The 72,089-nt window shown below is 38.3% G+C and overlaps 2 protein-coding genes and 1 long non-coding RNA gene across 9 annotated transcripts; 2 read left to right on the top strand and 1 right to left on the bottom strand.

The window, feature by feature from the left end:
* The first annotated feature begins 26,812 nt into the window (after positions 1 to 26,812).
* LOC104097614 (glycerophosphodiester phosphodiesterase GDPD4) lies at positions 26,813 to 39,177 on the top strand. Of its 5 annotated transcripts, none has more exons than XM_009604208.4 (9): positions 26,816 to 27,225; positions 27,998 to 28,084; positions 28,222 to 28,319; positions 29,003 to 29,063; positions 29,257 to 29,337; positions 29,598 to 29,690; positions 31,327 to 31,416; positions 38,089 to 38,216; positions 38,330 to 39,177. In XM_009604208.4, exons 1-9 carry the CDS (start codon positions 27,046 to 27,048, stop codon positions 38,496 to 38,498), a joined length of 987 nt encoding a protein of 328 aa, XP_009602503.1. In that variant the 5' UTR covers positions 26,816 to 27,045; the 3' UTR covers positions 38,499 to 39,177. The 5 variants fall into 5 exon arrangements, with proteins under 5 accessions (XP_009602505.1, XP_009602506.1, XP_070052916.1 ...); XM_009604209.4 differs by having other exon boundaries at positions 28,999 to 29,063; XM_009604210.4 differs by lacking the exon at positions 27,998 to 28,084 and having other exon boundaries at positions 26,813 to 27,225.
* A 1,152-nt stretch (positions 39,178 to 40,329) lies between these two features.
* On the top strand, positions 40,330 to 45,653 carry LOC104097613 (uncharacterized). Of its 3 annotated transcripts, XM_009604207.4 has the most exons (6): positions 40,530 to 40,598; positions 40,759 to 40,829; positions 41,564 to 41,681; positions 42,730 to 42,835; positions 44,482 to 44,614; positions 45,242 to 45,653. In XM_009604207.4, exons 3-6 carry the CDS (start codon positions 41,627 to 41,629, stop codon positions 45,452 to 45,454), a joined length of 507 nt encoding a protein of 168 aa, XP_009602502.1. In that variant the 5' UTR covers positions 40,530 to 40,598; positions 40,759 to 40,829; positions 41,564 to 41,626; the 3' UTR covers positions 45,455 to 45,653. The 3 variants fall into 3 exon arrangements, with proteins under 3 accessions (XP_009602500.1, XP_009602501.1, XP_009602502.1); XM_009604205.4 differs by lacking the exon at positions 41,564 to 41,681 and having other exon boundaries at positions 40,330 to 40,598; XM_009604206.4 differs by lacking the exon at positions 41,564 to 41,681 and having other exon boundaries at positions 40,338 to 40,598; positions 40,759 to 40,811.
* Positions 45,654 to 49,741: 4,088 nt separating this feature from the next.
* LOC138908722 (uncharacterized) lies at positions 49,742 to 50,628 on the bottom strand. Its single transcript, XR_011415121.1, has 2 exons — positions 50,499 to 50,628; positions 49,742 to 50,202 (listed from the first exon to the last, which is right to left on the bottom strand). It is a non-coding gene; the product is annotated as an uncharacterized lncRNA (long non-coding RNA).
* Positions 50,629 to 72,089: the final 21,461 nt, after the last annotated feature.

Raw genomic sequence — 72,089 nt, 5'->3', positions numbered from 1 at the left:
CAAAGTCAACTCTCCAAACTTCTAATTTTCCAACTTTCACCATTTCAAGCCAAAATCACCTACGAACCTCCAAATCACTATCCGGACACACTCCTACGTCCAAAATCACCCTACAGAGCTATCGAAACCATCAAAACTTTATTCCTGAGCCGTTTACACATAAGTCAACATCTTGTCAACTCTTTCAATTTAGGCTTCTTACTTGGGACTAAGTGTCCTAACTCATTCTGACACATCCCCGGAACCAAACCAACTACCCCGGCAAGTCACATAATAGCAATTGAGCAAGGAATAAGCAGTAAATTGGGGGATGGGGCTATAATACTCAAAACGACCGGCCGGGTCGTTACATCCTCCCTCTCTTAAACAAACATTTATCCTCGAATGGGTCTAGAATCATCCTTGGAGTCTCAAATAGGCGTGGATATCTGCTCCGCATCTCCCGCTCGGTCTCCCAAGTATCCTCCTCGACTGGATGACCTCTCCACTGCACCTTCACTGAAGTTATGTTCTTTGACCTCAACTTTCGAACCTACTGATCCAAAATGGTCACCGACTCCACATTATAAGTCAAATCACCATCTAACTGAACTATTCTGAAGTCCAAAACATGAGACGGATCGTCAACATACTTTCGGATCATGGAAACATGAACACTAGATGGACACTCGACAAACTAGGCGGCAATGCAAGCCTATAAGCCACCTCTCCAATCCTCTCAAGCACCTCAAACGGGCCAATATACCGAGGGCTCAACTTGCCCTTCTTCCCAAACCTCATAACACCCTTCATGGGCGAAACTTTTAGTAGTACCTTCTCCCCCACCATGTAAGCAACATCACGAACCTTCCGATCAGTGTAGCTCTTCTGTCTAGATTGCGCCGTGCAAAGCCGATCCTGAATCAACTTAAGCTTATCTAAAGCAACCTGAACCAAGTCAGTACCTAATAGCCTAGCCTCACCCGTCTCAAACCAACCCAGCGAAGATCGACACTGCCTCCCATACAAATCCTCATACGGAGCCATCTGAATGCTCAATTGGTAGTTGTTGTGGTAGGCAAACTCGGCAAGTGGCAAAAACGGATCCCAAGAACCCCCAAAATCTATGACACAAGCGCATAGGATATCCTCCAATATCTGAATAGTGTGCTCGGATTGTCCGTCCATTTGAGGGTAGAATGTTGTACTCAACTCAACCCGCGTGCCTAACTGTCATTGCACTGTTGTCCAAATCTGCGATGTAAACTACGTACCGCAATCAGAAATGATGGACACCGGCACACCATGAAGGTGGACAATCTCGCGGATGTAGATCTTAGCCAACCGCTCCTCAGAATAGGTAGTCCCAACTGGAACGAAGTCAACCGATCCACAATCACCCAAATAGCATCAAACTTTCTCGAAGTCCGTGGGAGTCCGACTATAAAATCCATGGTGATACATTCCCATTTCCACTACAGAATCTCAAGCCTCTGAAGCATTCAGCTGGGTCTCTGATGCTCGTACTTCACCTGCTGACAATTTAGGCACCGAGCTACAAACCCCATTATTTCTTTCTTCATCCTCCTCCACTAATAATACTGCCTCAAGTACTGATACATCTTTGCGGCACCCGGATGAATGGAATATCGCGAACTATGGGCCTCCTCAAGAATCAACTCACATAGCCTATCCACATTAGGCATACAAATCTGACCCTGCATCTGCAACACCCCATCATCTCCAATAGTAACATCCTTGACATGACTGTGTTGAACCGTGTCCTTAAGTAACATCCTTGGCAAATGGAGATCATCATATGGACGCTCTCTGATGCGATCATATAAGGACGACCGAGAAACAACACAAGCTAGAACCTAACTAGGCTCTGAAATATCTACTTTCACGAACTGGTTGACCAAGGCATGAACATCCAATGCAAGCGATCTCTCACCTACCAGAATAAATGCAAGGTTGTCCATACTCACCGTCTTTCAACTCAGGGCATCGACCACCACATTGGCCTTCTCGGGATGATACAAAATGGTAATTGTAAGGCCCCGTAAAATTTTGCAAAGAAAGAATAATGCTTCATGGTGTCGGACTCGGCTTACATGTTTGAGGATTGTAGAACCTTTTGGGTTGAACAATGCACCAGAAAGTAAAGGAACATTTTTGGAAGAAAAATGCATTTCTGCGGTCCATTATGTGACCACAGAATCACTCTGCATGCCGCATAATGGCCACAGAAGTGAGGCAGGAGAGGGCCAGTTTGGATGCAATTCTGCGGTCGACTATGCGACCGCATAACTATTCTGCGGTTCATTATGCAACCGCAGAATAGGTCTGCGGGCCGCATAGTGACCGCAGACACAGACAGATTTTTGTCAGTTTCGAACAGCAATTATGCGACCGATATGTGGTCCGCATATCGTTTACGCGATCGCATATGTGATCGCAGACCTTGTTCCGGAGCTCCATTTTTGGGTTTTTAAAACTCGACCCTACTTCGTTAAATACACGCTTTGGGCTATTTTTGAGCTAAAATCTGACATTTTAGAGTGAGAGAGAGTGCCCTAGAATGAGAAGGTGTTCCTCAATAATTGTTCTTCAATTCTTGCTCAAATTTTGGAAGATTAAGAAGGGAAACTCACTAGGTCTTCATCCTAGAGGTAAGATTCTATACCCTAACCCTCAATTTCGAATTTTTTCTAGAAGTGAGTAATTAGCAAGATAATATTTGGGCATGAGAGTTATTTATTTTACATGCATGTGTTATCAAAGGGTATAGGAAGATTGTTGAGCTAAAATGGTAAAGATTGGGTTGTGGGATGATGGAATCCTCCATGAAAAGACCTTGAAACCTTAATGTACACCTAGTGTTTGATAAAATGCTCAAATGAGCTAGAACTATGAGCATCTTCCTAATTTTGGTTCAATTTGTTATATTTCTACAATAGATTGAAGTTGCTAAGAATTTAGGAACATTTTAGAGTTTAAGGAAGCTCAATTGAGGTATGTTGGCTAAACTCTTCTCTTAGAATTGAATCCCATGATATTCATGTAAATTATGTAAGTCCCGAGTGGTTCATTATAAAATTGGCTATTCCGAGTAAGATTGGGTTGAAAGATATATGTTCAACAAGTATCCCAAATGCTTTATTTATGTTATGTTATCAATTGAGGATGTGTTAAAATATGGGTTGTGCATTAATAATATTTCAACTTCAAGTCAAGTTCAAACGAAGGCTATTATGCCAAATTTTGTGAAATATCTCTATGTGCCTTAGACTCTAAATTGCTTACGTGTGTACTACACACCTTGATTTGAATTATATTTGTTGTTGATGATGATGATGATATTTGAAATTGAAAAGGTGAGCATGAAATACTAAATACGACCAACGTGCCAAGAATGATTTTATAATTTTGGCCACTAGTGCCAATGAGATGAAAAGATGTAAAAGAAGTATAAAATGTGATGATTGATATAAAAGGTTGATGTCTCGAATAACACAGCCTAGCCGATCGGGTCGTGATCGGACACCATGTCGCACACATGGTGGTGATTGTGCTGGAAATTGTAATTGAAATGGTAATTGTGGTCGATGTCCTTAATGGATAGCCTAGGCGATCGAGTCATGATCGGACTCCATTTTAAAGACGGTGGTATTGATATTAAGAGTAATTGTGGTTGATGTCTCTAATGAGACAGCCTAGCCGATCGGGTCATGATCGAACTCCATGCTGAGCGTACGATGGTATTGGTATTGTGAATAATGGTATTGTGAACAATGGTATATCGATACTAAAAATCTCCAAATGTGAGATATGGAAATTAATTTGAACACTGTCTTGATCCTAAATTGAGGTTTGATGTTGATTAAGGATTTCATTGATATTATGATATTCTTGTTTGTATTATTTGTTCTATTGATAGGGTGTTTAGTTATACATACTAGTGATATTCGACGGTACTAACGTCTCTTTTTCCGGGGGCGCTGCATCTTTAAATGGATGTAGGTGGTTCCACAGCAGGAGATATTGATCAGTGATAGCAGTACACCTTCTTCCCAGCCACTTGGTGAGCCCCACTTCATCCCGGGGTCATGAATCTTTTGTACTTTGTGTATTCTGTTTGAGTTATAGTCGTAGCCTTGTTGCCGGCATTATCGTTGTACTCTTCTTTATCTATAGAGGCTCTGTAGACATAGTGTGGGCTGTATATTGGTGTTGGGGAAGTCAAACTCGTTATGTTATGTTTGAATTACTATTTCCACTTCAGATTATGAAAAATATATGTGAAATTGAGACTTTAAATGAAGTAACTAATAGTAAGAAATTGGTATTGTAGATATGATCACATTATTGTTTGATTAACGAAGAGATATATATATTCTCTTTATTCATGAATGAGTTTGGGTAGAAGGAAATCTAATAGGCTTGCTCGGCCGGGTTCACTCGGTTGAGCGCCGGTCGCGCTCTTCGGTTTTGGGGCGTGACAGTAATATTATAGTCCTTTAGTAGATCCAACCATCTCTGCTTCCTCAAATTTAAATCCTTTTGTTTGAACAAGTGTTGGAGACTCTGATGATCCGTAAATACCTCACAAGACACACCATATAGATAATGCCTCCAAATCTTCAATGCATGAACGATGGTTGCTACTCCAAATCATGAACAGGGTAGTTCTTCTCATGAGGCTTCAACTGGCGCGAAGCATAAGCAATCACTCCACACTCCTGCATCAAGACACGCACCATACCAATCCAAGAAGCATCACAATACACTGTATAAGAGCCTGACGTTGAAGGCAAAACTAGAACTGGAGTTGTGGTCAAGGCAGTCTTAAGCTTCTAAAAGCTCTCCTCACACTCATCCGACCACCTGAATGGAGCACACTTTTGGATCAATTTGGTCAAAGGTGCTGCAATGGACGAGAAACCCTCCACAAAGCGACGATTATAGCCAGCTAAGCCGAGAAAGCTCCGAATCTCAATAGCTAAAGATGGTCTGGGCCAACTCTGAACCGCATCTATCTTCTTTGGATCCACCTTTATCCCCTCACTGGACACCACGTGCCCCAAGAACGCCATCGAACTAAGCCAAAACTCACACTTGGAGAACTTGGCATAAAGCTTCTACTCCCTCAACCTCTATAGTACAATCCTCAAATGATGTGCATGATCCTCCTGGCTACATGAGTACACCAGGATATCATCAATGAATACTATAAAAAAATGAATCAAGATATGGCTGAAATACATCGTTCATCAGATGCATGATTGTTGTTGGGGAGTTGGTCAGCCCAAACGACATCACAAGGAACTCATAGTGACCATGGCGGGTCCTGAATGTCGTCTTAAGAATATTCGAGTCCCGAATCTTCAACTGGTGATACTCAGACCTCAAATCGATCTTAGAAAACACCCTCGCTCCCTGAAGCTGGTAAAATAAATCATCAATGCATGGCAAAGGATACTTGTTCTTAATTGTAACTTTGTTCAACAGCCTATAATAGATGCATATCTGCATAGTACCATCCTTCTTCTTCACAAAACCCCTAAAGAGATCCTGAAGCTGCTCTTTCAATTCTTTTAACTCTGCTGGTGCTATATGATATAGAGGAATAGAAATGGGGTGAGTGCTCGGCACCAAGTCAATACCAAAGTCAATATCCCTGTCGGGTAGCATGTCGGGCAGGTCTGCAGGAAACACATTCGGAAAGTGTCGCACTAGTGGGACAGAATCAATAGTAGGAGTATCAGCACCAACATCTCTCACAAAGGCCAAATATGAAAAACAACCCTTCCCAACCATCCGTTGGGCCTTCAAATATGAAATCACCCTGCTGAGAACATAATCTAGAGAACCTCTCCACTCGATCCTCGGCAATCCCGGCATCTCCAACGTCTTAGTCTTAGCGTGACAAACCAGAATGGCATGACATGGAGACAACTAATCTATACCCAAAATCACGTCGAAATCAACCATACTAAATAATAAGAGATCAACTCTAGTCTCCAATCCCCCAATAGTCACTACACATGACCGATACATACGCTCCACAATAATAGTATTGCCCACCGATGTAAATACATGAACAAGTGAGAGTAAGGACTCACGGGGCATATCTAAATAATGAGCAAAATATGATGATACATACGAATAAGTGGAACCAGGGTCAAATAACATAGAAGCATCCCTGTGACATACTGAGACAATACATGTGATCACTGTGTCTAAAGCAACAGCCTCTGGTCAGGCAAAAATAGCATAGAATCGAGCCTGACCACCACCTGATCGGCCTCCCCCTCTAGGGCGGCCTCTAGCTGCCTGAGCCCCACCCCGAGCTGGTTGTGCGGGTAGTGAAATGACTGGTGCAGAAGTCGTAGCCTGAACTCTCTACTGATCTAGACCTTCTAGGAGATGGGGATACCGCCTCCTGATATGCCTAAGCTCCCCACACTCGTAGCAATCCCAATCCATCAATGGTGGTGGTGACTGAATCAGGCCCCAAGAACCAGAATAATCGCTAGAAGAACCTGGTGCAGATGAACCCTGAACTAAAGGAGCACGAGATGAACTCTGAGCTGAGAGAGCACTAAGAGATGACTGCCCCGGGCAAGCACTGTATGAACCATGGATAGCTAAGGTACCACGATGAATGTGATGATCCATCTGAGCGAGCCTATAAGGACGACCTATGTTGTGGTAGGACTGCCCCCCCAGAAGGAACATCGCTGAAACCACTAGAACCACTAGGCCCTTGGCCTCCCTCTTCTCATGCTCCTGACTACTGACCAACTCTAGTCGCTGAGCAATATCAACCACCTCGTGTTATGCATTCTCCCGAGTCATTACAAAACACAACTGATAGTTGAGGCCATCAATGAACCTCATAATCCTCTCCCTCTCGGTGGGAACCAACCAGATCGCATGATGAGCCAACTATGAAAATCTCATCTCATATTGGGTCACAGACATGCCCTCCCAGTGTAGCTGCTCGAACTACCTATGCAACTCCTCCATGCGGGTCGGTGGCACAAACTTCTCCAAGAAGAGAACGAAGAACTCGTGTTATGAAAGTGGTGCAACATCGGCTGGCTTGCTCCGCTCATAGTCCTCCCACCATCTAAAGGCTACCCCCATCAGTTGAAAAGTAGTAAATGAGACCCCACTAGTCTCTAGCATACCTGCCGTGCGAAGAATCTGCTGGCACCTATCCAAGAAGTCCTGAGCATCCACAGACTCAGCACCACTAAATGTTGGAGGCTTAAGCCTCCCAAATCTCTCTAGTCTCTTATATTCCTCATCACTCATAATGGGACCCACATGGGCCTGAGCAACTGCAACCGGCTGGGCTGGTAATACCCCCGGTGTCTGAAGTCCCTGTATCACCTGCTTTGGAGTACGGGCGGCGGGAGTCTGAGCACCTCCCTCAGCCTGAAAAGTGGCTGGCGCGGCCGGAACTAAAATCGCCTGAGCAAGGCTAGTGCAAACAGTCAATATCTGGGCTAGAGCCTCCTGAAGGCCTGGAATCACGATGGGCGTAGCTGGTGCCTTAGTTGGTCCCACCGGCTCAACCACATCTGGAACCTACTCCTGAGCTGGAGCTATTGGTGGGTCTACAGGTGCTGCTCTAGCTACTGTACGAGCTGCACCTCAGCTTCTACCGTGGCCCTAGCTGGTGGTACTGGTGGTCATCCGCCCGATCTGGTAGCATGTTTCCTCACCATCTGTGAGAGAATAGAATAACAGAAGTTTAGTTCCCGGAATCAACAAATTCGCACGACAAGAATACAAGAAAGTGAAGTTTTTCTAAGGGTTCGACAGCCTCTCGAAGATAAGTACAGACGTCTCTGTACCGATCCGCAAGACTCTACTAAACCTGCTTATGACTCGTGAGACCTATGTAACCTAGGTTCTAATACCAACTTGTCACGACCCAAAACTCGAGATGACGTGATGGCGCCTATCATAGAACTAGACAAGCCGACATTCACAATAAAACTAGGCATTTTGTATTAAAAATAAGATGACGCAAGTTTAACAGTAATAACTCTCATAAATAGCAGATATAAACAACTGCGACTCGAATACAATTTTCCCAAAATTCGGGTGTCACTGAGTACATGAGCATATATACAATAACATAGTCTGAAACAACATCTAGAAAGGTAGAACAACATAAGTAAAACTAAGAGACAGAGGAGGAGAGTCAAGTTCTGCGGATGCCAAAACAGATACCTCGATGATCTTCGAACGAGCAAAAACTCCAAGGTCAGCAGCCACCGTGCCCGAAAACACCTGGATCTGCACACGAAGTGCAGGGTGTAGCGTGAGTACAACCAACTCACTAAGTAACAAGTCTAACCTTTGGACTGAAAGTAGTGACGAGCTCAACCAATATAGTACAAATACAAAGTTTAACTTTAAAGAAAATGTAGACATGATTCCAGGTTTAACAGTTAAGTTCAACACAATATAAGATATTCCAAGTGTGACTGATATGAGGAATACGGCGTCTCTCTATCTATATGCCAATAAGAATACCGTATGTAATACAACATAATGAAAACCTCACGTACTCACACTCTCAGAGCACCCAATCTAACTGTCTCAATTCTCGCTCGTCACACTCAGTCACTCAGCACTGTACGGTGCCTGCTGCGGCATGTAGCCCGATCCACATATAGCCATAAGGCCTATTGCGGCGCACGACCCGATCCATATATAGCCATAAGCTTGTTTCGGCGTGCAACCCGATCCACATATAGCCATGAGGCTTGTTGGGATGTGTAACTTGTTCCACATATAGCCATAAGGCTTGTTACGGCATGTAACCCGATCCATATATAGCAATGAGGCTTGTTGCGGCATGCAACCCGATCCACAAATCTCACTCACAGCACGGCTCTCAGGCTCCCAACTCAGTCATCAATCTCTCCAATCTCTCGGGCTCATAAATCTCATGCCAATTAGCCCAAAACAATAATATATAACACAACAATAATAGTAACAGAGTGTGAGATATGATTTGCAAATAATGAATGTGAGTGAGTACAAAATTTTCCATCTAAGTAAATAATTCAACAGCAGAAATGACCAAAGTGGGTCTCAACAAGATAAATATATAGCCAAACACGATTTCTAACACAAATCGGTAGCTTAATTACTCTAACACATAGAGATCACATGAATGACTACAAGGTTTGATGACTACACAGTACCACAGAATCAATCGGATCACAATTTCTACGGTGCACACCAACACGCCTGTCACCTAACATGTATGTCACCTCAACACCAATCACATAACACGTTATTTAGGGATTTGTACCCTCAGAACCAAGTTTAGAAGTATTACTTACCTCAAACCATGTAAATCTCTACTCCAATAAGCCTTTGCCTCGTGAATCAGCCTCCGAATGCCTCGAATCTAGCCACAAACAATTCGACACAATCAACACGAGCTAGAGGAATCAATTCCATATGAAAATGCTAAGTTCTTAATTAAAAGTCAAAAAGACAACTCAAAAACTCAACCTTGAACCCACATCTCGGAAACCAACAAAAGTTACAAAACTCCGAACATCCATTCAACCACGAGTCCAGCCATACCAAATTCCAACGCCAAATCCTCACTTTAATCCCCAAATTTAACTCTCCAATCCCTAGCCCAAAACTCCCAAATTTCCACCTTAAAAACACAGATACTAGGTGGTAAATTCAATGGGTAATCGATGTTGTTGAATAAAAATGACCTAAAGTGGCTTACCTCAAGAAATCACTCAAAATCCCTCTCAAAACTTGCCTTAATTCGAGCTTGCAAAGTCCAAAATGATTAAAATTCTCGGAACCTTGAATTTATATTATGCCTAGTGCTTTCGCACCTGCGGGCCAAAACTCCGCACCTGAGGAATCCCTTTTTCGATAAAAATCCTACTTCTGCAGAAATTCGCTCGAGTCCACAAGGTTCGAACCTATGCTCCAAGATCCGCACCTGCATAAGCGCTTTTGTGACCATCCGTCCGCTTCTACGAAGACAACTTCACTTCCTCATTCTCTTCATCTGTGAACTCGTAAAAGCGGAAGACCTTTCGCACTTGCGACACACGCCAAGCCTGCCAGCTCTACTTCTGCGCCACATCCGCCGCACTTGCAGCATCGCACCTGCGGCTAATCCCCTCGCAGGTGCGATCACACCAGAAGGCAATAATCTCTGCAATGCTTCAAGTCCAACTTTTGGTACGTTAACCATACGAAATTCACCTGAGGCCTCCGGGACCTCAACCAAATATACCAACAAGTCCTAAACATGATACTAAATTAGTCGAGGCCTCAAATAACATCAAACAACATCAAAAACACGAATCGCACCCCAATTCAAACCTAATGAAAACTAATGAATTCCAACTTCTACAATCAATGTCGAACCCTATCAAATCAACTCTGATTGACCCCAAATTTTGTACACAAGTCATAAATGACACAATGGACCTATTCCAACTTCCGGAATCAAATTACCAGCCTAGTATTCACAAAGCCAACTCTCGATCAATCCTCTCAACTCTCCAAACTTCTAATTTTCCAACTTTCGCCATTTCAAGCCAAAATCAACTACATACCTCCAAATCACTATCCAGACACACTCTTAAGTCCAAAATCATCCTACGAATCTATCAGAACCATCAAAACTCCATTTCAGAGCCGTTTACACATAAGATAATATCCGGTCAACTCTTTCAACTTAGGCTTCCAACCTTGGGACTAAGTGTCCCAACTCATTTCGAAACATCCCCAGAACCAAACCAACTACCCCAATAAGTCACATAATAGAAATTGAGCAAGGAATAAGCAGTAAATAGGGGGACAGGGCTATAACACTCAAAATGACCGATCGGGTCGTTACATCCGTCCTCTTCTTTGCGGAAAAACTAGCAGCCCTAGTAGTGCCAAAGAAAAGGTTATGGGTCGACGACTTTCCCAAGTTGCCTGATTACATTGAAATTCTCCCAACTACCATTCGTAGCTCTTACGATGTCTGAACCTGTCGAACAATTGATCAAGGCTTACCCATCCATCTTCGATGTTCCTCAAACCCTGATTGTTTGCCAGACCCAAAGCATCTAGAAACCTGTAGCCGGGCATGGTGACCAGTAGTATCGTCCTCCTCCCCGTAAATGGCAGCTTTATGAAACTGGTAACTTCTTCTAACTTTGGCACCAACTCACAAATTGCAAACTTAAAAACTACTTTGGCTGGGTCCCAGAACTCTATCAGCAAGCGAGTAAGCACCTTGTCAGCGTGGATGTTCAGTAAGGCAGTCAATGCTCCTAGGTGTATCCTGATTTTGTCTCTATGCTCTCGGCGGATATTCTTCCACCATTGCTTTAGCTTGTGCGGTGCTCCCATGACCATGTTGATCTCGGGGATATTTAGGTTTTTTTTTCATTTCTGAAGAGGGTATAGAAAAGGGTTTGATAAATATTTTCTTCGGATCTCAAGTGTCTCGTCATGATTATCTTTCCACAAAAGTCATGTCGTTGGGTGCATGACCAGTTGACATTAGGATGGCTTTCCTAATTGTGTGTCGATGCCAAGGACCGGCCCACCTAAGGTTTATGCAATATGACCTATGTTTACTAGAGTAGAGTGTTTCCTAATATTGAGTTGGACTGAATACTACTAGAAGTTATGTCAATTGACCTGACAAAGCCATTCTATGAAACTAAAGAATTTTGAAAGAAGGTTTGGAGGGGTGTAAAAGACAACCCTCGCATGCTATTGTATGTGACAGTGTAAGTCAAGACTCAATAAGAAATAGTGTGATGACAGTATATATAAAGCGGTAACAGATAGTGGGATGTTAGTAAAATATATTAAAGCAAGCAGATAAAGACTTGATGAGCAAGTAAGGCAGGTAAGATACAATTGCAAATTAAACATAGTTAAAGCAGTGTACAAACAATCCTAAATTCCAAGTCTAGTCTAAGTCTGCTAAGGTCAGAACCTAAGTGTGGGTTTCCCCATCAGAGTCGCCATGTTGTTGCACCCTATTTTGCACGAGTCAAAACAAGATTGAACTAGTGGTTTCCCTGTTGATGATAAAAGAGAGTCGCCACCTAATATTTAAAGGTATAGTAGGGTACCTATTTAATTACTAAGATCATTTCTCTATTAGTCTGGTAATCGATGATTTTGGGTAAGGGTTCTTGTTCTTCTAAGGGGAAGGTGTTAGGTACCCTTTAAAATCTACCTGAGGTAGCTCCATAGGACGTAGACTAGGTTTAAAGAATTAGTTGTCTATATTCTGCTTAACTAGTGCTTAAAAGTATAGCTTATTATATATCTAGTTTAAAGCCTATTACTTGAGAAAATAATATATTTAATTTTGAAAAGAGGGTATAGATTTATAAAAAGCCTTTAAGAAAATATTTACATCTATATGATTGAAAGAGTTTCTTAGAAGTATATATATAATGTTTTGATTTGCAAAACCTTGTAAGATGTGGCTAAGTTTTAAAATACTTTATCTTTTAAAAATGATGTGGCTATTCCTATAACTCTAGTAAATTAAAGGTGTTTAAAAAAGTGGGCCTTGGGTATAACTTGATTCTCAAATCTCAAATTTTAATTTGAAGAAACCGTCTGAAAACTGTCTTTTCAACAGTACTTGTTCGATTTTCTTGGTAGAAAAGCTCAATTTTAGAATACCAATCTCAAATTCCGTTTCTTCTGGGTTTTGAAAAGAGAAGAATGTCGACCTTCGCAAAGGCTATTTTAGTTTCAAAAGGGCTTCATGATAATCGTTAGTAAAGGTTAAGGGATGAGTAATATAAGCGATTATCGAACAACAATTATCTACTACTAATTCTTAATGCTTCTTTTAATCCTATGCTTTTTTAGGGCTTGCCTAGATTGTTAACATAATTCAAAGATATAACGCAAATCATTCAATCAAATATTGTAAGTGTTATATACATGTGAAAAACAACAGTAAACTAAATAAAGCAATAGAGGGGAGGAATGGACTCTAGTTTTGTAACGACCAGACCGGTTGTTTTGAGCATTTGTAATTTTCTCTGTATTTTGAGGGCATGAGTAGCTCCATATGATGTATTATAACTTGTGTGAATCGTTGGTTTTGATTTTTAGGTTATTCGTAAGTGATTTGGAAGAATGAATTTCATGTTTGAAATTTTAAGTTGGAAGAGTTTACCAAGTTTGACTTTTGTGTGTTTGACCCCGGAATGGTATTTTGATGGTTTTGTTAGGTCTAGATGGTGATTTTGGACTTGGGTATATGCACGGATTTTCATTCGAATACTTCTAGAAGGATTAGGCACTAATTGGCGAAATTTAGAAATTTGAAAGTTTGAAAAGTTCATAAGTTTGATCAGGAGTTGACTTTGATGATATAGGGTTCTGATTGTGGTTCCGAGCATTGGAATAGTTTAGTTATGTCATTTGGGACTTGTGTGTAAAATTTGAGTTCATTCCGGGTTGATTTGATATGTTTCGGCGCGAGTCTTGGTAGTTGGAAGTTCAAAGTTCATCAATTTTGATTTGACATGCGATTCGTCGTTTGGATGTTGTTGTGCGTGATTTGAGGCCTCGAGTAGGTCCGTGTTATGTTATGGGACTTGTTGGAATATTCAGACATGGTTTCGAGGGGCTCGAGTAAGTTTCGGAGTGGAATCAGAGCATTTTTCCATCATGTTTGATTGCTGGTGTGTTCTGTGTTACTAGTGCTGATTTTTCTTCTATGCGATCGCGAGGGAAGAAAATCGATCGCAATGTACAATGTTGGAGCTGGTGCACTTTCTTCTACGCTTTCTCCATTGTAGGACTACGTTCGCGGAGGTCGAGCGGCTTGTGTAACGTGGTCGCGTGCTTGGGAAGGCAATTGTGTATCAGTGTGGGTGCTGGGCAGAGATGTCTTCGCATTCGTGTGTATCAGGGAGCATTCGCATAGCTTTATTCTAGTGGTCTATGTGTTCGCATGGTTTGTCTCGCGTATGCGTTGGGTATTTTGAGCAATGCCATTTTCTCTTCTTCGCGATCGCGTGGATTGTTCCGCGATTGAGATGCATATGACTGTCCAATGAATTATAAAGTACTCTATTTCGGGGGTGTCAGCCATTTTATCATATTTGGAACTATGGAGCTTGGATTGAAGCGATTTTTGAAGAAATTTTCACCATATGGACTAGGGTAAGTGTCCTCTACTCGGTTTTGATTTTATTTCATGAATCTATCTTCGTTTTTGGCATTTGATTGATGATTTCAAAAGAGAAATTACGGGTTTTTGCCAAAAGTTTCATAAAGTGAAGTTTCGAGTTTTGAACATCGATTCGGAGTCGGATTTGAGCGAAACTAGCATGGTTGGACTCGTAATTGAATGGGTTATCGGATTTTATGAGTTTTATCGAGTTTCGAGGTGCGAGCCCATGTTTGACTTTTTGGTTCTGGGCTTTTGAGTAAAGATTTGACCTTTATCATTTAGAATTGTTTTATTAGGCTTTATTTGATGTTATTGAGTTGCTTTTGGGTAGTTTTCGAGTTGTTCGGAGGTCAGTACACGCGGGATGGCATTTTTGGAAGTATCGTTTGGCTTGCTCGGTATTGGATTCGGCTTGTTCGAGGTAAGTAATACTTCTAAACTTAGTGCTAAGGGTATGAAACCTAGAATTACGTGTTATGTGATTGATGTCGAGGTGACGCGCATGCAAGGTGACGAGCGTGTGGGCGTGCACCGTGTGAATTGTGATTTAATCGATTTCATGGAATTGTGTAGCTATCTTATCTGAACATTGTTACTGAACTCTATGTGTTAGATCACTTGAGCTGTAATTTATGCTAGAAATCATGTCTATGTATATGCTTACTTGTTGGGGCCCACTGAGGTCATTTCTATTATTGAGTTATTTGTTTACATTGCAATTACTTACTCAGTCATACGCATTCCTTTGCATATCATATCTCAGTATTTGTTACCATTTATTGATACATCACATCATCATTTTGGGCTGATTTTTCATGACATTGTGAGCCCGAGAAACTGGAGAGATTGATGACTAAGTGAGGCTGAGGGCCTGATTATGAGGATATTGATACTATAGCACGTGAGTTGTCTGTGCAGCACATGAGTTGTCCGTGCAGCACGTGAGTCATCCATGCAGATCCAGATATTGATACTATAGCATGTGAGTTTTCTGTGCAGCACGTGAGTTGTCCGTGCGGATCCAGATATTGATACTATAGCATGTGAGTTTTCCGTGCTGATCCAGATATTGATACTATAACACGTGAGTTATCCGTGCAACACGTGAGTCGTCTGTGCGGATCTAGATATTGATATTATGGCACGTGAGGTGTCCGTGCAGCACGTGAGTTGTTCGTGCGGATCAGGCTTTATTGGTTCATTCCAGGCTTTGGCTTATTATAGCGCTTAGGATGGATCGGCCCCTCCGGAGTCTGCACATCCACAGTGGGCGCAGTTGCTAGCAGTTATTATGTTTGGGCTAGATCTGCCTTGTACAGTACTGAGTGACAGAGTGTGTCGAGTGATTGTGCGTGATGAGTGAAAAGTGTGGGACAGTGAGATTGAGTACTCTGAGAGTGCGAGTACATGAGTTCATCACTGAGATGCATTGTATTTGACATGCGTACTTGAGATACATGCATAGAGATACATTTCCTTCTGCTATCCGGTTTTGATGACATTTATGAGTTCACTTGTATATTGACATGTAGGAATAGAGATGTATTTTCCTCATGCTATCTGAAAATGAAACATCTTATTTATTGTTGAAAGATTTTTGATAAACTCACAATTTTCTGATATACTCATAGTTTTGGTGTTTCGGCGAAAGATTTGGGATTTACTGTTATACTTGAAAAAACACGCCTATTTTTCATAACTGTGAATGAGTTGAGCATCTTATCTCCAAGTTATTTTCTTGTGCCACTTTTATTATATTGTTATATTGTGGCTGGTTATTGGAGTTGGACCTTGACCCTTGTCCCAACTCATCACTGCTTTCAACCTAAGGTTAGGTTTGTTACTTATTGAGTACATGGTGTCGGTTATACTCATACTACACTTCTGCACCATGCGTGTAGATGTTGGATGTTGATGCTGCTGCGTACGGCGGAAGCTGGATAGGAAGATGTACCTGCGTTCCAGTTATGGCTATCACTAGTCCTTGGTAGCATTAGATTCAAGTTCTGTTCATTTACATTTAAAATATATGTTGTAACTATTTCAATTCAGTTTTGTAAAGAAATCTAAATCTTAGACGCTCATAATTTGTTCTACCAGTCCTTGGAAAATTCATTTTATAATAGTTCAGTTGTATTATCATTTCTTCTCTTAATAAATATCATTTGAATTGGTTTATTGTTAAATGGCTTACCTAACAAGTTGGGTTAGGTGCCATCACGACTAGTTGGATTTTGAATTGTGAAAGGTTTGGGCCTGAAAGAAAGTAGGCCCAGCAAATAGCGAGGACGGACAACAGCAACTTCAGACTCCAAAAGGTGCAGGTACAGAACTTGGGCCTAAGTTATTTGAGAACTCGGCAGGCCCAATTTTAAATACATGTACAAGAAGACAAGAAATTCATTAGATATGCTTCCCAATATAAATATAATTATACATAAGTAACACTAGTATGTGCCCAAGATAAATTATGACAATCGATAGTAATCCAGAATATATAAAAAATGTTAGTGTGGAGTCACATATGGTAAAAACAATTTACAATGAAAGCCTTTGTTTCCATTGAACACTAAACCTAAAGATATTAATAAGCGTCAATAGATTAGAGGCTAAGGGTAGAATTTCGTTTGTGGCCAAGGTACTCTTTGGATCCCTAGTACTTCAAAGTTCACAAGGATCTCAAGGACCCCGAGCAGTGCTTGTGTCAGGGAGAGTAGCTCAACCAATAACTAAATTCTACTCCCAAATACCCCTAACTAATCACACTTACTCTTCTCTACAGGTTTAGGTACTAATGAGGCACTCAATTTAAACCCCAATACCATAGTGATAATACTCTACAGGGATATATACATTTCTCACAGCAACTGTACATGATATCATTATGATTATAAGACAACCAATCACATTGTTGTAGCCACAATCCAAACATAAGTACATGATTCACTGTGATATTTTTCAACATGTTTAGGTATGCTCAAAGAAGTTAGTTTCAAGCACACACAGGGAAAAGAGCACTAGCAAATTACTTTAGAAACTCAAACATCTTAATCATATATCTTAAGAGTAGAGAAGTTACATAGTTCAAACTTATAGAAGTCCCTGATCATGACTACAACTTCTTAACACCTTTTGTTTAAATTAGTCAAGGACTCACCCATAGACTAAATCTTAACTTCCAGTATGTATACAGGTTAACAGCTTCAATTGAAACCTCTAAAGGGTATTAATAGAGATGCAAGTTAATCATTCAATTTCATTCTAAGCAAATGACATGCTTATTTCCTTCTAAAAGATCTTAACTTAATACTCATCCCAATCTCATTGGGAAATAAAGCATATTACTACACTCAAACAAAATAGGACAGAAGGTTCATTTTAGATTCACAAACCAAGCCTAGTTCATTTAGGTGAGCTTCATGAAGCTTTAAGGATAATGAAGGAATATTCCTGACCATGAAAGGAAAGCAGAGTTATTTAAGAACAAGATGAGTGCAAGCTATCCAAGAAAGCACATACATGGAACAGTTAACAGATTTACACCATCACAAACGTGATAGGGTATTAATATCATGAAATCAAACTAATAGTGTCACTATATAAGTTCCAAAAAAAAACAATGAAAAATTTATATAAAGGATCTGTTATGCAGGTCAAGTATGGGAACTCAACTATGATGAAGCTTAATTTCAACACTCTAACACAACAGATGAAACATCAAAACAACATAGACATATCTTAACCAAGCTTCATAGTTTAAGCCAAGTGTATGGTAACTATCAGAATACACAAAAAGGATAAGTATAGGAATCCAGTTAGTGTAGGACATGTTTACATAGTAAGATCAAGACATGGTTATATAATCATGAGGTTTAACAAAATCACAGAAGCATGTTAGAAAGGAAGTCACTCTAATAATTGAGTATAATATGCCCAAACTAGGAATGGTAACTCTGTCTTTTCTCTTAAAGATTCATATCCATTTAAACTAGTCTAACATCATGAATTTTAGCAACACCTAATTCAACAAATAGTACAGATGCAACTCTAGTCAGATTTCTGGCATGGCTTTAGGCTAAGTAAATAACAGCAGACAACACTTGGATGCAAAGATTCATTAGAACTCATTCTAGTTACCTCCAGGCATAATCTCATGCAATAAAACTCACAAATATGATCAAGAAATTATGGAAGTTGACAAAAGATTCTTACATTGGTTTCTCTGGAGTCACAGAACCACAGAAGAATACATTAAAGAGGAAAAACAACTCAAACATTTTTTAGGCGGCCATACTTAAGTTAAAGGGACAATTCTATACCTGACCTTAGGTATTCATATTCATTCTTAGTTTGTTTTATCAGACAAATAATTTCAAGTATAGGTTAACAGATAACACTAAGTAGGATCAATAAGGTGAACATGAAAGGCACAACAGAACAGTCAAAAACAAGTGTGATGAATCATCAAGAGTCTTTAGTTAATTACATAAGGTTGATCATATAGGTTACTTGGAACAGTATTTATTATAATCTCGCAACAAACAATCGGTATCCACTTGAATCATACGATGTATGAGTATAACAGTTGACTATGAACACATCATGAACGAAAGTAATTAATTGTAAATTAACAACAAAAATATTATAAGCTAAAACAACCAACAAAGGATAGCAAAATAGACATAGTTTTAGCAATTAAAAGATAAGGAAAAAGTTCGAGTGCACTGAACTTCTTTTAAGAAACAAACGAAACAATATTCTTCTTTGGCCGTTAAGAATCAAGAGCTCAAACTCCAACCAATGTGAAGCTCAAAATCCGGAAAGGAAAGGAAATTAAAACTAGTTAGGAATCCTAGTTTGATTTTTGCTACTCAAGACTAAAATTAATATTTTTCTGTTTGTTATATAGTTATCGTATGTAACTTGTTATGTGTTAGGTGAGAGCAGTAAAAACCCCAATTTATAGTGGATATTGAAGACTTAGGATTTCAAAGATTCAAATCGGTAGTGGAGAGTGACGGAGGAGTGGTGATGTAGCCACAATCGAGTAAAATCAGAAAAGAACAGAGGGGAAAGATTAGTGAGAGTTTTACCCGAGTGGGAAAAAGCCATTACAGGTGAGAAAACCATCGGACAAAGACCGAAAATCTAGATGCATTTGACCTATGGTTTCGAATAATTATCATGAGGTGCTCATGCATGAGGGATTTCATTGTAGCATCAAAGGATTTGAAGACATGAAGTTTCATGTTTGCGTCTAAGTCAGAAAACTCGAGATTTCAAATTCGTATGACGAAATGGGTAGGTTTAGACAAGATTCGCGGGTAGGAAAACAGGAAGAATGATTTGGGGTTAAGATTTGTGATCTTGCACAAATTTGTGCAAGGTTTGTGACTGATTTGGTTATGACGTTTGAGAGAATGGATAGAGGAACGGGGAAGGGGGACGACGGAGTCTTAGGTGAAATGATTTAGGGTTTTGGGCTTGGGTAGTCCGTCTCTAGGGATAAAGTCAAGAGAAGGGATCTGGGTCGTTGATTCTTTAGATCAACAGCCCTGATAATTCATGGTTTAAAAGATTTTAAAGAGAAAATGTGAGGGCCGTTGGATCCCCTGGTTTCAACGGTCACGATTAAGTCTGATGGGATATTGAAATTAAAGGAAAAAAGGAGATAAATTTGGAGTCGTTGATCTATAAGATGGACGGCTTGGATCCATTGTGTTTGTTGTGTGAGTGATTGGGATGGGTGACGTGGCGCACCACTATTGGTTTAAAGGGAGTGGCATGGATTGCCAAAGTGGAGAGAAAGAGGGGTTTTGACTGGGTCTGGTTTTGGCTTTGGGCTTGGTTATTGGGCCGTTTTTTTATTTAAATGGTAGCCACTTTATGTTTAATTAGGAGATTGCAATGGTAGCCTTTTAGTTTTTTAACCCTTTTGAAATTAATTTAAATAAACTTAATTACTTTTAATAAAATATAGTAAAAATTATAATTATCAAATACACTACTAATTATTATAATTAATTACTTACTTATAAAAATACTTTAATTTCCAAATTATGGCATTGATTTTGAATTAATGAAATAGTGGACTAATTAACTAAAAATTAAGGAATAATTTATTAAGTTAATTATAAAACCTATGTAATGTATATAAAGGTTATTGTAATAATCTCAAAATTGTATGTATGATATATTTGTAATTATATAATACTAAATTATTAATTTCAACACCATTAATACTAATTCTTTTGTAAAATAGGTATTATTGATTAGAAAATATTTTTAAAATATTTATTGCAAATCATTAAGTATGAATAAATTAATTTTAAAAGGGAGGGTCAAAATTGGTTGTCAACAATTGTTATATTGGCTTAATTGTTGTAAGTAATCGGCTTACCTAGTCTTAGAGACGAGGTGCTATCACGACGCCTAAGGTGGGATTTTGGATCGTGAAAAATTGGTATCAGAGCTCTAGGTTCATAGGTGCTATGAGCCACGAGCAAGTTTAGTAGAGTCTTGCGAATCGGTACGGAGACGTCTGTACTTATCTTCAAGAGGCTACGGAACTATTAGACAAATTTCACTTCTTTCATTCCTATCGTGTATATTTGTTGATTTCGAAGTTTGAGCCTTTGTATCTCTATACTCTCAAAGATGGTGAGGACACACGCTACCGGATTAGCCAAACAGACACTCGCTCCCCCTGCTAGAGCCATGAGAGGCTGGGGCCAAGGTAGAGGCCAAGGAGGGGCACGTGTCGCAGCTAGAGCACCTGTCAAAGCAACAATTGAGGAGCTTCCAGTAGCTCTGGATGGAGGACAGGCACCGAAAGCGCCTGTTATTACCCCCGGACTTACATGAGACTTTAGCGCAGTTCCTGAGTATGTTTGGTATATTGGCTCAGGCGGGATTGATCTCCGTTGCACCAGCTACTTCACAGATTGGAGGAGGAGCTCAAACTTCCACCACCCGTACTCTAAAGCAGCACGCTCATGTTGGTCATACTCTAGGTATGGTGTCAGTACAGCCTGTTATTTCGGTTAAGCCTGAGGTCAGGCCAGGGGCATCAGAGGAGGAGTAGAAGATGCTTGAGAGGTTCAAGAAGTATAGTCCACCTACTATTAGTGGAACAACTACCGAGGATGTTTAGGATTTTCTAGAGAAGTGTCATTGTATTCTCCGCACCATAGGTATTGTGGAGGTGAGCGGAGTTGCTTTTACTATATTTCAGTTGTCGGGAGCAGCATATCAATGGTGGCAGGTTTATGAGGAGGGTAGGCCAACTAATGCAGCACCACTCACTTGTACTTAGTTTTTAGAGATGTTCTTGAGGGAGTTTGTTCCCTAGACCCTTGAAGATGCGTGGCACACAGAGTTCGAGCAGTTACGTCAGGGCACTATAACAGTGTCGGAGTATGCCATCAGGTTCAGTGAGATATACTGTCATGCACCTACTTTGGTTCCTACATTTAGAGAGGGAGTTTGCAGATTTATCAAGGGGCTCAATTATGGTCTTAGATTCGGCATGGCTCGGGAGTTGGAGACTGATACTCCATTTCAGCAGGTTGTGGAGATTGCTAGGAGATTAGACATATTCGGGGCAAGGAGAGGGAAGATAAGGAGGCCAAGAGGTCTCAAGGTTCTAGAGGATTCAGTGGATTCTACTCTTCAGCTATGACCCATCATAGCGGAGTCTCGGGTAGTCGGCTAGTGCAGTCTGCACTTCAGGCTACTTATGGTGCTCTGGTTAGTTAGGGACCTCAGGGTACTCATATGGGGTAGTCATCTTTTAGCGCACCACCTGCACGGGGTTCCTACAATGGTTATTCAATTTATCCGGTACAGACTCAGTACCAGCAGTCCACGCCCGCAAAGGGGTTGTTATGAGTGTGGCGCTACCAGGCATATCATGAGAGATTGTCCCAAACTCGGGAGAGGTAGATTTCATTAGAGAACTCAGGCTATGGGCTCCATTCCATTTGCTACTCCACCTGCACATCCAGCTAGGGGTGGAGGACAAGCGGGTAGAGGGCGCCCTAGAGGGGGAGGCCCGACCCGTTGATATGCTTTCCATGGTAGGGCTGAGGACACTGCACCAAATGGTGTCGTTACAGGTACGGTTTCGAAATGTCATAGAGGATAATCAGTCTTATTTTGATCTTGTTTTATTTATCGGTGTGAGTCCTCCTATCTGCCTCATATATGGGTGAGTTCCGTGATTCTTTTACTATGTTTATGTGTTTACCTCTGTTGAGAGATTCTATAGCGGTAGCCCGTATCTGTCATTTTGTTTTGTTCATTATTGAAATCTATGAGACTAGAAGGGACTTTCTATTACTCATTACGGTAGGTTTTGATGTGATTTCTGGATGGTTTGGTTACGATTTGTGATTTAGGTGCTCTACCGGTATGGGAAGTCCATTACGTGTTGTGATTTTGTTTTGTGGAATTGAGTTAGTGGAAGGTTTTGGTCTGTATGATGTATATTCTAGTTGTGATTCAGAGCTATGGATGGGATCCTCGTATTTTCATATGGTTGATATGTTTGAACCAGGCTACGTGTCGCGGTAGAGTTATATTAGGATGAGATCCTTATGATTAGTTCATATATTTTGATTCTTCCTTGTGGAATGGATTCTTAGTATGGTATGGATATGGATTTATGCTTGACGGACTTGTTTGATAGTTCTCTTATGTGTTTCTCTTTCAATATCCAGTCATATTCGTGTTTTGCTTATTAGGATTAGCTTGCGAGGTATGTGCCTGCTGGCATTGGGTGTGACTTATTGATTTGGGTGAGTGGTTATGAGATCTTCATGTTTCTTGCATCGTTGTCAACGTTATGGAGGTTTGGGACAATGTTTTAATTGATATGAGGTTATTTGTCGGTGCTGGATTTGACTATGGGCAGCTATTGTGGTCATAGATATTATTATGGGCATATGGGCAATGTATTACATTGGGTGCTCATACCTTGTGGGTGTATGCATGACATGTGGCAGCTGGTTGAGGCTAATACAGTGTGTTTATGTGGGGATCGGGTCTTTGGGAAATGATCAGATGGTGAGAAATTTAGTTCTAAGGCTTATCGATGTGGGTGGAAGGAATAATCTTCACTTGAGATGGTGTTGTCGGGCTTATGTGGATTGGAGTGACGTGGGATCACCCGCGAGTATATGCATGATGAGTTCATTTAGTGACTTCATGACTTCGAAATGGTTCTTGGCACGTTCGAGGACAAATGTTTGTTTAAGAGCGGGAGAATATAACGACCCGACCGGTCATTTCATTAATTAGCATCTCGTTCGGTGGCTTAAGGTCTCGAGCAGCTCCGTATTGTGTATTATGACTTGCGTGTGTGGCCGGGTTCGGTTTTCGGATAATTCAGAACTGATTTGGAAGAATGATTCTTATTTTAGAAGCTTAAGTTGTAGGAGTTGATCGGAGTTTGAATTTTGAGTAGACAACTTCGGAATGGTATTTTGATAATTCCAATAGCTTCGTATGGTGATTTTGGACTTAGGTGTATGTCCGGATTTGGATTTGCAGGTCCGTAGGTTGATTTGATGCATTTTGGCGAAAGTTAGAAAGTTGAAGGTTTGGAGGGTTGAGAGGTTTGACCGCGAGTTGACTTTATTGATATCGGGTTCGGATTGCTATTTAGGGAGTTGGTATAGCTCCGCTATGTCATTTGGAACTTGCATGCAAAATTTGAAGTCATTCCGGATTGATATGATATAATTCAGCGCGAGTTATAGAAGTTGAAAGTTCATTAGTTCATTAGGCTTGAAATGAGTTGCGATTCGTAGTTTTGATGTTGTTTGATGTGATTTGAGACCTCAAGCAGGTCTGCGTTATATTATGGAACTTGATGTTGCGTTCGGACAGGGTTTCGGGGGCTCTGATGTATTTCGGATGGGCTACGGACCATTTTCTCATGTTTTGGATTGATGTTCTGTCATCTCGTGTCTTCTTATTCACGTTCGCGACTGCACCTTTGTGTTCACGTAGAGATTTTTGTGGTGGCCGCATTTTTGTTCTTTGCGGTCGCGAGGAGGCGACCGCGTTTACGAAGCTTGGGGGACCTTTATCTTCGCGTTCGCATGAAGGCATACGCGATCACGTATAAGGGAAGCTGGTAGGGGTATTAGTGATTTGTTCACCACATTTGCGACTGAGAGACCGCGATCGCGATGTTGCTGGGTAAGTGGTCAATGTGTTCGTGACCTGAATGTCGCATTCACGAAGCACGTTTAGTAGCTGATGAGTTTTATTCTTCGTGATCACGATGTATTGTATCTGGGCAGAATATTAAAGTACTATATTTCGAGGGTTATGATATTTTTATCACTTTTGAGTTAGAGAGCTCGGATTTGGGCGATTTTATAGGGGATTTCATGCTTTGGTTTGGGGGTAAGTGTTCTTTACCCGGATTTGATTATATTTCATAATTTCATCTTTGTTTTATCATTAAATTAGTGAATTGAATTGGAGAAATTGGGGATTCTTGTAAAAACTTTCAAAAATGTAAAATGAGGTGCGAGCCTGGGGTTGACTTTTTAGTTTTCTTTAAAGATCGAATAGTTATTATCCAGAATTATTTTCTATGGTTTTTATTTATGATATTAATTTATTTTGGCTAGATTTGAGTCGTCTAGAGGTTGTTTAACACGAGAAGGTCATTTTAGAGTATTGGTTTAACTTCTTGGACGTAAGTATATTGTCTAACCTTGTGTGGGGGAACAACCCCTTAGGATTTGAGTTGTTTGTATTATCTGTGTCATATGAAAGCCGTGTACACAAGGTGACGTGTGCGTACTCGAGCTTATATAAGGAAATTGACCGGTTTAGATTCTTAGGCTTCTTTCATATATTTGTTTGAAGTTGTTAGCACATGTTATATCTTTTATTTACCATGTTTACTCTCACATGCTTTATTTGAAGTTGTTAGCACATGTCATAGCCTTTATTTGTCAAGTTCACTCTTATATGCTTTATTTGAAGTTGTTACCTCTTTTATCATTATGCGACACCCTTTTACTGCTAAATTATTCTTAATTGAAATTGTTGTTACATGATATCATTTTGTTACCGGGTTATTCTCATGCATTTAGACCTAGTTGCTAGTTCATGCCATCTCTTCCTTGTTAGCTTATTACATACACTAGAATCTGAAATTTTCCATTTCATGAAAATACCTTCATTATTGAGTTTATTCTTAAGCAATTAATTGAAGTTGAAGTTATTGAAAGTCATTAACCTGTGACTATGCCGAGCGGATTGTGATATTGAACGTGTGACCATGCTTGGCGGATTGTGATTGTAAGCTTGTGATCATGCCGGACGGATTGAGATATTTGGCACGTGAGTTGTCCGTGTGGTTTTGATTATAAATGTGGTCACAAGGTGTCGTGAGCATATGATTTGTGGTTTGAGACTCGTGACTTGTGATTATGAGTTGACGTATCTCGGAGTGATCTCATTGCGAAACTTGTGTTAGAACGACTTGGTTAATTGGTTGTTATTTGTTTTCCTTATTTGGTTTCAATGGTACTTTTACGGTGTTCTTATTACTTTGCTTCTTATATCACATGTTGATTCTTATTGCCATTTACTAATTCTTGTTTTCATTATTAGCTTTATACTTCTATACTGCACAAGTTATTTTGACTAGTAGGTGTCTTGACTTGTACCTCGTCGCTACTCCACCGAAATTAATCTTGATACTTACTGTGTACCGACCGTGGTGTACTCATACTACACTTCTGCATATTTTTGTGCAGATCCAGGTATTGGAGATATCGAACTCAGGCAGAGTTAGCTTATTGATCGCAAGGATTCTTGGTAGAGTTGCTTGGTCGTCGATGTCCCTTGGAGTCCTTTCCCTTCATTGTACTATCAGCTTGTTATTTGAACAGTATTGTATTTCGATCTTTGAGATCTTTTCATGTATTCAGCTAGAGTTCGTGACTCTGTATTACCTACTCTTGAGAAGTTGTAGTGATTATTGTCGCGTAGGCATATTTCACATTTATTTTGGTATTTATATAAATTTCTAATTTAAAATATCATTGTTAAATTGGCTTAATTATTTTAAGTAACCGGCTTACCTAGTCTTAGGGACTAAGTGCCATCACAACGTCTAAGGTGAGATTTTGGATCGTGACAGCTAGTGACGATAAGACCGGAATATATGTCTTGCCTCAATTGTGCCAAGAAGCTAACGAAATCTCTTCCTACCAGGAATTCAAAAGTGTTTTTGTATGCCAAACAAAAATAAATAAGTAATAAAACGTTAGAATAATTTGAATTAACTTGAAAAAAGAATTCAATTATTCATAAATTATTATTATTTTTTAATTGAATAATTTAACGATTTTCATTTCATATTTGATATTGATTAGCTCACCAATCAATATGTAATAGAACTCGCTTCGCTTTTTTGATTGATAGATAAAATAATAGAATTGGAAAATTCTCTATTTACTGAATAATAACTTTTTTGTTGACAAAAGAATAAACATCATTTATATTCCAAGGTGGGCTCTTGAGATTATTTTTACTAAAAAATCAATGATATTGCTTATAACAATTCCTTCGTGAGAATTAAAATTGAAGTAAGCAAGAATCAAGATTTAAAATGCTAGATTACTAAAAATTACCCTCCATCTACTAATTTATACTAGTCAAAATGTATAGATTTTGCTTCGTGAGAGTTACTAATTTCTGTGATCAAACACTCGATTGACTACAGCATTTTTCTGCATCAACCAACAAGAAATAACAATGGGAATCCGTTGAATTGGACAAATCGGTGGGTGCCATTGTGGAGAATGGACAGGCAACAGCGTCGACTCCGGTTGGAGAGGCATGGCCTCTTGTCCCGAAAGCTTAAGCCAAAGCTCAGAGTTTTCACTTCCAGAAAGGTGTTTAGATCTCTGCTCATTGGCCTCGCCCTCATCGCCATTATCCCCCCTATTTACTTCCATTTTCGTCTCCGTCGATTCCATCAGGTTATATTCTCTTTCCTTCTCATATAACTTTTAGGTGTTCATATTGAAAGCACAGGTGCTAAATATGTTACGTTCACTTTATCCGAGTTGATCAATGCTTTATCATTTCTATCACCAAAAGAGAGAAAAAGGGAAAGTGCAAGACGAAAACAAAGCTTATGGTATTGGTGCATAATGTTTCACAATTCTTATGGAATGTGGAAATTTTGGTTTGATGAATTTTTTCTCCATTGTTTGGTGCCAATAACTGAAATAATCTTGCATCTGTTAGACAAACATGATGGCGTTGCGAAGAAAGGTGCATATTATCACAAATGAAGGGAAACACGTTGTGATGGACTTTGCAGGCAATCAATTAGTTGTTTGCCTTATTGTTTTTTCCTCCAGATTGGAGTTTTGGGATTTAATTTGGTAAATGAATGAGTAAATCCTTTGAAGTCCTTTGGTTAGTGCCCTCCGTGCTCGTATCACTTGCCTACAGATATTTGGTACTATCTCTGCTCTAACAGAGTCTTGAAATCCTAGATAATTATTTTAATATATTTTCCTTCTGATAATGAATCAGTGTTGAGACCTACATATCTTAGTTTAATTTTTCGGGGAGATTGGTATGACCCACTAAATTGTTCATACAGCATATTGGGTACAGGTTTCTGGTTCTAACAGCTGTTTGTATTTCTTACTGCATGAGTGAAGTATTTGAATTCCTGCATTTGGTAGGATCGCTTGTTCCTTAAACATACAAAGGAATAATGTAAACATAATTATGCAGATGCAATCACAGAAATGTAGTTGGCTGCACAGTCTTCCTCTGGTCTGTGCTCATGGTGGTGATTCGTCGAAGGCCTTTCCCAACACTGTAGGAATTTTCTGTTCTTTTGGTTGAGTCATTCTTGGAAACATCTTTATTTGGCTGATATTGTTCATTTTTAATTTGTCGCAAAATGATCCCCAACTTCATTATTTGGAATTCTGATAATCTTATCATTCATGTAGATGGCTGCATACCGAACTGCTCTTAATTCTCAGGCTGACTGCATTGAGATTGATGTTTCTCGTTCTTCAGATGGTGTGTTGTTTGCCCTCCATGACCGGTATGTGGACTTAAAACTCAGGGAAACCAGTTAGCGACACGTCTCCAACTAAAGCTTTAGAATTTGTGACAAAAACTTAGTTCATATATGCATTGTGCTATGACGGAAAAGGTGGTGCCCAAATGTTTTTTTAAGTTTGACCAATCAAATGTTTTCCAAAATAAGCATTGCTACTATAAATATTTACTTTATGCTGGGAGACAGTTCACATGGATGAGAACAAAAGATTTCAAGGACAAAAGATCTACCTTATTCAGTTTCCAAGAATTCGCATGAGAAACAAAGTTTGAAGTGGTAAAAGAATGTTTGTGAATATGAAGTAGAGCAGGACAAAGCAATAGTAGGAACCTTGCATGTTTGGAGGCTCATTAAGTTGATATTTTCTACAAGATATTAAAGTTCAACTTCAATGATAATTGTTCTCTACTCGAAATACTTGTTTTCTCTGGATTTTCCTTACATATTTTGGGTCAAAGCTGAATTTGACCAGGTAGGCATGTAAATTTTATTCCATACTGGGAATACAGCCTAAGATTTGGTTCCACACTTCGTAGTTTAGAGCTATTTCCTGCAAGAAGATAAGAGGGGACATATATTACGACATTCATTTGGAATTTTATGATAACAATTGTTTCTCACTGTTTTAGTAGTCTGGAGCATTGATTTTCACATGTCGCAGGCAGGGATTTGCAACGGATAACTGGGAACAACAATTCTAAAGTTTCACACTTAAGCTCAAAGGAGGTGGGAACCGTTAGGTTTTAAATGTTGATTGACTGAAGCAAATATTGGATCCTATTTTGTCATGCATCTAAAATAAATTATTTACTAACACCTTGTATTTTAATAGCTCCAATGTATTTTGATTTTGCCTCTGTCCAACAAGAACATATTAGAGTAGAATGTTGAATATGATTTCTTTACTTTGTATTTGTAGATTAAAGAGCTCGATGCAGTTCATCAGCTTAAGTTGGAGCATCATGATCTAACTGTTCCAACAGTTGAAGATGCATTAAAGGTACTCGGAAAATCCAAGCTTGTACTGTTCTCTCACTCCATGCCTCTTTCATTCTCCTCTTTCTATATCTCTTTCAAGAAAATAAAAGCCACAGTTTTATCTCCCACTAGTGTGTAATATTTCTGCCAGCTATTGGCGATACTGATGTTGTCCATAGAATTCATTGTCATATACAATACCTGCATGATGTTCCTTATGTTGTTTCCGGAAATAGGATTTTTCGCTGTTTGTTTAATAACTTGGCATTTCATTTCCTTCAGTTGATATCAGGTTCTGTCCGCCGAGTAATTCTTGATGCAAAAGTTGGTCCCCCGCTGTATGAAAAAGAGTTTGCAAAGGATCTTCTTTCTATTGTAAGTCTGCTGTTCCCATTCTTCCAAATAGTTACCTTACTAGCCATAACATTTACTTGAACATGTATCATATGGTTTCTCTTATTGGTGAAAATATTAACCTAGTTGGTGAGTTCTTTACAATACTTGCACTTGCAACCCAGCAGTTAACTCCAAGAAGTTTATTTCTACACTTCTTTCTTCTTCTGTTTTTGCCCTCCTTTCTTTTGAGTTGTGGAAGAAGAAGAAGTTCATATCTACTTCTTCTGTAGGAGCAGCTGATTGAGGCATATTGTGTGGTCTTTCTTAGCTTTTACGTGGGAGTAGGAGAAATTGTTTCATGCTTTCTTATGGATTTCATCCCGATAGAAAGTTACAACTTTTGGTAGTCACTATCCATGATCAGCTTTTCCTTTATCTGGAGTTAATTAGGCAAAATACATAAGTAGCAACCTGAACTATACACCAAATCCCTGTTACACACTTTTTGAGAATAAATATCATATTACACACGCAACCGCTCAAAATTGTGTCTAGTACACACCACTTTTTTCTTGACCAATTTTTCAGATTATATGTAATGTCACGCACCAATAACATCGTGGCACTTGTTAATAATTTTTTTATAAAAATAAAACACTTAAATTTTTCTTGACCAGTTTCTCTTTCCTCGTCTCTTTCTCTTTCAGAAGAAAAACAGAAGCACCACCATAGTTAAATTCTTCTCTTTCTTTGAAGACTCACTTTCTTCATCATCTTTATTCTTCTTTACCAGTATTTTCGTTTCTCTAAAAAATTTTCACCATTTTTTGGTTTCTGGGTTTTGTTTGTTTTGTTTGCTATGGAAACACCATTTTAATCAATGAGTGTTGCCACTGTAACAGTGGCCGGAAAATGGAGGTCGTCGTCATTTGCCTTTATTAACCAAACGAGACCAGATCTGAATGAAGAACCACCAACTTGTCGGAAAGATCCGAGAGCTCCACCCATCCGGAGAACATTTGAGCTCGTCGGCCATGAACTGATAGTGGAAGTAATGACCTGGCAATGGAGATCGTCACCGGCGTTACAAGTTATGGCCGAAATCTACTTAAAGGAGATGAAAGGGGAGGAGATGGGGAGGCGTGTGAAAGAAAACGGAGCTGCGGTTTTCGCCGGATTCCGGGGACCGCAGGGGCTCCAAATGGGGAAGAAGGGACTGGACATCTTTTTCTTTTACTTTAACTATTAAATTAAGAAAATAAGGGAAAAAAATAAGATTTAGACACGTGTGCTTATATAAGGATTTGGACAGATAATGCATAGGTTTGACGCGCTCATTTTTTTTGTTAAACACACGCGTGCATGCCATCTGGCAAAAATGGTGTGTGTATAATAAATATGTTATCCATCCTTAGAAAGTGTATAACAGGGATTTGGTGTATAGTTCAGGTGGTTACTTATGTATTTTGCCGAGTTAATTATCATTCTGGCTTTTGAAGACAGCTAATTAATTACATGTGGCTATAAAAAGACAGCTAACTGCGTGCTTAAGTGTTATTATTGATAATGGATGGTGTATGTCACTGACCTTGTTGTCTATTGCAACTTAAATGTATGTTTTCCCACGTGACTGAGGTTTGTGCTGTGCTCTCTCTCTCTTTTTAAATTTTTACAGGTCAACAATACAGGCTGTAAGAATTGCCTTGTATGGGCTAAAAGTGACAGTTTTTCAAGAGATGTGATGAAACTGTCGTCAGATGTTATGGTAACAACTGTTTTTTTTTCTTCAGTTTGGCGTTCACTTCTCATTTTCTTGCATGCCAACCATTTTAGAAGTGACTTAGGACACAGATAATATTGGTCTGTTCTGATGCTTTTGCAGTCTTTTCGTGCAATGTTGGTCTTGCAAATGGAGGAAACTATATCTGAAATCTCATATTCTTGACATTATTGTGCTAAATTTCCTTTTATCCTATGAAAGAATGCTGGGTTAGTTCAAATCAACTGTATTTGTACCCTGAGTGTTGCAGGAGAGGTGGCAAGGGTTTTGTAAGAGCAGATTGTAAAGATAAGTTTCTTTGACTTGGGAAATGTGCCTACTTTTTCATTCACCTTCCGGTACCCTTTCCGATGGAATTTCACTCCTTTTCCGGTGAATTTCCTCCTTCGCATAACATGGGGGAAAAACTCTTCTTTATTTGAGGTGACAAGTCCTACGAGCTTATCGACATCGGTGAAGACAATGAAAGGTGGTTCTTATGGTCGAAAGGGGCAGTAGATTTACAAGTAAAATTAAGATTGATGAGGACAACATCAGATGGGTATGTGAGCAAATGTACCAAGCTTCACGTGGCGCCGGGAGTCTTTACAGAAGGTGGGGGAGAAAGATACAAGCGTATTTATACAGGGTGTATCAAAATTACAATGTTTATGGCAGATTCATCAGAATTGAAACTTGGGTTGGAGACAGAAAATCTGCCATCATAATACCAGAAAACGACTACAACAGGGGGTGGGGAGATATAGCAGGAAGAATATTACAATTTTTGGGGAAGGCTGCCAACTACAAGTTCAAAACGTTTGCAGATGTGCAAAAGAGATCCTTTCTAGTGGCTGCAAAGATTCCACAATGGCCTACACAAGTCAACGAGCAAGAAGATGTAGTGGCTGCTACTGAAGATGTTGCTGCTGCCGATGAAAGCTCCCAGTTTCTATCCAAGTGCCTGATTGATTGCTTCAACGACCCTTTCAAATTCAAAAATGGTTTATCACAAGGTGGAAAGTAACAGCAGGTCTCATGGTCACTCCGATGGCCCATAATTTGTTCCTCTTCAAACTACCATCGAGACAGGAAACAGCTAGGGTAAAAGCAGGGTATTGGTTCTGGAATGGGAGATACTTGACTCTTGAGTGGTGGTCGCCGGAATCTGGGTCATCTTCAACCAAAGGTGTAATGGGACAGAAGTGGATCAAAGCCTTTGGAATCCCTCTGCATGGCTGGACATCAAAAACTTTCAGTTTCATAGGAGATAAGTTCGGAGGATTCATAGGCACCGATGAGGACACGAAAAACAGGGCACATATGTTCTGGGCCAGAATCTGTGTAAAAGAAAAAGAGATGAGTTACCCGGGGGTTGTCGAGTTAAAAATAAGCAACGCGAGCTACAAGATTTCAGTTTTGGAGGACGTACTCACAAAACCTGCAATTTCCGGCGAGGTTTCAGTCGCCGTCGGAGTAGAGAAGGCGGCAGTCTCTGATAAGCCCTCCTCGAGTCAAGCGAAGGAACCAACGAACAACCCAGTGGTCTTTAACCAAAATAGACCCATCATCTTTAATTCAAAAGAGGCTGACGTGGCTGCCTCAAACTCAGGGCATACGTACAGGATGCCAGCTGGGAGGCACATTAAATCAAATGTTGGGGTCAAAGAGAGGACTCAAAATTTGGGCCTCTTAGTGGACCGTGAATATTACAAAAAGGGCCCAAAAGGCAAGCATGCACAGAGGGGAAAATTAACAAAGCAAATCTGGAGAGCAACTGGGCCTAAAATTGACCCATGTGTTTTGAAGCCCAACCCCTACATCTCTGTAAATTATTTTGACCCACTAATGATAGAACTAGAAGCCTCCTTCTCAGAAGGGCCCAGTGTTAAACCTTCTTCAATGACCCACTGCGACTCAGAGGCAGACGATGAAGGAGAAAAGGTTCTGCAAAAAATTTGCAGGAAGATGCCACAACCAACTGAAGTTGTAGACAGTTCAGATGTCGAGCTCTCTTCTTGCGACACACTTACCCTCCTATGGTATGAACATGGCTCTTCAAACATGCAAGTAATCGATACCCCAAATATCTACGAGCATACAAGATGGACAAAGGCTGTGATGTTAAAGGCATGCAAGGCTTTTGGGGTTAACGTAGAAGGGTTTGAGCATGAGATTATGGGTATCATCCTCCGGATGGATCAAAAGAGGCAAATGCAGCTGCAGAAACAAAAGTCACCTTCCAGAGAAAAAAAATGGGTAAGAAGAAGCAAAAAAAATAATTGGAAAGACTAAAATGGGGGCCTAAATTACGAGGGTAAAAGGAAAGGGGATAGGGACAGGTTTTACAAAGCTTTTTCTGGATGAAAGTTAAAATATTAAGCTGGAACGTGCGGGGATTGAATGAAGCAGATAAAAGGACTACAACTTCATCACTGATTAAGAAGTGGAAGTCAGATATTGTTTGTTTACAAGAAACAAAAATAGAAGAATTCCCAATATCATGGATCAGACAAATATGGGGCAATCGTTGGGTAGAGTGAGCAGAGTTGAAATTTGTAGGGAACAGTGGAGGTATTATCATCTTATGGGACAAAAGGCAATGGGCAAACACGGATACTCATCAAGGTTGCTACACTCTTTCATGCATGTTAGAAAGCTTGCATGAACAGTTCAGATGGTGTTTTACAGGAGTGTACGGGCCACACACAAATCCTGAAAGAGAGGAACTATGGTTAGAACTTGCAGCAATCAGATCTATCTGGAATGAGCAATGGGTTATAGGGGGTGATTTCAATGTTTGTAGGTATGAAAATGAAAGATACAATTGTGTTAGAAGGTCCAGGGCCATGGTGTTCTCAGACATCATCCAAGACCTGGGAATTATAGACTTGCCTCTACAAGGAGCTTATTATACCTGGTTCAGAGGTGAAGACTCATTGCAAGCTTCGAGAATAGACAGGTTCTTAATTTCCCCTAAATGGTGCGACAGTTTCAAAGCTATCAAGCAGCTAGCCCTCCCAAGAGTGATCTCTGATCACAGGCCCCTACTCCTTGAGTATGGTGACTGGGAAGCCACCCCCTCTTATTTCAAGTTCGAAAATATGTGGCTACAGGCCGAGGGTTTCATTGATAAGGTTAAAAGCTGGTGGCAGAGCTATGTGATAAGAGGTAGCCCAGATTTTATACTTGTGCAGAAACTGAGAAGGCTCAAGGCAGACATCACTAATTGGAACAGAGAGGAGTTTGGCAGACTAGAAACACAAAAGACTAAACTACTGGAGGAGCTAGCAATGTTGGAGCAAACAACAGAGAACAGGGCCCAAACACAGGTTGAAAAGGAGAAACTAATGCAGATAAGAGTGGAGTTACAGAAAATAGCAAAGGTTGAGGAGGTCTCATGGAGACAAAAATCAAGATGTCTATGGCTTAAAGCAGGTGATAGAAACACTAAGTTCTTTCAGAAAATGGCTAACTCCCACAGAAGGAACAATTACATTAATAGATTGAAGATAGGGGAGGAAATTACTGAGGACCAAGAAGCCATCAAAACTGAAATCCTAAGCTTTTATCAGGGGTTATATTTAGAGAGTGAGCAATGGAGGCCTAGTGTCAACTTTGAAAACTTAGCCAGGATCTCGATGGAGGAAGAAGTATGGTTGGAAAGAGCTTTTGAAGAAAAAGAAGTGATGGCAGCCATCAATTCTTGTGCACCAGATAAAGCCCTATGGCCCGATGGCTACACAATGGCTTTTTACCAAAAAACTTGGGAATTTATCAAGCCGGACATCATGGCAGCAATCAACCATTTCCACCATAACTGTCATATGGTAAAGTCCAGCAATGCCTCCTTCATTGCACTGGTCCCCAAGAAAAAAGGTGCAGTAGAGCTCAAGGATTTTAGACCAATAAGCCTTATTGGAAGTGTGTATAAGATAGTGGCTAAACTTCTGGCAGAAAGAATGAAGACAGTGATGGGGAACCTAATCTCAGGGGAACAGAATGCATTCCTAAAAGATAGGCAGATAACTGATGCAGCATTTATTGCAAATGAACTGCTAGATGAGAGACTTAAAAGTGGAGTCCCTGGAATTCTATGTAAACTAGACATAGAGAAGGCATTTGATCAAGTCAACTGGTCCTATCTTCTGTCTACTCTAAGGGGAATGGGATTTGGTGAAAGATGGATAAGGTGGATCAAGTTCAGTCTAACCACTGTCAAATACTCAGTCCTCATCAACAGATCTCCAGTTTGCTTTTTCTCCCCTCAGAAAGGGATTAGGCAGGGAGACCCTCTCTCACCTTTTCTCTTCATCATAGCAATGGAAGGTTTGAGAAAAATACTTGATAAAGCAAGGCAATTGGAATGAATTGAAGGGTTCAAGATAAGCAACAACTCAGGGATTTCAATCTCAATCTCCCATCTGCTATACGCAGATGACACACTAATCTTCTGTGGGGCTGAAAGACTGCAGCTGCAGTACCTTAATTTAACCCTTCTTATTTTTGAATCTATTTCAGGTCTACACATAAACATACTGAAAAGCATGATATATCCTGTCAATGTGGTACCTGACTTAGATGAGCTGGCAGGTATAATGAGTTGTGGCATTGGCTCATTTCCTACTACCTACCTTGGACTACCCTTGGGAGCAAAACATAAGTCAGTGAAGGTGTGGAATGGTGTGATTGAGAAAGTGGAAAAAAGATTAGCAACTTGGCAGATGCAATATCTCTCAATGGGTGGAAGGGTGACTCTGATCAACAGTGTCTTGGACAGCATATCAACCTACATCATGTCCCTCTTCCCTATGCCAAGTAAAGTCCGAAAGCAGCTGGACAAATTGAGAAGATCCTTTTTATGGGAAGGTAACAGTGAAGGTCACAAATTCCATTTGATGAAGTGGGCAACTGTAACTCAACCAAAGTCACTAGGTGGTCTGGGCATTAGAGATCTTTCAAAACACAACAAGAGTTTGCTAATGAAGTGGCATTGGAGATATGGGCAAGAAGGCACAAGCTTATGGAAGGAAACAGTGAAAGCCAAATATGGTCACCTAAATAATTGGAGTACCAGAACCGCAAGAGCTCCTCATGGGGTTGGGCCCTGGAAGCACATTAACAGCCTAAAGGAAGTCTTCCAACAAGAAGTATCCTTCAAAGTTGGTAATGGAGCACATGTGAAATTTTGGAAGGATTAGTGGCTAGGGAACTTCACACTTCAAGAAACCTACCCCACTCTTTTCCACCTAGCTACTGATCCTAACTCAACAGTTGCACAGAATAGATCCAACAACACTTGGGAGGTCCTTTTCAGGAGAAACATCCAAGACTGGGAGATAGAAGAAGTGCTTGATCTACTTGGAAGGTTAGCAAATTGTACAACGAGTATCCAGCACACAAGCTAAGATGGGGTACTTCTAAGGAAGGGGCATATACAGTGAAGGCAGGTTACAATAAACTTTGTGCTTTGAATGAAGTTATTGACATGTGGCCTTGGAAGCTAATCTGGAAAATCAAACTGCCTACAAAGGTCAGCTGTTTTGCATGGACAACTCTTAAAGGTGCTATTTTGACACAAGACAATCTTTGTAGGAGGAACTTCCAGATTGTGAATAGATGCCACATGTGTAAGCTAAACTCAGAATCAATCAATCACCTATTTTTGCATTGCACAGTGGCTACTGATCTTTGGCACATGTTCTTCTCAATTTTTGGTATCAGCTGGACAATACCTCAGAACATTAAGGAAGCAGTTGAAAGCTGGAGCTTTTGGAAAGTCAGCAAGGCCATCAAAAGTATCTGGAAAATGGTCCCTGGTTGCATATTTTGGTGTCTTTGGACAGAAAGGAATTGAAGATATTTTGATGGCATTTTAACTCCTATTCACTTTTTGAAAGCTAGATGTCTAGTGTATCTTTTCAGTTGGAGTAATACCTCCCCCGTAAATAATGTTATTCCCTTTTTAGACTTTATTGGCTCAATGAGCCTAGCCTGATGGCCCATTTTTTTGTGGTTAGCTCCCTATGACTAGAATAGCACATGATGTACTGGAGCTAACATCCCTTCTTTTGTACTTATTGCATCTTCCTGATGCCAGCAATACAACACCTTACTTCATCAAAAAAAAGGAGAGGTGGCAATGTAAGGAACAAGTTCATTGAGGTCTAAGCTTCTTTTGAGTGTTTGCTGTGATTGCTCTCTGTATAACTTATAACAAATTAGACACTTTCTGGATGGTGTGTATTGCTATTCTTCAAAATTGTACTCTCTCCGTTCTGAATTAGGTGTCTGAATTGTTTTGGACACGACTATTAAGGGAAAAAATGGATTCTGTCTTAGATGAATGAAAGGGTGTCCGAAAGCTGAGGTAAAGTTAATTTTTTGAATAATTTTGACTATTTTTAGAATAAAAGTGGTTCCATTATTCTCTGTTTGATTATAGCATGACGAAAATGTATTGACAAATGCGAGAAAAAGTCTCCATGAAAGTGGAGTTGATTTTGTGACACTAAAACAGTAGCTTGACTAGTGTATCCTAGATTTGCTGTAGGTTTACTATCTTTTTTTAGATCATAAACTTACTGAATTAAGTGTTATCCCTATAAATTCCACTCTACATAAGCTGAATTGATCGTAGCTTGGTTTATGCGAATGTGATGTTTGGTGGTTCTGCAGGTAGGTTACATTGTCATGGTAGATCCTTCAACAGGAACTAGAATGAAGTTATTGAGATTTCGAGGTGCTGCAGTTGTTGGTGTTTACCATCCTTTAATTGATGAGAATCTCATGAAAATCCTCCATGGGTATGAAGTTTAATCGGTTTTGTGGTCCATACATGCATCATAACGGCACTCATTTTAGGTCCACAACTACAGTTATCTAACCTTGTGATTTCTCCTTTTCTTTATTTCAACAGGAGGAATAAAAAGGTTTATGCATGGACTGTTGATGATGAGGACTCAATGAAGAAAATGTTATTTGAGCGGGTGGATGCTATTGTTACAAGCAATCCATCTTTACTCCAACGCCTTATGCAAGATGTGAGGACACAATGCTTTGAGGAAGGTTTTTCTCTGTCCACTTGAGGACAAGTTATATTTTTCAAAAGATAGATAAACCAAAATTTGCGCCCTGCAAGTGAAATGGGAAAAGTAAACCAGGGAATGCAAGCGGGAGAGGCTTCGGTTTTACAAATGCAAAATATTATTTTCTCAAATAGTGTGTGTTTAGAAGACAAAAAAAAAAAAGAAGAAGGATGGACACAGGACGACAACACCAATCAGCTAATATACAGCATTAAATGTACTTCGATTGCATTATCAGCTTGACATGCTGGAGCAGCGCCACATTTGCCAGCTACGGGTTGGATGATGCTGAAATGTATCACAGAAGTTAAAGCTTTAGGAGAGATTGCTGATAGCTATGGTTAAAAGGGCTTCTTGTAATGGTACTGTCAGGCTATTAGCAGGCCAGCTATTTGAAGTTAAAATGAAGAAGGTTGGGAATACTATAATTTTCTGAAGACGATGAGATGATTGTTGTTCTACTGCTATGCTCTTTAAGCAATGTATGCCCTTTGCTTTCTGATTCATCTTTTATCAGCTTGGTTATTAGGAACGATACGTTATATCTGCTTGTTCCTCTTTCATTCGTAAATTAGCGGATGAGCAACTTTTCTGGAAAGGAGTTTACTTGTATACACGACAGTGCTATCAGTGCATTTTAGCCTATTTGTTACATTAAATGAATGTACATTGTGCAAAATGCGGGTATTTATGGAGTGTATGCGAGTGGAATTTATGACACGATTAGAAAAGTTCACATTACGAGCCCCTTATCAGTTGATTTAACAGATAAATACAAGTCTAGTTTAGATGGCCCCTTTTCCATGTCATGTGGAAGAATAACAAAAAGTTAAGTACATTGTTGCTTGAGATCAGGAAGTCTTTGGCTTTGGCCTTACGTATTGTATTTGCTTTTCAACTTCGAGCATAAATAATAGTATTACCTCCGTCCAGTCTATGTGAACATATTTCTTTTTTGGTCCGTTCCAAAAAGAATGATCCCTTTCTAAATTTGAAAATAATTTTGCTTAAACTTACAGTTCTACCCTTAATGAGAAGCTTTTATAACCATAAAAATACTCTGGACTCCTTTTTGAATTGTTTAGGATCATAAATTTCAAAATTCTTATTTTTTTTCATAAATTTCATGCTCAATCAAACGTGGGAGCGGGGATATCAGATTCCACTGCCTCTTTATCAGCTTTCTCTTGTTTCGCATTATAAACAAAGAGGGTGTTTGGCTAAGCTTATAAGCTGGTCAAACTGACTTATAAGCACCTTTTGGCTTATCTACGCGTTTGATAAACACTCAAAGTGCTTATAAGCCAAGTGCTTATAAGCTAAAATCAGCCGTAAGTCATAAGCCGGTCACCTCCAACTTATGACTTTTTAACTTATAAGCACTTTTAGTTTGACCAACACTTTTACTAGTTTATCCTTAATAATATTTTCTAATTCACAAAATACTTTTCCCAAAATAAATTTCTTAACTTTCTCTTCATTCCATATTCGTTATTAATTCTTTTCTTTACAAAGAAATTTTTAATTTATAATCTTTTGAAAAAGATTCAAGGGTATTTTAGTTATTTTAACAAAAGAATAGCTTATCAGCATTTTTTAATCAAACACATCAACAGTTTCAGCACTTTTATCCAAACACGTAAATACTTATTTTAAAAATCAGTTTCAGCATTTAAAAAAACTTTTCACCACTACAAGTTTATCAACTATTTACAATCAGCTAATCCAAACGCGCTCAAAGCTTTCTCAACTCATACGTTTCCCCAACCAGCATACGACATCGTTTTGTTCCTTCGCCATGTGTAATTAATAGTTGGAAAAAGTCCATATAGGAATCTCATTCAATTTCAGGTCGTTGTGTTTAAATCCTGAACGTGATTGATTCTTTTTGCTATTCCTTTCCAGCGCGATCCACCATCTATTGCGACGCCATATCATATGAGTCATTTGGTTCCAATCAGTTTGAGTTGACCATTGAGTGTAAAGTAGAAGAATTGATAGTTAAGAGGTCTTCAATATAATGTTCAAACAGATTGGATTGAAAGTGGGTCATTGGTCTCACAAGAAGATCGTTGATCCTCTTCTCCAAATCCTCCGCAGGTTACGCATTTTCCCCTTTCTATTCCTCAATGGCATCTAACTTTACACTTTTACTGAAAACAGAATTCACTACTTTTTAAACACTATTTGGATCACATAGAGTTGCTGATCTGGCGGAACTTGTGATTGAATGAAATCGTTTTATTGATTTGTTTTGAAGGGGTGCAGAGCCAAAGCAATTGGCATTCTCTGGGGCTCTTGGCGTTACACTGGGTATCTTTCCCATCGTTGGTATCTCTTTCATCCTCCTCGTTCCACTTTATTTGACACTCCATATGACTAATTTTCAACTTTCCACAATTCTAATTCACTTAATTATTAAATTTTATACTTTGATATGGTGCTTTCTCTATCAAATTTAACCTTTTAACTATACTCCTATTATTTTGAAATTTTCTTCCACTACCACTAACATAATACACTAGTCAAATTTTAAATACCGTGTCAAGTCAAATGACGCCACATAAAAGTAAAACAGAGGCACTAATATATATATTTGTCAATATTAATTAAATGGATTTAGTCTTTTATACCTACCAGTTTATTTTAGCTCTTCCTGTGAAAGCATTACATCTTTACTGCCTTGAGTTCATGGAAAACATTTATCTTGTGATCAGTTAATTTCTTTTCAAGTACATTGAGAAACTTTAGGTCGTGAGCTTGCAAGCAAGTAGGGTACAAAGATGGTGATAATGTTGATGAGATGAATCCATAGAAAAAAGTGGAATATGGCAAACTGATGAAAAATCAAAAGACAATTTTATCCCACTAAATTGAGATGTCCACTGCAAGATCTCCATGCCAACTGATGGGGGGATTTGGTGCTTTCCAAATCAAAACATACCAAAAAGTTGGACAATATTTTGAGTTTGGTTGTATCTTGAGCTCATAAAATTGCAAAACTAGATATGAATTCCCTTTGCAAAAGACAAATTTTCATTAGACTTAAAATATTTATTCTAAAGTTGCAGAAACCAGATCAATCTAAAAGCCGATTCTGAAGGAAAATCTGGTGATTGGTAAAGGATATGACATTGCAGCTACCAGCAACTAAGTTGCTCGGACACGGGTGCGTATCTAGAGGTCAGATCCTTCGAGATATAAATTCTAAGATTCGGGGATACGGATCCTAGTACGGATACGGGTACGGGGATCCAGTTAAAAATAATTCAAAAAATAAAAATATAAAAATATCTCTAAATTATGAAAATTTTTGTAGAATACTTATGTATAGCTTGTAAAGTGTGGATTTCTTTTTTATTCTCAAGTTGTAGATAAGTAAATGATTGATTTCCTAAATAAAGGTATGCTATTTTCTTCAAATTTACTCTAGTTTGTTCTGATTTTGGGAATCAAATTGTATCTCGTCTCGAATTTTTTCATCTGTCGTGGATCTCATACCCACACCCATACTAGTGTCGTATCGACACGGGTGCGGCACCTAAACTGCCGTGTCGGAGCAACTTAGACCAGCAAGCATATAACATCATAAGATTTATGAGCCCGACTTTTATAGGGATGACTTTAGGTCTTCGCAAATATTTTCTAAAGGTCATTTAAAAGTTTAATTTGCTTTTAGTTAATGATTCCCTTTAAGTGAAATTGAAATGTATGTGAAAGTTCTAGATACGAGCAGAAGGATTTAGTAGTAATAAATCTTGTATGTTGGGTGTAAAAATGAAGTGAAACGTGATCTTTACAAACAGATTTGGCGACAAATACTTTCACAAGCAGGTGAGTTGGAATTCACAACAGATAGGACTACTGACATGCTGAAATTTGCAACATCTTAATGAAATAGAGTGGAGAGCATACTTTTCTGCGAAGCTATTCTTTCAGCTAAATATGGCACATCTATTGACAATACTTCCTAGTCATGAACTACAGTGAAAGATGAAATACATATGTGGATTTTTTGAGTTATTCAAACTTTCATTGCCTAGCTCAAAACATCCATCAAGATGGAAAGACTTGAATTGTATCGATCCTGTCAATGGAATCAGCATAGACGTCTTTAGGCATTACACTGCAAGTTCCGATATGGTTTCTCAGCTTTTTGGCTAAAAACTAATTAACTGGATAGTTTCATTTCCTATAGTTGCCTGATCTACAATCTATTTTTCTTTGACAGGGGTCCCTGTATTTATGTGTGGGTTAGCTATTGCAGTACTTGGATCCTCGTGTCATGCACCAACTGTGTTCTTGGCCAACTTCATTGCTACTCCAGTTGAGTTGAGGTACTGAACAGAGGGGCTTTGGCTAGAACAGTTCTTATTTTTCTACAACGCCCCACCCAAGTTTAAGTAGTTTGTTCCAAATCCTTTTTAATGATTGAACAAATATCACCTGACCCTGAATTATGAGATATGGATTCCTATGACTTCCCTCCCTTTCAATTTATGTGGTAGTGTTTGACACAACACAATTTTTAAATTAAAGTGGCATTTTGCATGAAAAGGTTTGGATAAGTGACTTGCCACTTGTCATGATTAAAAGGCTACTTTTATCCGATAAATAGCTCTTATCATTGACAATCATATGCAAGAAGAAACCTTCTTCAGCCAATTCTTTCTCACGTCCAATTTTCTTCTAGAGACATTTAACTGCTTTTCTGTTATTCTCCATTTCTGACTAGCTGGTTTGTTATTTAAATTTTGATGTTCATGTTCCCTCTCTGTTAGAGGAAGGCTTGTTTAATCCTCAGGAAACTTTCACATTGCTGAAATAATTTCTTAGCCAGTGCCTAGCATGACTCAACCAATTTGTATATCTGCTCATAAATAAATAATGTAGTAATATTGTCTTTCCTCTCAACATAATATTTATTTACCTTTTCCCTTATATTTTCCAACAGTCATTACGGGTAAAATTGAAAATTTAAAGTTAAAATATCTCCAAATATAAAAAAGGTATCATTCTTTTTGGAACAAACTAATGGAATAGAGGGAGTATATCTTTTAATATTTGGTTCTGCCAGAGATGTTCTTGTTGCTCAGACTTCTTTTTTACCATTTTCTGAGTAGATAGACACGAAGAGTTCTGTTTCATGTAAGAGATTGAGGAATAAAATAAGTCGATGCATATATATCTGCACTGTCACACATTTTGCTTCTGTTTCACTATGCCTCATGTTTGAATAGAGCATCTGCAAATATCTGTTTGCTGTTCTTCTTTTATATACTCCGTAAAAATGCAAGACGTTCTTTTCATGTATATGAATTTTCTACCCATGTGAGCAACCACTTCAATTTCAGGAGAGATTTTTGTCTTTTCTGTTTATAAAACTTGATGTGGCAATGAAGCAATTTCAGCTCTTAACTATCAAACAGAATACAAATCTAAGCATTCAACTTAAGGAAACAAAAAATATGAGCATTGACATTCTTATGTAGGTTCTCTTGTATGCTCCTTGTACATGGAGTTAGTACCTGTTTGTCAATAAAATTTGCATGATAAAGAAGTAATGGGGACAAAATGCACAGACCTTATTATTTGGCTTGGGCTGAGGGATCATTATTCCTGCCTGTGATGTTTACAAGGGGTATGATCAACTTCTGTTCTCAAAAGTCTGAACCTGTGATGACTTTTTCAGCAGGATGTTCTTGGCGGATTCCGTTATGCCAGATGCAGGTCTACATGCATACTTTATGTGTGCCTGTGTGGAACATAATGTAACATTTTTTTTTTTCCGGGGGGGGTTTTGTTGGAACAATGAGATAAGATGGAGGGTTGTCTAAATGAGTGGTGAATTGAGGTCTATAGTGAAAGCTATTAATTGCTTTCATACTGATTTTCCAGTCTTCCTCTTAACCATGTTTTTTCATTATATTTTTTCATGATACATTCTTAATATCCTCAATGCTTGATGTGCCTCACTTTGCAGTTTGGTGATTCCGTTCCTACGTTTAGGCGAAGCTGTGAGTGGTGGATCTCATTTTGCTTTGACCTCTGATGCATTAAAGAAGGTCTTGACTGGTCAGGCTTCGTGGGAGGTCTTGCTGAGCATTTTCCATGCGGTGAGTAAAGAAGCTTCATTTCAAGCATTTTTCTCTTCCCTTTCTTTCTCATGTCAGTATCTACTTCTGATTGTTGCACTGATGATCTACTTCTTGAGCCTTCAATCCACAGTCAATATTTGCTTTATACATTGAGTTTGAGTTTTTTCAACAGAGATGGACTTGTCAGTTTTCTTTGATTGTGCTAAGAAAAGCTGTATTGTGGTGTGGCGATAATTAATTACTTTGAAGTGAAACAAGGTTTCTTTTTTGGTTTTCCAATAGATTTCACACTTTTCTGATCCTGTTTGTTGACCGTTCACGAAGTCAATAGTTTCCATGCATATATGTTTTAAATACGTACATATGACTTGCCAATGGAACATGCATTATTAGCATCGTTATGGCTGTGATATTTAGTCACTCAGCATGCGCCAAATTTTTTATCGGTAACTTTGTTTAAGTTCCAAGACAAACCTCTATAGAAAAATTAATAGAACAGGGTGTCTTTTGTACAATCTCAATTCTGATCCTGAATACTTCCCATCTGCTCCTTCGTATCTCTTCTCTTCTTTTTAGATTAAGGCAGGAAAAAGATGTTCTTCTGCTGCTGATTTTCAATTTCTGAACTTATGAACTATTTTACAGTTGTTGGGCTGGCTTGTTGCTACACCATTCATCCTGGCAGGGCTTTATGTACTGTTTTTACCATGTTTCACATTGTTGGTTCGTAAATTCAGTAGCGGTCAACCAATCAAAATCAATAGTGTTCCTTCAAGTCCGAAGAAGATTGTTTCTTCAAGCCCAAAAAAGGCTGTTCAACCCCTTACAGAAGTCAGGGTTAAAGTGAGGGATGTATAATGTTCTTTGAAACTAATGTATTAGCTTCTCTTTAGTAGTTCTTGTAATGGAACATCAAGAATTCGGGCATTTCTGTACATGTATCAAGTTTAAAATTCCAGTCTCAGAGGAATTGGCATTGAAAACTGTTACAAGTGATATTGAAATTATGGTGTCTATTTTGGTTATCCTACTACAGTAAGCAAGTATTTTCTGTAAATTTAGCAATATATTTAACGAGCATTTCTTGCAATCTATATAATATTTCTCAACTGTCTCCCATAAGGCCACAAAGAAAGGTAAAAGGGAAAAAAGAAATGTCAAGAAACTGTAATGTTTCGCAACTTCTTTTTACCTGTTTTGAATTTGTAAAGAAAGAATTACATGAAAATATAGTTGACCCAACATTGTCCAATGTTGGCTCATAATTTTAAATCTTACCCAACTTAACCTATTTCGTATATATCTTGAAAGTGCTTCCGTCGGCGTTGATGATGAAATCGATAGCATTGCTCAGTGGAGAGATTAAAGCTAGAAAATTCAATTTTCGATTGATGAGTGTCAAAATTTAGAGTTGAAATTTTTCGAAATCATGATTTTTTGTTGGATGAATACATCTGGATTTTGTACTAAAATTGGTCTATTGTTGCGGCGAGACTCAGAACACTATTGAAGAAGCATCAGTACTCGAAGTTCAACTCAGATCTGGATAACCTTACTCTAAAACGATTAGGTGTTAAAAATTATTGAAAAAGCTTGTAGTAACTTAAATCAAGAGTGCTAAATTGATTGGGTTTGATTAACATTGGTTTTAGGAAGGAAATTTTACCTCATATACCAAAGGTATACACCCTATTTATTATAAATCAAAATTATTTTAAAATATTATTTTCTATAGCTACCTTTTATATTTTATAACAAAATAAGTATTTATGGTATATACTACCATTGAGTCATGAAATATACTACCATTCGCTCAAACACATTGTATTTTGTATAAATACACTTTTTAAGCTTGTGTTTATGTATTTCGAATGTCTGTATTTTTTTAATACAGCTGAATACACATGTACGGTATGCATGAGTACATGATATGAACATTGAAATACACTGAATACAAACATTAAAATAGAACAGAATATAAACAGTGAATACATTTAATTTTAAAATACAGTGAAAGACACTGAATACAAATAGAAATAACAGTGAATACAACCAATGAAATACAACAGTAATAACATGCATTAGGAATAACTAAAATATTGTTAATACAAATACATTTGAATACATTGAATATAAAATAGCGAATACAGTAAATACAAACGTTGAATCTAATTAATGCAACAATAAAAAAAAATGAAACACACTAAATCCAAAAGTTCTATACAACTAAAAATCATTCTAATTAGTTGGATTGATAATGAGGCATGTTAGAATTGATTTTGTTGAGTTATATTAGGAGTTATCACGCTAATTGATATTATTTTCGTTATTAGACAGATGGACATACATATTTTTAAGGTGATTGTCGTTACTGTATTCATGAATACATGGAGTGAATACATGTGAATACATGCATGTACAACTGGACTGCCCTGATTTTAGGCGCTTTTTACTGATGTATTCATGAATACAGCAGCGCGAATGCATGTGAATAGATGCGCGTACAACTGGACTGCCCTGATTTTAGGCGGTTTTTGTTGTTGTATTCATGAATACATGGCGTGAATACATGTGAATACATGCGCGTACAGCTGGACTGCCATGATTTTTAGGCGCTATTTGCTGCTGTATTCATGAATACAGCAGCGCGAATACAACGGATACATTACCGTAACAGCTGAATAGTAGCTATAAGAAGTAATTACGTATATGATAGCTATAGGAAGTTAATAGCCACTAAACAATAATGGTTTCTGAAAATTCCTCTTTTAGGAATCATACCTGTTGAAAAAGGAAGTTGAAGTTGAAATTTAATTTTTATATACAATATTATACAATATATTTTTTGATCCGATGGACCTCAATTCTATAGTTAAGATATCTCTAGAAAAGACGGAGTTTAATCATTATGCTCCCATAGATTAAATATGCTCATGACTCGTAGAACCTATGAACTTAGGGCTCTAATACCACTTTGTCATGACTCAAATCCTGTCAAGGTCATGATGGCACCTAGCACTGCCGGCTAGACGAACCAAATCCACCAACACAGTAATAACAATTTGCTTAAACAAGAGCAATAATAATATCTGAGATCAAGTATAGATAAATAATAATAAATATGATACAGTACGAAAAAATACTACTACAACATGCCCAAAAACTGGTAATATGATATCATGAATGACCACCACTGAATAATAATACAATTGACTGAAACATAATATAAATATTGTCTAAATGAAGCAACGATAATAACTAGATAAAAGAAGGTAACTCCAAGGAACTGCGGATCTAGCAAAATGACTCACATTTGAGTCCCCAATAATAGCTAGATAATTTTCTTAGCAAAGATTTTCTAGGCACTTTTTTCCTTTGAGGAAATCCTGAATTTGTCTCCGCAAAATCTTGAACAATGCCTCCACAAAACCTAGATTTTGGGCCTTGAAGAACTCTTTGACTCTTGGGTAGAAACCTAGGTTTTAGGAATTAGAAGATGTTAAACAACGTTAATCTAAAGTTTCTAACTTGAATGCATAGTAAGAATATTACCTTGGGTGGATTAAAGAAGCTTTAGGTTGTTCTTATCTCAAAAACCTCTCCAAATCGCTGTAGAAATAACTAAATTTTTTGCGCCTCGAAGTACTCTTTTATTTTACGCGTTTTAAAGTCACACATGCCGAAATTTGGCATATCATGTCGTCTAAGGTGCAGTAAGAGGGATTATTATTTTTGGACCAAATTTAGACTATAACGCCGCTCCATGCGTGGCCCCGCGTGCCGCGCCAATATATTTTTTCGGAACCAGATTTCTGCTCTATTATCCTTAAGTGAAAATATCACAATTTCTTGTAAGAGTGTCGGAATAACGAAAAATTTGATGTTCTGGAAACTAGACTAAAAGAGATTTCATTTGATATATGGTTCATAAATCAATTCATTATATATAAAGAGATATGATCGTTTGAATTATGTTCGCTTTCTTCTCTTAAATATTTTCAGTTTGTTTCAAACTACTTGTCCTCCCTCGTGAATGTCTATATAACCTTCCAAACATAAGATTTAGGTATTATAAAACTTCATAACTTTCCAGACACCCGTATGTCCAACTTAGAAATTGAACGAGGACGAACACTTAATGAAAAAAATTTCGGGACAAGGTTTTTTTGACGCGTTGTTCACCTATTCAAGTCAATCTAATACATATACGTCTAAAGAATCACAGTTAACTAGAATGCATGAATAATTACTGCATAATAATCAAGTAAAATAATTAGCATATGTCTATTCTAATCGAGAATCTATTCTCTGATGCCCGGGATAAAGAACTTACTCTATTTAATCTTATATGCAATCTAAAGTTCCTACTTTCGAGTTTAATTATAAATTCATGGATAGTACGCCGTAAAATAATTAAGAACATAAATAAATAAATAAATAAATAAATATGATTGTATACGGTCGAAATAGATTTCGGCCTTCCTACGTTCGATCGAGTTCGAGTGTTAAAAAGTCGGAACTACATTTTCGGGAGTGAGCTCTGAAGTCGGTATTAACGAGCCTCGAGCCCGAAGGTCGATCGAGGGGTCGGCTCGATAACCCTATCGAGCCCGTAGCCAAATCAATCCGCAAGGCACTACTTCGAGGTCGGAAATGCGCGACGCCCATCTCGAAGGTCGGACTCGAGCCAAGACCGAAAGGCCCAACCCAATAACGAACTCGAGCCAGTATCGAGCTCACAGACAAGAGCCGTTGCGACCGCACCAAGAGAGAGAATCTTGGCAGGAATCAAGGAAGAGACAGGTCATTATGGGCCTTCCACTATATGTTTTATTTTATTATTTTTTGTAATAATCCTCTTCTATAAAAGGGGGAATCCTTGTAAGCTAAAGGGCAGAATGCATTGTAACAAAAGATCACTTCTCATATTGAAAGATAGTTCCTTATGTTTGTTTTATTTTACCTTATTCATTCATTTGCTCAATATTCCCATTCTCATAGTCAAGAATATACGTATCTCTATTTCCCTACACGATTTATATCGAATTGTATCGCATATCCTTAGAACCACACACAAAATCTAACGTTATCCGATTTTTCCGGTAATCAATGATATAATCAAGTAATCAAAGCAACCGTTCAATGTCAACAATCAAGAACTCCCCATAACTCCAGCACACGGGAGTTTAGCCACTCATAGTTATATGATCAATCACAATAGTGTTTGAAAGCATAAAACTATAAATACTAGTTAAAGGGAAGAAAAATGCTACGATTTTGTGCCTCACAGTGCGTCGCAGCCCTTGTTGCCACCAAAATATGTTCAACCCCTCAAAAACAAGTTTAGAGGTATTTATAAGGTAGGGTAAAGTCTAGGGTGAAGTAACCAAGTCCAAAACTGAGAAGAAAACGAAACAACTTCGGATGGACACGCCACTGCGTCGCGCCATGTGCGGCCCTCAAAATGTATCGCCTCACGCTATGGAGCCCGGATGCATTGGCGCGCCTGGCTCAGCCTCGTGGTGTTCCGGGCGGTGAAATTTCATTGCCTTGCGGCGTTCTGGGCGCTAGAATTTTGCTGCCTCGCACCATTGTTCTTTCGTGCTCTAAACAAATGAAGAAGAGAGACTTAGCATGTAATAAAAGGAAGAAAAGTAGGGAAAGAGCCGAAAAAGAAGAAGAAGAGGTGAGGCCTTAGGCTCAACTGAAAATAAAGGAAATCTTATCGAACTTGCATTCATGAGGCCAAAGAAAGCCTCCAAAGGGAAGGCTGAACCAATGGCACCCGCTTTCACTTCGTGACTTTTGGGTGCCACTCTATTCATATATATGTTTCTTCACAGAGATATTATGTACATAGTAAAAATTTTAGCGAAGCGAGCGGGTGCCGTGGTACCCTTACCTCATAAGGTAGATCCGCCCCTGTGTGCATCGGGTAGAAAATGAAGAATTTGGCCAGATATCCTCAAAGCTTGGCCTTAAGTCGATAGACGGTTAGGCGGGGAATTGAGATCAGTGAGAAAGATCACGATCAGGTCTAATATAGATACAGGCGCGAAGCTAGAAACCCGAAGGCGTTCGGTTCACTAATTTTTATTGGTATCGAAATAATAAGACGTCGTGTGGAAGCTAATAAAATAAATTTAAGAAATAATAAATCAGACAACAAAATAAAAATATATTATAGTAAAGTTTGTTCAATTAACCGACGTAAGAGAAAACTAATAAAAAAGAAAGTACAAAAACTATTGTGAAAAAAATCTTTCTTTAAACAAGAGTCTTTAATGACTATATTTTGGATGTTATTGTGTTATTGTATGAAAAGAAAGGATCATCAATTTATAGAAATACAAAACTTTTATTCCAAAAAAAATTCGTCCAATATGAAAAAGATTTATATATTTTTTTTTAGAAAAAGTAAAATTAATTATGCTAAACTCTTTTGTCCTTCCTTAAAAGGTAAATATGCTAAAAATATCAGAATTAAAGTCTACAAAGTTGTCTCTATATTTGGCCTAAAAGAAAACATACGTTAATTGAGACCAACAAGTGGTAACAAATGAAAAAAGAATTAATACTGAAAAAGGACATTTATGTTTAACACTCTCTTCATTTGTCTTTTCATGAGCTGGTGGGGCATCGTTGGTGAAGGTGAAGGGACGTTTCGTCTGTATGAGATCGGAAGGATTATTCCGTCCAACATTACAACATATTCCACTATTCCTTCCAAACAACGTTTTCTAGTTTTTCCATGTCTTTTTTAAAATAGTATTTATTTTTCAATGGATTTCTTATTAATACTACTCACTATATTAATCTGGTTTAAAGGATCCAGCTGTCTACAGCATTATTTGTTTTTAATAGTTGGTTAAGTAAACTTGAAGATAAGGACCTTTCTGAAAACTAAGTTTAGGATCACTTGGAGAAGATATCTTTTCTATTTTATTCATTATTATTATTATTTGTCCTCTCCATTTACAAAGATCTATCAATTTCATTTTCTTAATCAAGTTTTCCTAATAATATCCTGAAGAAGTTTGGGTCAATCATGATTATGGTGAGTGCAAAATATCTTTTTATCTTCTAGTGTAAGTAGTTTATGAGCTCAAATAATATGGAGGCTCAATTGCAAAAAATAAAACAAGTTATAATTGATGAAGTATATATTCCTTTGATTGAAATGGTACAGTTGAGATGATCAAACTGAAATTAGTTACAAAAATAATAATTGATGAAGTATGTCGCCCACGTTACGAAAAACCTAGGATCGAAGGTCAATTCATTGATTATATACTACTTTTATTTTATTTTTAATTGCTCTTTTGCAATGAATAATGATAAGAAGAACAATTAATGATATAGGTACTTTCTCGTAGGAATAATATCTAAATACGTTAGACCATGTCTGGTCGCTGCATATTAACCCTTGCGTACTTACAAATTCTTGGTCTTTTAACTAGATTTAGCTTTTGTTTTTTTCTCCTTTAACTTATCGCTAAGATCTGTTTTTATATTCGAAGCTTTAAAAATTTTCTATAATAAAAAAACATTAATAAAACAAATGAACAGCAATCTCTATCAACAGTATGTATCTTCTTAATTAAATGTTGGTTGTTCGAAAGTTGACGCTAGTATTTCTTTAGGAGGAAAAAGCAAAAACTGAAGTTAAGTGTAGGTCCCTATTAGTCTGAAAATTAAAGGACAAAGTAGGTAGCATATTCAGTACTTAGTGTTCTTAATTTCTTGCCTGATCAGATACATGCTAGTTCAATTAAATATTAATATTAAAATAATTTGATAATCAAGTTAATCTGATTAGCCGCCCGTGATTATCCGTACTCCTGGTTTATTCGAATATCTGTGGTATATCTCATTTCAAGACAACGTGGTGTACGGTGTATCAAATTACTATTAGCAAGTCAAAGGTATTCCTTTCCATGATACTTAGAATTTTTGAATATCAGAAAATTCAAAGTTCTTATACTTTATATTTAATTAGTCCATTATCCATATGTCAATAGTAATAAGTTCAATACCTTACTCATTAGATATTATCTCATATATTCAATATTAAGTACTGAGTTTCTGTGAGAATACTTTTTATTTGAATATGGTTTTACTATTTCTACTTCTTATCGGCCGTATTAATGTCTCTATTGTATTTTTTTTTATAGCAATTTCATTACTTGAATACGTCATTTGGATGATTGCGGTGAGAATGATGAACTTTGTAGGCAATTTAACATGAGAACTTCATTTGGATATTCATTTTATTTGGATTGTCATTTCTTCAATCCGAAAACCGAAAACCCAAACCGAAATTTTCATATGCAATCCGAACTGCCCGAACGCCCACCCCTACTAATTGACCTAACTAGAATCTTCTGTAGGAATTATGTTATTTTAGGACGCACCTAGACACAAGAGGAGGGTGAATTATGCCTTGCCAGATTTTTCGCGTGTTAAAAAATCTGGTTCTTTAACCTAAGAATTTTAGACACAAAAGAAAGTGAAGTGCCGAAATTTAAAAACATAATAATTTTTACGTGAAAAATCTCGCTCAAGGGAGTGAAAACCACGTCCTACCGTCGTAGAATTTATCTCAAAATTTTACTAACTTCAAAGAGCGGTTTTACATTATAACTCAATAATAAAAGTGACTATAAACTCTAATATTTTTAACCCGTAAAATGATACATTTAAATTTGTTACGTGATTTATAGACAAGTGAATTGATTTGATACAAAAATAACAAAGAAATAAGAATAAAATTAAGATTGAACGACTGAAATTCAAGAAGAAAGCAAGCCTGGCTCCGAACTCAGTGTTTCCGAGAGCAGAAGTGAAAATAATGACAAAGTGATAAGAAAGCTATTAAATTGGGAGCAAGCAGTAAAGCAAAGCTTTTGTGCGCAGAATGTTTCATGTCCTCTATAATGGCTGTTAATCCTGCTATTTATAGCTCTACCTAGGAAAACAAGATCTTAGAATCAAGCTCCTCTTAAATGAGAATAAAAGTGTCATTTATGAATATACAACGGCAGCCGTTGAATACAAATATTCTCTGTAACGGCTGCTCATTTAATGCTAGTAAATATTCCCTCATTGAATGTTATCCGATGGCCAATCCTTGGACTTCTATAACCGCCTATGTTCCCTTCAAAATCCATCCGGTGCTGATCACACACATTGCATCCGGTATTAGTCATTTCTCGATTCATCTTTTGCCTATCCCTGGTTCCACGTATCATTTTACCATTTGACCACCTGTCATCAACCGATTTTACCCCATACAGATACCTTACCCTACAATCAACCCATTTGTAGCTATCCCTTTCAAAACTATAAATTCTAGCCTAGAAAGGTAAACAAACTCTTTAGAACTTAATAATCTATGATTACACTTCTTAATAAGTAATATAGGTTACAATTAAAGAACAATGACTCTATCTTAAACAACTAAAGAACTTCAATAACTTCGTCTACTAGACCAAGTTCTTTGATATTTGAGCAGCTTGAATCCTTGAAAGCACTTTTTCTTTTATGAATTACTATTGCCTTGAATAAATTCTCTAAATTGTGTGAATAGTGTGAGTCTTCAATAACAACAATATGATATTTTATATAGGAGTGAGGTTGGCGGAATCCTTTTCTAATTTTATCTCCAAACCTAAAATAAGTAGGATACTGTAATATGGCCAATATTTTGGCTAATGGAGTCCATCTCACGTAAGAATAAGCATATTTGCAAAGTGTAGACTTTGTTAGCAATATTCTTTGAGACTCAAAATACTGCATTGTGTGGCGGACATCATTTGCACAAGTTGTATCTCTTCTTTTACACCTAAGAGGGCAAGACTTTTTTGCCTATAAAAGGGAAGGCCATTAGTTCATTTTAGACACACCAACAAGACTTGAATCTTCATTTCTTGTTTCTTCCTTTCCTCCTTTATTAAGAGTGTTTTGTATGAGAGTTAAATATTGGGAAGCACTTGTGTGAACCCTTTATTTGGAGTGATCTTGTGAGGTTATTCTCTTAGGGTATTTGGGATTAATTAGAGTATTTTTACTCTAATTTTGTACTCTTATTGGTATAGTGAAATTGCTCTTCTCCGCTTGTGGACGCAGGTTACACTGACCGAACCACGTTAAATTGGTGTCTTCTTTATCTGCTTTAATTGCCATTGTTATCAACTTCCATTATCTTTGTTATTGTCATTATACCGTTGTTTGGCTAAATTTTACACTACTCGGGTTCCCGATCCTAACAAATTGATATCAGAGCCGAATCTAATCGGGTTTGTTTCAGTAGCCAATATAACTTTAACAAACACTTATGTTGAAAAATTTGATCGAAGTACAAACTTCAAAATGTGGTAATTAAAGATGGAAGCTATCCTAATTCAGGATGACTTAGATTTGGTATTGCAAGGAAAGGAGAAGAAGCCGGATAAAATGACGGATGAAGAGTTTGCCGTCATAGATAAAAAGGCAAAAGCATGTATTATTTTAAATCTCTCAAATGAGGTTTTACGTGAAGTTTTTATAGAAACCACAGCCAAAGGCATGTGAGAAAAATTGAAAACCTTATATATGAAAAGGACGGTGAAAAATAGACTTTACGTGAAGCAGAAGCTTTATACAATTCGTACCTTCGATTCCATTCTTATGGATTTGAGTAATATAGATGCTGAAATTAAAGATGAGGATCAAGCCGTGTTACTGCTTTGTTCTCTACCCCCATCTTTTAAGCATATAAAAGATACTATGCTTTATGCAAAGGATAATATCTCTTATAAGGATATTAAATCTATCTTAAAATCAAAAGAACAAATAGATAGTGATATTACTGGGGAAGCTAGTGGAACTCAAGCGGAAGTTGGCTTGTTTGTTAGGGGCAAATCCGACTCCATATCCAGATACAATAATTTAGAATGTCACTATTGTCATAAGAAATGTCACATTATCTTTGAATGTTATAAACTGAAAAATAAAGAAAAGCATAAAGAAAGAAAAAATGAGCTCAAAAATTCTGAAACCACCGAAGCTAGTGTAGCAACTGATGAGATTGAGGGAACTATATTTTTAGCAACTGAAACTAGTTTCAGATTAGACAATGAGTGGATTTTAGATTTTGATTGTTCATATCATATGTGTCCTAGCAGGGACTTGTTTTCTACATATGATTTAGTTGCAGGTGGAGTTGTCCAACTGAGTAACAATGTTACTTGTAACGTTATTGCAAAGGTACAATTCGGATCAGAATGCACGATGGTGTGGTGATAACTCTCACCGATGTTCGATATGTTCCTGAGTTGAAGAAAAATATCATCTCTTTGGGTGCTTTAGAATCCCTTGGGTGCAAATTCACTGGTGAAGATGGAGTTCTAAAAGGTTTTCAAGGTGCTCTTGTGATCATGAAAGCACACAGATCTGGTTCGTTGTATACTTTATTGGAATCCACTGTTATAGGCCCTACTACAGTTTCGGTATCAGACAACTTGTCTGATTTTGATGGCATTAAATTTTGACATATGCCCATTGGGGCTTTTGCGGAGAGGGTGGAGCAAATTTACTATATCAGCCAAAATTAGGCCAAGGTGGAGATTTGTAATATGGCCAATATTTTGGCTAATGGAGTCCATCTCACATAAGCATAAGCATATTTGCAAAGTGTAGACTTTGTTGGCAATATTTTTTGGGACCCAAAAATATTGCACTATGTGGTGGACATCATTTGCACAAGTTGTATCTCTTCTTTTACACCTAAGAGGACAAGACTTTTTTGCCTATAAAAGGGAAGGCCATTAGTTCATTTTAGACATACCAACAAGACTTGAGTCTTCATTTCTTGTTTCTTCCTTTCCTACTTTATTAAGAGTGTTTTGTATGAGAGTTAAGTATTGGGAAGCACTTGTGTGAACCCTTTCTTTGGAGTGATCTTGTGAGGTTATTCTCTTAGGGTATTTGGGATTAATTAGAGTATTTTTACTCTAATTTTGTACTCTCTTTTATACTCTTATTGGTATAGTAAAATTACTTTTCTCCGCTTGTGGACGCAGGTCACACTGACCGAACCACGTTAAATTGGTGTCTTCTTTATTTGCTTTAATTGCTGTTGTTATCAACTTTCATTGTATTTGTTATTGTCATTATACCGTTGTTTGGCTAAATTTCGCACTACCCGGGTTCCCGATCCTAACAGATACCTTTAAAACAAATCCTAAAAAGATTTCATTTATTTTCCTTAAAAAGACTCCTTACACTTTTTTCTTTCCATGCAAGTATTTTTATAATTATAATCCTTATTGAACACGAATTCTTTCAGCTAATATACTCCTTGTAATGCACGAAATAAATTCGAAAAATCCAACAATCAACAGGAATTGGCTTTCAACTCTCAAATCAACTTGCACGATGAAACAACTTCCAACTTTTGCTCAACATACTACAAGAGACCTGGTTCTTTTGATATCTACTTTGCTGCGCTGTAACTCAGTTAGTAGTATAGCAAATATCTTCAAGACTTCTAGAGACCTGGTTCTTTGGCAATTATTTGTTAATCATGATCAAAATCAATTTAAGCTCAGTTCAACAGAATCGCAGCCCTCATAAGATTGGCATCGATTTTGAGAGGTGTTATTGTGCCGATTACATTTTTAAATAGCTCTTCTAGTAATTGTAATTAAAATCAGGGATTTTAAGTGCAATTGTTTGTAATATATTTTTGGGATCCTTTGTAAGGCATAGTTCACAACATTTTGGAGTATTAAACTATGGCAGCATGCACGTTACATGTTAGAAAAACTTATTCTTTAAGTTAATTATTTATCGTAAGATATTTTTGGGCCCCTTTAGAAGGCATAGTTCAGAACTTTTTGGAATATTAACTATGGCAGCATGCACGTTACATGTTAGGAAAACTTATTCTTTAATAAATGATAACTTAGTTTAGTAGTAGAAGAATACGGGCAGGAAAACATTACTTTATAAATAGACTAGGAAATAGTCTCCATTGTCTTGTGCATAATAAAATAGAAAATGGTCTCCATCGTCTATGCCCTACATTTCCTGCTATTTGGACTTACTAGTAGTGTACGCGCGTTGTGCGTGTATCCCGTGTCATGAGTATTTTTTTTAAAAAAATAACATAAATGAATATTAAGAAAAGTGTCTTGAATTATAAAAAGATTAAATGAAATAATATAATTTTCTAAAAATAATAAATATTAATTCAATTTAGCTAATTCTATAAAGAAATAAACATTATGCTACATAAGTCCTCATAAGCCTTATAATAATTCTGATACATGAATTTTACTTTTAGTTTAGAAGTCCAAGCAGAGTAGGTATAATGTATTAATTTGTATTAACAATGCTTATAACAACATTTCATTTTGTCTATAACTCTAGGAAACAACTTTAAAAGGTAAGTCTAAATGTAGTTTTCAAATACCTTTTTCAACTTAACTTTAATTTTCAAACTAAGAATATGCTTTAGTTTTACCTATTACTCCATTCACTGTAAAATAATTTTAGTATTATATATGTATATTATTATTTTTTTAAATAGTACATGATTGAAGGGTAAGACTTAAGAGAAAATGTCAACGTTAAAATAATATGGACATCCATAAATAGTTGTTTGAATTATAATATTCTTAGTGTCGTTGATAAATTCACATTAAAAATAGAAGTAAGGATGGTTCTTTTCTTATATGAATTTAAAAATAAACTTGGAACTTTTTAAGAAGAAATTAAATTGTGTTCAAAGTAAAAGCATAACATTTTTACAATTCAAAATATAGATAAAAAGGGTATAAAGAGTTTCCTTTTTAAATAGAATATTTTTGTTTTAAAATATTTGAATTTTCTCTAAGTTTGATAAAAGACGACTGATGATCCCAACAAGCGAAAGAAATCTTGATCATAGAAGTACTCGGATACCTTATTGTGAATTATGCGTATTTATATAGAAATATCTTATGAAAATTATATATATATATATATATATATATATAACATAAAAATAATTTTATTAAGATTTGTTATATAAAATAAATTGACAAATTAATTCTGTTAGTCTTCTGGGAATGAAGATGTTGATATAACAAATTTTATTAAGATTTGTTTATAGCTCATAAAAAATTGATAAATGACAATGTAAAGTCTATAGATGACTAATGTTGATTTAATATTTTATAAATTAAATTTATAGCAAAAAATGTAAAATGTTGTCATTTGTTGGAATAATTGGAGAAAAACTTAATGACGTTTTGTTTACAATTGATTTTGTCTAAAGTTGGATAAATTTTCTATTAAAATTAGGAAATATTTAAATGATGATATCTTTTATTGGTCAACAAAGCAAATTGCTATCTTTTAAAACTTAAGTTTTCTTCTCCAAAAAAAAAATATATCTTTTTTGAGTCATAGCATGCTTGAGTTAGGACTAACTACATATAATTTCAAATAAGGAAAGATATAATATGTAGAATTTTAATTGATTTCAAAGTCCTAAATTTTAGGAAAATAATTAAATGACTATTTTGTCTAGTGTGAAATTTATTTTTTAAAGGGCAAAAAAGGCGAGCGACATTTCGCTAAGGACCTTCATGCTTTTAATATAATATAGATTAATTGTTATTGGTTGCGTTTTGCGACGTCTCACCTGTCAACATAGTCAAGAAATTGTTCATGTTATTCACCTTCTATACTACTTAATAAATTAGTTTTTAAGTTCATTAGTCTTAAAATACGCGTGTTGCCCGTTTACTCAATATCAATGCCTATAATATCCTTAAAAGTTAGGAAAAATGCATAAGTACTCCCTGACCTATAATCGGATTTCCAACTACATACTCTACCTTTTGCGGGAGTTTTATTAACCCCTTGAACTATTTTAAAGTTAAATAAATTTACCCTTTAAGTACCACAACCAAATTTCTGTTGGGTAGTCCACACTCGCCTGACACAACAGATTTCATTATAAAAAATAAAAAAACCTTTTTTCCCTATAAGTTATATATAAATATCTAGTCTCTGCATACGTGTAAACATCCCTTCTCAAATATAAAAAATTATCTTAAAATAATATATTTTAATTGGGTATATATTTCAAAAATATTTATACCATTATTGGTAATAGCTTCACTGTATAATATGTCGATAGACAAAAATATATCAATAGACAGCATGACAAAGTGGAGATTATACTACATTGTGTAATTTATGATATGAATCATGAATTAGAATGCATTAGCTAAGTTATTTAGTCAATTATACAGGAACTTTTGTTTACGTCACTATAAAAGTAGAATATATAAAGAAAAAAAAAAGTACAAATGCAGATCAACTAATAAATGAGGAGCTTTCAAACATATCTAATTTTTTTCTATCAAAAGATATTAGTAGAGATGAAAAATTACTCATCCTAACTGTTACGCGGTACCTTCTTGAGATTTCTTGAAAGGGTGACGTAAGGCTAAGCAATCGATGTTAGTGTAGTTACTATTCACCAACTGGGGTTCCCTCCGTACGCTTGACGAGATTGTCACAGGAAAACCAATATCAAGAGCAATTGAGAGAACATAAAAGAGAATTGAAATTGAAAGAAAGCTTGATTGCATTGATGAAAGTTACTACAGAAAGCAACACGGTGTCGAGGGGGAGAGACACAAGTACAGAGAATTGTTTGCTTGCTTGATCCCCCCTAATAGTACTTTAAAAAAAATAAACCAAAGTTACAGGACTTGACATAACTAAGCTAGAGAGACATAATGGAAATACATAAAGTAAAACTACTCTATATTTATAATTGAAATGACTTAGATTCCTACAAAGCAGAAGCATGTTCGTTGGCAGCAACCTTGTCTTTAGTATCAGAGTCTGCGCGCGCGACGCTATTGGCATTTGCCTGCGGCTGGACATTGGCGAGGGCTATCGGTGGGGCGATATAGGCACATGCGCGCTTATCACTTGGCGCAGCCAAGACTACGGGGTCGTCCATGGCGCTAGGAGTAGGGAGGCTTGCCAGGACGCCATGGGGCACGTCCTCGGTGCCTTACTTGCAAGATAATCTTCAATCAAGCTCTTGTAGGCTTGAGGTTTGTTCCCCTCTCCCAAGTATTCTCCTCTACATCAAAGACCTGCCATTTCACCAGGAATTCTTGGTGATCTTTCCTTGAAGCATGAATCACTCTATCATCGAGAATACGTTCTACCCGTCTTTTTTCGGTTGAATTAGGGCCTCGAATACTGGGTATTGTTAGTTGGCTCCGCGTAGGATCGTCCGTGTCTTCTCGAAAAGGTTTCAGAAGGCTGACATGGAAGACTGAATGAATCTTCCACCAGGCTGGGGTATCCACTCGATATGCTACTTTCCCAATGCGCTTCTCAATGGACAAAGGTCCAATGTACTTTTGCAATAGGTGAGGGTCATGGACCCTTACAAACAAGTACCGCTTTGTGATTTTCAACATCACTTTGTCTCCTACTTTATATTCAACAAAGCGACAATTTTGATCAGCATATTTTTTCATCCGCTTCTGGGCTTTGAGAAGATAGCTCTGCACTATCTCCAAATTTCGCTTCCATTCCTTTGAGAAACTAGCAGCTCGAGGAGATTTTGACATGTTTGGGGCATTCATAGTGTGTGGGAGTAGCAGTTGCTGTCCGGTAACAATTTCAAAAGCGTTTTTGTTTGTCCTAGAGCTCTTTTGTGAATTGAAACACAGTTGAGCAACATCTAGAAGCTTCACCTAATTCTTCTATGATCCGGTAACAAAGTGGCGGAGATATTTCTCAAGCATGCCATTTAACTGCTCCGTCTGGCCATCAGATTGCGGATGGAAACTTGAACTGTGGATTAATTTGGACTTGAGGCACTTAAAGAGCTGAGTCCAAAAGTTTCTAGTGAAGCGAGAGTCACGATCACTAACGATGTCTTTAGGCAGACCCCAATATTTGACAACATGAGAGAAGAGGAGTTGAGTTGTATCTTCTGCTGATATATATTGTGAGGCAGCTATAAATATAGCATACTTGGAAAACCGATCTACCACAACTAAGATAGTTGTAAGATCTCCGACCATGGGCGGCCCGGTGATGAAATCTAGTGAAACACTTTCCCAAGGACTCTTTGGAACAGGCAATGGCTCCAAAAGTCCCGCTTGTGTCAAGCAGTTTGACTTGTCTTTTTAGAATACTAGGCAAGTCTTCACATACTGAGAAACATCATCAGCCATTTGAGGCCAATAATAAGCACGACGCAACAACGCCATTATGTGTTCTTCACCTGGATGGCCGGCCCACAAAGTATCACGACATTCCATCAGAAGAGTCCTTTGGAGATCTCCTCCTTTAGGAGCATAAAGTAGGTTCCCTTTCACCTTTAGGAGCCCATCTTCCATGTAGAACTGGAGAGTCTTGCCATGTCCTACCAAATCAACCAAATACTGTGCAGCAGGATCATTTGGGAGTAGATCTTGTATCTGGTCTCTTATAGTGGTGGCCACTTCGCTCCCCATTAGGGTGGCGAGTAGGCATACCAAGGCTAAGTCAGCCCTTCAACTGAGCGCATCAACAACTTGGTTGGTCTTCCCACTTCGGCACTCCAAGTTGAAGTGAAATTCAGCTAGGAGTTTCTGCCACCTAGCCACTTGGCCATTCTGCTTTGGCTGGTTCATGAAATGGCTAACAACTGTGTTGTTTGTCTTGACCACGAACGGGGTGCCCAACAGATAGTGCCTCCAAAGGCATAAGTAATGGACGACAACCAATAATTCTTTTTCTTGGGCGGCATAGCGCCGTTCTGCATCCATCAACTCCCGACTCTCGTACGCCACTGGATGCCCCTCTTGTAGCAAGACTCCGCCCAGAGCATTGTCAGAGGTATCAGTCTGTACTTCGAATGGCTTGGCCAAATCAAGAAAGGCCAAGACGGGGCTACCAGATATAGCCGCTTTCAATGCATTGAAGGCCTCCGCTCGCCTATGACCCCAATCCCAAGACGTGACTTGCTTCAGGAGTTTTGTCAATGGCAATGCAATGGGGGGGAGGGGGGGTAATTCTTCACAAATTGCCGATAAAAGTTGCATAGGCCAAGGAACGCCCTCAAGGCGTGGACATCCTTAGGCGGTGGCCAATCTGTGATAGCCTGAATCTTCCGTAGGTCCATCTTTATCCGCTCTTCCTCAATGACATGTCTGAGGAAGTCAATCTATTTTTGGGTAAATGCGTACTTGGACAGCTTCACATATAGTTCGTGCTCCCGCAATCGGGCTAGGACCTTCCACAGGTGCTACAAGTGTTCCTCCAATGTTTTGCTATATATCATAATGTCATCCAAGTAGACTACTACAAACTCGTCAATGTACTCTCAGAAGACTTGGTTCATCAATGTGCAAAATATGGCTGGAGTATTAGTCAAGCATAATAGCATGACCAGGAAGTCGTACGACCCATATCTTGTCACACAGATCGCTTTGTGTTCATCTTCTTCAGCAATTCAAACTTGCTAGTAACCTGTCTTCAGGTCTATTTTGGTGAACACTGTGGCACCACCCAATCTATCGAACAAGTCTACCATGAGCGGGATAAGGTACTTGTTCTTCACGGTGATTTTGTTTAGGGCCCGATAGTCCACACAGAGTCTTAGGGTGCCATTCTATTTCTTTTGGAATAGCACAGGGGACCCATAAGGGGACTTGGAGGGCACAATAATCCCTGTGTTTAGCATTTTCGTCGACTATCTCTGAAGCTCAGTGAGCTAGGGTTGTGACATTCTATAATGCGTCCGGGCGGGTAGCTACGCACCCGGTACCAACTTAATCTCATGGTTCATAGTACGCCTAGGCGGGAGTCGCTTTGGCATGTCCTGTGGCATGATGTCTTCAAACTCTAGTAGCAACTCCTTCACGGGTGCAGGAATAGGACCCAATGAGCGTTATATATCTTCAATACATCGGGTATCCAAGAATGTAGGTTCATGTCTTTTGACTCTCTTGTTCAACTGCAATGTCGAGATGTTCTCAACGGCCATCTTTATGGTTGTGCATGGAATAATACAGGGCTTGGCCCCGTTTTCTCCCATCATCAGTAGCATGTTGGCATAAGGTACTGGAATGGTGTTGGTTTACCTCATGAATTCCAACCCAACTATCAACTCGAAGTAATCTATGATCACCATGCACAAGTTGACTTTTCCTTCATAAGGACCAAGTTTCAATGGAACTCCTTTGGCTATTCCACCCACCGGCTGAGGCGGTGAGTTAATAGCCTTGACATGACCTCTTCCATTTCCCACAACTAGACCAATGTCTTCTACTTGAGTTGAGACTAAGTAATTATGAGTGGCGCCCATGTCTATCATCGCTTGAATGGGATTGCCATTAATTTTCAACTCAACGAACATTGGGGTATTCCCTTGGTTACGAGGAGGCCCCTCATCCGCATTCTTTTTCCCTTTCTTGGTCGTTAGGCATGGGTCCTTCTTCTTATGGATACGAGCACTGGTTCCCGCTTAGGCCTCAGAAATAGAACAAACAAGTGCATTGAAGGCACCTATCGATTCGATCTGGTCAACATCATCTATGTCGGCATTCATCCCGTCATCAAATGTTTGATGGGTGTTCATCTATGCATGTTGGCATTCTTTGTTCCAATGTGGCCCGCCGCATTGACGACATCCGGAAGGTGACTTCCTCCCCCGATCGTGGTTGTTAGATGCAACACTATTATTTCCTGAGGAAGGAGCCTTAGATTTGGTTTCACTCTTATCTCCTCCACTTCTACTGAGGCCAACATTGCTAGGCTAGCCTCCTTTGTATCCCGCTCGGACAGGCGATTGAGGCCTATCCTTCCGAGCTTCCACTTGATAGTCCCCAAGGCATTCTGTTGCTTGGATCACCTTGGGTAAATTGTCTACCCTTTGTCTTTACAGCTTCATACGGGAATAAGGTTTCAAACCTTCAAGGAATGTGAAGAGTTTGTCTTTATCCCCCAAATCCGGTATGTTATGCATGAGCGCGGAGAATTCCCGCACGTAATCCCGCATTGACTTGGTCTGGCGGAGCTCTCGTAGCTTTCTCCGCACATTGTACTCAATATTTTTGGGTGAAGAACTATAGGCGTATAGCTGCCTTTAGTTCTGCCCGTGTCTCGAGAGTATCTTCACCGGCCCTGATGGCTTCGTATTTCACCCGCCACCAGAGTTTAGCATCACCCTGAAAATACATGGCAGCAGTTGCTACTTTTTTTGCTTTTTCTAACTCCCCCCACGACATCGAAGTACTGTTCGTTGTCGAAGATGAAGTTCTCCACTTCTTTGGCATTCCTAGATCCATTGTATGGTTTTGGCTCAGGAATATGCATCTTTTGTGGCACAAGGGAGAGGTTTACAGTACCTCCAATCTCGTTTCCGCTTCCTCGAAGTAGGTTTTGTAGTGCAACATTGACAACATTGAGTTGGCCTGTCAAGATGTCTATAGTTTGCTGCATGGTAGTCACCATATCTGCCTCGTGTTCCCTATAGGCTAAATCCTCGGTACGCTCCTCTTTGAGGCCCTCGAATTTACCAAAACCTACGGCTGCCTCTGTGGCTGTCGTTTACCGGTCTCCCTTAGAGTCGCGACTGATGTTCGAAATGTCACCTTTGACCTACCGCATCTTACGGTCCAGGTCATCTAACCTTTACACTAGGTTGTTTCTTAGATCAGGCACCGTATTCACGATGGGCCGTAATACGTCAACCGTATCTTCAAGGGCCATAATGCGGTCCCCATGATTCACCATGGTCAGAAATAGTGGTAATGGCAGTGTGTTCCCTCGTCCAATGTCGAGCTTAAGCTCTGATACCAACTTTTACGCGGCGCCTTCATGAGATTCCTTGGAGGGACGACGTAAGGCTAAGAAACCGATGTCCGTGTAGTTACTATCCACCAACTGGAGTCCCCTCCATACGCTAGACGAGATTGTCAATGCAGTACGGAAAAATCAATGTCAATAGCAATTGAGAGAACAGAAAAGAGAATTGAGAATGAAAGAAAGCTTGATTGAATTAATGAAAGCTATTACAGAAAAGCAACACGGTGTCGAGGGGGAGAGACACCTATACAAAGAATTATTTGCTTGCTTGATCCCCCCTAATAGTACTTATATAAATAAACCAAAGCTATAGGACTTGACATAACTAAGCTAGAGAGACATACTGGAAATACATGAAGTAAAACTACTTTATATTTATAAGAGAAATGACTTAGATTCCTACAAAGCAGAAGCAGGTCCGTTGGTAGAAACCTTGTCTTTAGCATCAGAGTCTGCACGCACGGCACTATTGGCATCTGCCTGGGGTTGGGTGCTGGCTAGGGCTATCAGTGGGGAGACATAGGTATAGGCACGGGTAAGACCATGGGGCCGTCCATGACTCTAGGTATTGAGAGGCTTGCCAGGACCCCATGGAGCGCGTCCAAGTGGTCATGGGGCATGGCTGGAAAGCCGCCCATGACAAACATTCATATGCAAGAATATAGTTTATTTGAGAAAGAATTTATTTAAGTAAAATCTTATCATTTTAGATTCCTAAATATTGAGAATCCTTACATAATTCAAATAAGAAATATTTTGGGAAAAGATATAAGTACCTAATGAACTATAGTCGCATTTCAAACTACACACTTTATCTTCGCGGGTTACTCCCCCTAAACAATTTTAAAGTAAACTTATTTATCCCTTAAAAAGATACAACCAGATATGTGCAAAGTGGTAAAATACACGCGCCTGGAATGTGTATTTCTCACTTAAAAATATTTTTCCACCTTTTTCTCCTTCTTCCTTATTTTTCTATTTGCACACCTTCATTACCATATCCAGCCAAAAGGCAAAAGCCTCATCTGAGCTCCAACTCCAAACGATTGACAATCTAGACGTCACCAGATTTTCTTTACATTATAGCTTTTTGTTAAGTATGAATTGTAAATTTAGTAACTTTGCCAATGAAAAAATTAATGATTAAACCAAAACATTTGTGGTCCTTCCACTCATGGTATCAACACATCTCACTAGACATAGACTTCGATATGTCTAACATAAAGTATTTCTTAAAGCTCGAAGTAACCAATTTGCGGTGCATTTCTTTCAGAAAAAATGACCGAAAATTCCATTTTTCCGGTGAAGATCTTCATATGTAAGTATACACACACTTCATCTTTTTTCTTTTTTTCACTTCACGTTTTTCTGAAAACGACAAATTTTGGCACTCATTTACTCTGCATATTCGTTTTCAGTGCCACTCTCTATCAAGCTTCATCAATCCAATCACCTCCTTTCGTCTTAAGATTGAATCTTTCCGGTCCAATTCATTCATCCTAAATCTTTCCTTTCCAAAACTCACTTCCGGATCTCCTGGTAGTGTTCATACTCCAGGAATTATAAAATCCAATGTCATCAAGATACATTTTCTATCTTTATTTAATTTAAAAGAAAGAAGAATTAAAATGGAGCAAATGAGAAATCTTGAGCTTTGCCTTTTTATGTCTATTTTAGTATCGTGGAGGAAGAAAATGATAACGATGGGTGCAAATGGAGCAAGTAGAAAGATGACGGGTCCCACTGATATATGTTTTATACTTTCTTTGTCTCTCACGCGGGTAGCATTGAGTAGACACACTTTGTGTGCCAGGTCAGCACTTAGGGAGGAAATAATTTCATTTTAAAATAGTTTAAGGGAATAGTAGGACCCTTACAAAGTAAAGGTGTGTAGCTGGAAATTCGGGAGAAGTTTGAGAAAGTTTTTATGCATTTTTCCAAAATATTTAGTAGCTAAAATTTTAGTTAACGTCCTAAATATTAGAAAAATAATTAAATAACTATTTTGTTTAGTATGAAATCTACTTTTAAAGTATTAAAAAGGCAAATGATATTTTATTAAAAGATTTCGTGCTATTAATATAGATGTAACGATCTGGTCGGTTATTTTGAGTATTTTATCCCTTTTTCCCCTATCTGCTGCTTTACATATGTGTATTTATGCTTTTGGGACTTGTGGGGGTGGTTCATTTAGTTTCGGGAGAGTTTTGAATTGATTTGGGACACTTAGTCCCTTGGTTGGAGACTTAAATTGTAAGAGTTTATCAGAGTTTTATTTTTATGTAGACGACTCTAGAATGGGATTTTGATGATTCCAATAGTTTTTAATGGTGATTTTGGACTTAGGCGTATGTCCGAATTTGGATTTGGAGGTTTCTGGGTTTGTTTTGGCTTGAATTGGCGAGAGTTGGAAGGTTGATAGGTTTGACAGAGAGTTGACTTTATTGATATCAGGTTCGAATTGTGGTTCCGGAAGTTGGTATAAGTCTGTTATGTCATTTGGGACTTGCATGAAAAATTTGAGGCATTCTGAGTTGATTGACATGGCTCAGCACGAGTTTTATAAGTTGAAAATTCATTAGTTCATTAGGCTTGAATTGAGGTGCGATTTGTAGTTTTGATATTGTTTGGTATGATTTGAGGCCTCGAATAGGTTTGTGTTATATTTTGGGATTGGTTGATGTGTTTAGACGGGATCTCGGGAGCCTCAGGTGTGTTTCTGATGGGCTTTGGGCCATTTCACCATGTTTGGACTGATGTTTTTGATGTCTGGTGCTTCCTTCATCGCGATCGCGATTACGGAGTCATATTCACGGAGGTGTTTTTGGCGTTTGGCAGGTTTGTACTTTGCATTCGCGAAGATGGGGACGCGTTCGCGAGGATTTGGGGAGGCAGTGACTCGCGATCGCAAGATAAACTATGCGTTTGCGTAGAGGGGGAGACCGGCTGGGCATCAGGCTTTTAGCCTTCACGTTCGAGAGAGGAGGAGCACATTCGCGTAGGCATATGTTAGGCTAGTCATCACATTCGCAACTTGGATGTCGCATTTGCGAAGACGAGTGTAGCAGCTGGGTGAATTTGTTCTTCGCGATCGCGAAGGTATTTTTGGGATCGCGATGTGTATACATGGGAAGACCTATTTAATACTCTATTTCAAGGTTTTTTATTTTTATTTTATCACATTTTGAGTTAGAGAGCTCGGTTTTGAGCGATTTTGGAGGGGAGTTTCACGGTTTGAATAGGTGTAAATATTTTTTACTTGGATTTTTTTATATTTCATTATTCCAACCTTGATTTTAGTGTTTGATTAATGATTTGAATTGGAGAAATTAGAAATTTTAGTAAAACTATTTCTAAAACAGATGATGATTTAAAGGCCGATTAGAGGTCGAAATTAGAAGACTTTGGTATGGTTGGACTCGTATCAAAATGGATATTCAGAATTTATGAGTTTTATCGGATTATGGGGTGCGGACCTGGGGTTGACCTTTTGATTTTCATTAAAGATTGAAGCTTTATTATTCAGAATCATTTTCTATGGCTTTTATTTATGATATTAAGTTATTTTTGCTAGATACGAGCTGTCCAGAGGTTGTTTCAAGCGGGAAGGGCTTCTTAGAGTATTGATTCTGCTTCTTTGAGGTAAGTATCTTGCCAAATCTTGTATGGAGGAATACCCCTGGGGTTCTAGCCTTATTATTTTAACTTCTATGATGTAAAAAGTAACGTGTACATGTACCATGCGTGATTTTGATCGGATTAGACTGTAGGCTATTAATATGCCTTTATACGATAGTGAACTTTATATGAAACATGTTAGAATAACTTTATGACTACTTGATCATGATCATTACATTGATTTAGCCATAATCATATTTTATTTAATTGAACACCCCCCGCTATTATGATTATTCGTTATGTCCTTGTGCACTATTGTTGGAAGTTGTGAGATTATATCTTAATGTGATTTGTTATCATTGTTGTGATATTGTGACACTTGGTATTGTTGTTTTGTGGTATCGTGGCACTTGTGGACATGTTGAGAGGATTTATTGGGGGTGTCAACACGAGATGTTTTTCGTGCGATTGTGTTTATTGTTTTGCACTTGGGGCAAAATAAGGGTATCGTTATCTCGGGATGCCCACGTGACGAAATAAGGTGGCATATCATTTTTATATGCACATGCGGCGTAATAAGGGTGGCATTTTAATGATGTTATGTGATATTTCGGGGTGTCTTCTTCTTGTTGTTGTGATTGTGTTCAGACGATATTGATATTTCATTCTTATTTCTGTTTTTGAAAGCTTACGTGTTGTACTTACCTGATTTAATGGCAGTATTTGACATTTCATTGTATGACTTACATCTATTTGATATTTCGTGATCAAAGATGAATTTTACTATACTGAGTTTGTTCTAAAGGGATTGTGAATACTGTTTTCAGTTATATTTCAATTATCAATTTTTTTTTATATATTCATTGTATAGATTAGTTGTCTAGTGAGTATCAAACGACTTGTACCTCATTATAACTCCACTGAGGTTAGTCTTGATACTTACTGGGTACCGATTGTAGTACCTCGGACCGGACTGATCGGTAGTAAGGCATTCATATACCGGAGACTTCAAGTTATTCCTGCATGATCCGACCACAGGACTTAGAGTCACCTTCTTGTTTCATTTATACTGTTTATGTATTTCAGACAATATTGTATTTTTGAGATGTTCTCGTATATTTAGTTAGATCTTGTGACTCTATACCACCTAGTTTTGGAAAGTTATGTACAGTGTTGCCGCTTTGGCCTGTATTACTCTTATTTCCGCATTTATGTAATCATTTTATCATGATTTTATTGTTTAAAATAATGTTAAATGACCGTCTTACCTATTTTGGAGACTGGGTGCCATCACGATCCTTAAGGTGGGATTTCGGGTCGTGATGGTATCAGAGCTCTAGCATAGTTTCTACAAGTCACGAGCAAGTTTAGTAGAGTCTTGCGGATCGGTACGGAGATGACTATACTTATCTTCGAGAGGTTACATAACTATTAGTAAATTTCACTTCTTTCATACCTTTTCGTGCGGATTTATTAATTTCGAAGCTTGATCTTTTGTCTTATTATTCTCTCATATATGGTGAGGACACGCACTACCGGGTCAGCTGGGTAGACACCCTCGCCCCTTGCTAGAGCCACGAGAGGCCGGGGCCGAGGTAGAGGCCGAGGAGGGACATGCGCTATTGCTAGAGCATCTGCCAGAGCAGTGACTAAGGAGCCACTAGTAGCTCTGGTTGGGGAGAAGGCACCTGAGGCGCCTGCTACTACCCCTAGACTCCAGGAGACTTTGGCATATTTCCTGAGCATGTTCAGTACATTGGTTCAGGCGGGATTGATCGCAGTTACACCAGCTACTTCTCAGGGTGGGGAGAAGCTCAGACTCCCACTGCCCGCACACCAGAGCAGCGGGCCCATGTTGATCAGGTTCTAGGTGATATGCCGGTACAACCCGTTATCGCGGTTCAGCTTGAGGTCAGGACAATGGCATCAAAAGAAAAGCATAAGAGGTTTGAGAGGTTCAAGAAGTATTCTCTTCCTACTTTCAGCACTGCACCTTCTGAGGATCAAAAGGGTTTCTGGACCATTGTCACCATATTTTATGCACTATGGGAATAATGGAGGTGTGCCGAGTCATCCTTACCACTTTCTAGCTGACGGGATCGGCGTATAGGTGGTGGCAAGCTTATAAGGAGAGTAGGCCAGTTGATCACGAAGGGGAATTTGGGTTGGGGCAAAAACCGTTCTTCGCGAACGAGAAGTATTGGGGGCTTACCCTTCGTGAACATGACCGTCCACTCGCAAACGCGTAGGGTTATAGGGCTTGGGAAGGGAGCTGTTTGATATTCTACGTGAACGCGAAGGCCGGGGGGAAAGGCCATCGCGAACGCAAAGAGTATCTTGTGAACGCAAAGGCTAATTGGATCGCTGTGCTTCGCGATCGCGTCAGGTCCTTCGCGAACGGAAAGAAGACCTGACGCCAATGATTTAAAACGGTCCAAAATCGGGATTCTTCCCATTTTTTTTATTATTTTCAAGTTTGAGCTCGGCCTAGAGGCGATTTTGAAGAGGTTTTTCATCCCAACTTCATAGGTTAGTAGATTTTAACTTGTTTTTTTACATTTCCATAAACACCCATTGATTTTTAACCTTTAATATATGCTTTTTCATGGTAAATATTAGGGATTTAGGTAGAAATTGGAGATTTTGAAAATTTTAGATTTAGACCTCAAATTGAGGTTGGATTTCGAAACTAATCACATAATCGGGCTCGGGGGTGAATGGGTAATTGGGTTTTGGTCCAAATCTTGGGTTTTGACCAAGCAAGCCCGGGGTTGACTTCTATTAACTTTTTCTAAAATTATTAAAGATTGAATCTTTTTCACTCGTGGGTAGTTTCTAAAGCTTATTTTGAGTTACTTGAACTATATTTGGTTAGATTTGATTGGTTTGGAGGCTAATTCTAAAGGAAAAGTCACGGTTGAGCATTGATTTGGTTGCGGAGTGAGGTAAGTATCGTGGTTAATCTTGACTTGAGGGATTAATACTTGTTGGTCAATTTGCTACGTGTTTT

The sequence above is a fragment of the Nicotiana tomentosiformis genome, chromosome 3 (assembly GCF_000390325.3).
Source record: "Nicotiana tomentosiformis chromosome 3, ASM39032v3, whole genome shotgun sequence".
In the NCBI taxonomy this organism is placed as follows: domain Eukaryota; kingdom Viridiplantae; phylum Streptophyta; class Magnoliopsida; order Solanales; family Solanaceae; genus Nicotiana; species Nicotiana tomentosiformis.
Note: the sequence above shows the minus strand (reverse complement) of the source record. Positions and strands in the feature narration are given on the sequence as shown.

Coding starts and splice junctions, on each gene's coding strand:
- LOC104097614 (XM_009604208.4), top strand. CDS start 27,046: ATGGACAGGCAACAGCGTCGACTCCGGTTGGAGAGGCATGGCCTCTTG. Junction 27,226..27,997: donor GTCTCCGTCGATTCCATCAG/GTTATATTCTCT, acceptor ATAATTATGCAG/ATGCAATCACAGAAATGTAG. Junction 29,064..29,256: donor CACACTTAAGCTCAAAGGAG/GTGGGAACCGTT, acceptor TTGTATTTGTAG/ATTAAAGAGCTCGATGCAGT.
- LOC104097613 (XM_009604205.4), top strand. CDS start 40,519: ATGTTCAAACAGATTGGATTGAAAGTGGGTCATTGGTCTCACAAGAAG. Junction 42,836..44,481: donor GCTACTCCAGTTGAGTTGAG/GTACTGAACAGA, acceptor CTCACTTTGCAG/TTTGGTGATTCCGTTCCTAC. Junction 44,615..45,241: donor TGCTGAGCATTTTCCATGCG/GTGAGTAAAGAA, acceptor ACTATTTTACAG/TTGTTGGGCTGGCTTGTTGC.